At 46.8% G+C, this 71,460-nt stretch overlaps 1 protein-coding gene across 1 annotated transcript; it reads left to right on the top strand.

The window, feature by feature from the left end:
* The first annotated feature begins 31,161 nt into the window (after window positions 1–31,161).
* Window positions 31,162–62,627, top strand: Parp1 (poly(ADP-ribose) polymerase 1). The gene is made up of 23 exons (XM_038349937.1): window positions 31,162–31,369; window positions 35,200–35,365; window positions 38,970–39,085; window positions 41,087–41,301; window positions 42,431–42,530; window positions 44,816–44,932; window positions 45,446–45,622; window positions 47,735–47,882; window positions 49,019–49,159; window positions 49,760–49,999; window positions 50,152–50,220; window positions 50,447–50,579; window positions 51,326–51,521; window positions 54,623–54,751; window positions 56,124–56,207; window positions 56,866–56,988; window positions 57,430–57,558; window positions 59,224–59,322; window positions 59,685–59,837; window positions 60,474–60,601; window positions 61,202–61,263; window positions 61,720–61,834; window positions 62,095–62,627. Exons 1-23 carry the CDS (start codon window positions 31,250–31,252, stop codon window positions 62,174–62,176), a joined length of 3,042 nt encoding a protein of 1,013 aa, XP_038205865.1. The 5' UTR covers window positions 31,162–31,249; the 3' UTR covers window positions 62,177–62,627.
* Window positions 62,628–71,460: the final 8,833 nt, after the last annotated feature.

The raw sequence follows: 71,460 nt of genomic DNA, 5'->3' as shown, positions 1-71,460 counted from the left end.
ATCCCAGCAACAAAACCACGAAGGAGCTAGCTTATAAATTCATATCTTCCTGCTTAAAAAGTCAGAAGAAAGGGCAAAGAAAGATTAGAGCGGGGATGGGAAGTGGTTATGAGTGCCCTGTAAGACAGTGTACTCCAGCCGGGCGGTGGTGGCGCACGCCTTTAATCCCAGCACTCACACTTACACACATACATATATGCACATACATAAATGTATGTACACACATACATGTATGTGCACACAAAGCACACAAATAAACAAATGTAAAGAAAAAATCTTAAGTGTAATTATTATAAAGCCAGTCCTGAGAACACCCAGAATCTCCCTCCCCTCCATTAAATATTTTCCAATTAAAACTACTACAACTGGGGCTAGAGAGGTGGCTCAATAGAGGATCTAGGTTTGATTTCAGCACCCACATGGCAGCTCACAACCATCTGGAACTCCATTCCCCAGGAACCTGACACCCTCTTTGGGCTTCTACAGATACTAGGCAGGCACATGGTGCACAGACATACGTGTAGGTAAATAACCACGCACATAAAATAAAATAAATAAATACAAATGTTACAACCTTTTTTCAAAATGAAAAATAATAAGATACGAGTGCTCCCCTCAAAATATCTGTAAAGAACTTCAATAACTAAAACAGGAATAAAGCAGGGGAACAGATGGGGGTAAAAGAGCTGATACAAAGCCGGGCGGTGGTGGCGCACGCCTTTAATCCCAGCACTCGGGAGGCAGAGGCAGGATGGTCTCTGTGAGTTCGAGGCCAGCCTGGTCTACAAGAGCTAGTTCCAGGACAGGCTCTAAAAAAGCTGCAGAGAAACCCTGTCTCAAAAAACCAAAAAAAGAAAAAAGAAAAAAAAGAGCTGATACAACAATGTATAGAAACCAATTTTAGAAAGAAACTTGGATTTTTATCTCTCAGATGCATTAAATGAAAGACTTTGCCTAACATTCAGATGGATGCTTCCCCACATTCTGCTATTATATTTTTGCCTAGTGAAGAGAGGACATGCTTTCTTGTCTTTGAAGAGAGGTGGCCATGAACTACCTGATGTGAGCCCGCAGAGGGGACAGCAGGTGCCCAGGGTAGGACTCCTGCCCCAATTGTCTTCTCTCTGCTCCCTGTCTCCTCCCTGTAGATCATAGGTCACTGCACAGCACTCCAGCTAGAGAAAGTTTCGTGATGATTGACACTCAACAGGTAATGTCATTGGTTCACACAGGGGTCAGGCAGCACAGCCCATCAAAGCTGAGATGGCATGGTGACAGAAGCTGCTCATAGCTATGGCATGAGAAGCAAGAGGAAGCTGGTTATTCCTCAGGAAGTCAGGGAACAGAAAGCTTGGACCAGAAACAGGTCCAAGCTGTATCTCCCAAGGCCAGCTCCTCAGTGGTCCACCTCCTCCATCTCCTAAAGATGCTATACCCTCCCCAAAAAGCATCACACATAAGCTGGTGGAGGCCACTTCACCTCTACATCAGAAGAATAATACATAGACAGAACAAGTGGATTCAAGAGCCAAGTCTGATACAGCCTCCTGCCCGTGACCTCTTACCCTCAAGAGAAATGGGTTTAGCTGAGCAAGGGGGTGGGAGTCCTCAAGAGTGGGAAAGGGAGCAAGTGTCTTACTCTTCCTTCCCCAGGAAAAGGCCGTTGGCACAGGTAGACACTACAGATGAAGTTGTCCTGGAAATAGCCACAAGCTAGAGTAGATGAGTCCGCACTTTAGACAACAACCTGACAGCAGTTGAGTGCCAACAACCCTAACCCTACTAGATAGCCAGCTCTCAAGGGCCCACCTAGCCCTGGACCAAGTCCACCTGGCCTCATCCACATTCTGAGGCCACCAGAACTTAGTTTGTCTGGGTCAAAACCAAAAAGGGCAAACTTTTTGGTTTGGGTTTTTAAGGGCTTTTACTACCCATTCCCCTTTCTTTGTTTTTATTTTTAAAGGTTAGTGGTTTCTTGTTTTATTTAAGTGTATGTTCTTGTATACATTTTTCTCATAATTGAAACATTCCTCCCTGGAGGAAAGAGGGACACTCATACATTCCTGAAAGTCAAGGAAACTTACAATGTTCAAAAACATTCAAGACTGACAAGACCCATTGAGGTGGTTTTAAAGAAAATGTCATGGTGTCTCTTCACAGAAATAGAAACCCTAAAACGGAAGTTGGTACCAAGCGTGGGGTATTGCTGTGATAGGCCTGACTATGTTTTTATTTGGAGAAATATGAACATTGGAACTTTGGGTTAGGAAAACAGTGTAATGCTTTAAGCACTGCTTAATGGGCCTTACTCATAGGAGCATGGAAGAGAGTGGTGCTGAGTGTGATTTGTTGCACTGTGGAGGATTACCTCAAGAGTTTTCAGAGAAGAATTTTAGTATGTTGTCTAGAGATCATTCTTGTGAATGATTCTTTCTTCATTGGTGAAGAAAGTGGTTTCCTTTTCCCCTTGTCTAAAGAGTCTGCCTGAGGCCAAAGTAAAAAGTTTTGAATTAATTCCATTGGTAGAGGAAATCTCAAAACAGCCTAGTGTAGACTCTGTCATGTGACTGTTAGTGGTAACTCTAATGAAGATTTATAATGAAAAGGAGCAAGTTGAACAGGTTAAATTACCTAATATAAATCTTAAGGAGAAAAGGAGCACCAGAAAGTGGAATAGAGAGAAATCCTGTGTTCAAGGAGATAAACAGATTAAGAAATGGAATAAAAGGGTGGTGACCTCAGGGCAAGATTCTACCCAGCTAAATTTCCAACTTGTGAACAGGAATTAAAGAAAAGCTTAGAGGGTTGGAGAGATGGCTCAGAGGTTAAGAGCATTGCCTGCTCTTCCAAAGGTCCTGAGTTCAATTCCCAGCAACCACATGGTGGCTCACAACCATCTGTAATGGGGTCTGGTGCCCTCTTCTGGCCTACAGGCATGCACACAGACAGAATATTATATGCATAATAAAAAAAGAAAAGCTTAGAGCTTTACACACCTTTAATCCCCGTACTTGGAAGGCAGAGGTTGATGGATCTCTGAGTTTGAGGCCAGCCCGGTCTACAGAGCAAGTTCAAGGACAGCCAAGCTTAGACAGTAAAGGTAATAGTCAAAAACAGAAAGCTGATGAAGATATAATTGCATCACAACATGACTACAAGCCTTTGGAGGCCAAGGATTGGAATGTGGTGGGTTGACCAGCTTCCAAAAGGAGTGGCACTATTAGGAGGTGTGGCCTTGCTGGAGGAAGTGTGTCATTGTAGGGGCAGTCTTTGAGGTCTCCTAAGCCTAAGTACTGCCCAGTGACACAGCCCCTTTCCCATTGCCTTCTGATGAAGATGTAGCCAGCATCATGGTTGCCTGCATACCACCATGCTTCCCACTACGGTAATAGAAAGTGAGCTACCCCAATTAAATGTTGTCCTTTATAAGATTTGCTGTGGTCATGGTGTCTCTTCACAGCAATAGAAACCCTATAACTAAGACACTAACTTTCTGGTGATGCAGCCACCTGTGAATCACCCAGGTTCTTGTAAGAATGCTCACCCATGCTCCTGTAAGTAAAAGTAAGCCCAATAAACTCATTGGTTCTCCAAGCTGGGCCTTGGTGGGATGGTTACTGTGTTCTGACTTCGGTTCCCTATCTAGGATGAGTAGATTCATATCCATGTCTTTTTGCGTGTGTGCGTGCGTGCATGCGTGCATGTGTGTGTGTGTGTGTGTGTGTGTGTGTGTGTATTATAACACTCAACACCTTTCCTCCAAACCTGAGCAAATGAAATTGGAAGAAAAAGTCTAATCCTACCAACTGGTAATTGGGAGTGACTGCACAAGCACTGGACGGAGCCTTGCAATACACAGTGCGTCACAAAGGATGGCAGGGACAAAAGGAATTCTGGATCACGTTTTTGGACAAGATTCATCCTAATAAAAATATTAAGTTCCAAGGAAACACTATGTTGTTTTATCCTTTGGATGGGGCCAAACACAAAGGATGGTGTATTCAATCAGTGGAATTCCTCTGGGCAACAAAAAGGAACAGATGCATCCAGCACTGTGTGCAAAAGCAGTTAGCCACAAAGGAATGCAAACTGTATTGCATTTCCATGAAATGGAAAAAACTCATCTCTGCTGACAGAAATCAGAGCAGCGGTTTCCTCAGACAGGGTGGAGAGGGTGTTAGCTCATAGGAGCTAGGTATAAACTTCAGGATGTCTTGGTCTCTTTCATTTTGCTAATAACACATTGCCATGAGGTAGTGAAATTGTACATAAAGAAGGTCCATTTTGCCTCATGGTCCTGGTCCAAAGTCCAAGGACCATATCTGATGATGGATGGGCTTCTTGACGTCAGAGTCCCCAAAGTGGAACAAGGTATCACATGGCAAGACATAGAGAGAGTGAGCACACACGCTAGAGAAAGCAAGAGTGACTGCTTTCTGGTCTGCTTCTCATAAAGCCACCTGTATTCAATTGCAGGGATTCCAACCCAGGAATCTCACCCAGTCTCAATCCCTTCACAAAGGTTTTAGCTCCAAGCAGCATAAAGTTTCCACCTTCCCAGTCTGGCACAATGCAGTTGAAACATCAGGAGTATTAGAGGGGACAAACCACACACAAACTGTCTCAGTTAGGGTTTCTGTTGTTGCTACAAAACACCATGATCAAAAAGCAAGTCGGGGAGGAAAGGGTTTATTTGGCTTACACTTCCAGATCATAGTTTATCATTGGAGAGAGTCAGAACAGGAGCTCAAGCAGGGCTGGAACCTGGAGGCCGGAACTGATGCAGAGGCCATGGAGGGGTGCTGCTTAGTGGCTTACTCAGCCTGTTTTCTTATAGAACCCAGGACCACCAGCCCAGGGATGATATCACCCACAAGGGGCTGGGCCCTCTCTCATTGATTACTAATTGAGAAAATATCTTACAGCTGGATCTCATGAAGGCATTTCCTCATCTGAGGCTCCTTCCTCTCTGATGACTCTAGCTTATGTCAAGTTGACACACAAAACCAGCCAGCACACAAACTATAGCATGGGAGGTGGAGATGTTCCATGACTTGACTGGGGTCACATGGGAACCTACATTTATCAATTCTGAAGCCTACACAAGTTGGTGTGCACATTTTGTCATTCTGTAAAAATAATAGTTCAGGGTTGGGGAGATGGCTCAGTGGGTAAGGGCACTTGCTGAGTAAGCATGAGGACTTGAGTTTGAATCCCAAAAAGACTAGAATCCTAATTAGTTTTCTGTTCCTTTGATCAAAGGATTAGAGGAAGAAGACATTTATTTATTTGACTTACCCTTCCACATCATGATCCATCATTGAGGGAAGCCTAGGTAGGACCAGACTAGAACCTGGAAGCAGGAACCAAAGCAGATACCATGGAGGAGTGCTGCTTCTTGGCTTGCCCAGCTTCCTTTCTTTTTACAGCTCAGGACCACCTGCCCAGAGGTGCAAATGCCCACAATGGACTGGGCTCTCCTATATCAATTGGCAATTAAGAAAATTCCCCTTCAAGCCAGGCAGTGGTGGCGCACGCCTTTAATCCCAACACTTGAGAGGCAGAAGCAGGTGGATCTCTGTGAGTTTGAAGCCAGCCTGGTCTACAAGAGCTAGTTCCAGGACAGGCTCCAAAACTACAGAGAAACCCTGTCTCAAAAAATAAAAAACAAAACAAACAAACAAACAAATGCCCCTTCAGAGATGTCCATAGGCCAATCCGATGAGGCAATTCCTCAACTGAGAATCCCTCTTTCCAGATGTGTCAAAAGTTGATAACTAAAGCTAAATAGGACACCATGTTTTTAGAAAGCTGGGTGTGGCGGACTACAGAGATGGCTCTGTAGACCTCTTCCAGAGAGCTCAACCTTGGTCCCCAGTATCCATGGCAGGTAGGCCATAATAATGTAATTCTAGATCTAAGGGCTCCAGTGCAGTCTTTTGACCTCTGCAGGCACCCACACACATGACATATATCCATACAAACACACATAAATATACATAATAAAATAAGATAAATCTTTAAAAGTTCAAGCATAATCATCAATGTATATAATGCAGTGTTGAGGACAGAGACAGGCAGATTTGAGACTCTTACCGGCCAGCCAGGCTAGACAGAACAATGAGCCTCGGGTTCAGGGAAAGACCCTGTCTCAAGGGTAAGGCAGCAAGCAATAGGGCAAGACACCTCATGCCCTCCTTTTGTCTTGACATGATACGTACATCTGCACACACAATGTACATACAAACAGAAGCACACATACATGTTCCTTATGTAAGGAAAACTTTAAACTACACTGAAATACCCCTTATCTATCAGAATGACAGAATTCTAAACACTTGGCCATGTAGCCTCTTGGTAAAGCATGGGAAACAGCGCTCAGAGTTCGCTGGTTGGCATTACAAATAAGCACAACAGCTATAGAGGACAATTTCCCAAATCAATCAAATTTGAAACTATGAATTCCTCTGACTTAGTAATTACATTTCTGGAATCTATGCTGCAGGAATAGTGTTCACATGCAACCTAATTTATGCATAAGGTTTGCCATTGTGACACAGCACAATTCTGGAAACAGCCTAAAGGCTCAGCAGTACTGCTCATTGCATTCCTGTTACTATGGCAGAATACCCTGACAAAAGCAAACTCAGGGAGAAAGGTTTCCTTCTGGTGCATATAATCCATCACAGAAATATCAAGGACCGACTTAGTATATTTTTGGATTATGCTTTGTTAGAATGTCTGGCTTTTAAAAAAGAAGGTCCATCTGAGGTTCCCTTCAAGATGGCTCCCTCCGGGGTATATTTCCCTGAAGGGCTCCCAGTCTGGACTGACTGCAGGTGCCTCCGAGCCTGGAAGCAGCCCAAGGAGAAGGTGAAAGAACAGGCGTGTGGCTCCCCGGGGAGCTGCCTCCATTTTTCTCAGCAGATGTTTCCTTGGGTTTTATAAAAACCTGTCTGCAGCTGACAGGCTCGGGTTGACCAAGGAAACCTGTCACTCCCTGGGGCTTTGCCTTTGACGCATGCAAACGATGTTCCGTGGGGACTTTCTGGGGAACTCTCTTGGGCATATCACCACTGTTCTGCTTTCTAAATGGAGAATTGGATGTTTCCGGTTACCCCTTCCTCCTGTTACTGCAAACGGGCTCAGGGCTCAGGGCTCAGTTCCGTCTGAGGCTTGGTCAGTTCCCCATTGCAACGTCTGGGTCACACTTATCATTCCAAAAGGCAAGCCATCCCCAGTCCTCTTACTTTGTCTACTCATGACCCTGTGAAACCCTGCTTCCTGCCCCAAGTCCAAGATATAACCAAGCCCCCATCTCTGCGGTAACTCCTGCTTGCCTCCATTAGAAAGAAACACCAAAATCTTAAGACTCATTTTCAAGAGTAAAACTCTCCTTCCCAGCACCACAGCTCAGAGGAGGATATTGAAATACTCTACGAACCAGAAGGAATACCCGTGCCCACCAGACATAAGCCAATGGCTGCCAACCAAAGACTAATGTCCCTCTATGAGAAGAACCTAATTTGACTTCTCTTCTCGTTCAAAGCTGTCTCCAGCAGGGACTGTGCCTTCATTAATATGTGTAGTCTGGAGCCCGGAGCTGCCTGCCAAGCCTCCAGCTAATTGGAAATTGACAGCCTCTGCCTGAGGGGAGACAGGTTTCTGCCCATAGACTCTGGGCATCAGATCCCACACAGGTTGGCCTTGATTAGCCAAAGGGGAAGTCCGGCATTCTGTTGCTATGACAGATACCTAAGAATTGGCTTAAAAGGAAGAAAAGCTTTTGTGGCTCACGGTTTCAGGGTTTAGTCCAGGGTTACCAGAGTCTGGTTTCTGGGTGCTGAGTGAGGCAGAACATCCTGGCAGAAGGATTTGTAATAGAGCAGAGCAGCTAAGCTCATGGCAGAGAAGAAGCAGAAAGAGACCAAAAAAGGAAAAAGATATGTATTTCTATGGCGACCTCGGTGACCCATTTCCTTCAACTAGTTCCCGCCTCCTACTCTCTAACATCTCTGAATTATGCCTCCATATTATGACTCCGTCAAGGGATTGATTGATTAGGTCAGAATCTTCACTATTTAATGGCTTCCCCAAAACCTATCAGTCAGCAACCAAGCCCCTACCCTGTAGGAGGTGTTCAACACAACAGAGGGCAATCCCACTGCAGCCTGTGGGCCACTACGAGAAAGTCTAGACGGTTAAGGGCAACATCTTTATTTTTAACATTTTATTTAATGGGGGGGGGGGGGGTCATACACTCACATAGAGGTCAGAGGACAGCTTGTGGGAATCATTTCTCTCCTTCCACCATGTGGATCCCAGAGATGAAAGTCAAGTCATCAGTCTTCGTGGTAAGAACCTTTACTCACTGAGCCATCTTGTCAGCCCAACACTAAGTTCTTAACCAGAAGGCTGGAGTTGTGACTCAGTCAGTAGAGTAGCTGCTGAGCAAGCATAAGGACCTAAGTTCAAATCCCCAGTACCCATATGAAAGCTGGGCACAGTAGTACAAATCTAAACCTCTGTCTCCAAAAAATTATTTACATCATGACTCATGACAGTAGCAAAACCAGAGTTATGAAGAAGCAACAAAAATAAATTTATGGTTGGGGGTCACCACAACATGAGGAACTGTATTAAGTGGTCACTGCATTAGGAAAGTTGAGAACCATTGGCTAGCCAGTGGGAAAGACCAAGGGTATCTGCTGACCGACCCACAATCCACGGTCAAAATCCACCTACAGCACCACTCCCAAGGCCTTGCTCTCTTCCCCACTCCTAACCAGCTCTCTTCTGTAGAAAGCCTCCTTGCTAGACTACGTTTGGATCACCAACACCCAAATAATAACTTGGAGACTTATTAAGTATGAAAGCTTAGCCTTAGCTTACTTTTTTTTCTACTAGCTCTTACATATTAAATTAACCATATTTTTATTACTCTACATTCTACCACAGGGCTACCGTAATGTGTGTCTGACTCATTCTGCATCCCAATGGCGTCCCCTGCAGGCCTCAATTATCCTTATCCTCTCTCTGCCTGAAGTCCCGCCTATCTCTCTTATTGGCTGTTCAGCTTTTTATTATATCTATCACAACAAGCCTCTTCACAGTGTACAAATATCCCACAACATTTGCCTCTTTTGTCTAAATAAAAAAGGAGAGGTTTTAACTCTAACATAGTAACATATTCAATAAGAACAATTATCAGGTAAGAATTATATTCACAATGAACAGTCCATTTACATTTGAGAAATTCAGAAAAAAATATTCCATTATCTATCATATATTGGTAAGTCCAAAGTTTTGTACCTAATTCACTTTCTATCCTAACTTGTATTACCAACCCAAAACTATCCTTTTAGACTTCAAAATATTTTCTTAGATAAACAGTTTAAATTTTTATGTTTTCCAACCTATATACTTTGCATCTTTTGTAAGTTTCTTTTCTGAATCTGGTAACAAGGAAAACTATAACTATCTAGTCTTCAACCCCATCAAAGACCTGAGAAGGATATATTACCTGAGTAAACAGGAAGTACAGAGCAAGCAACTTCCAAAACTATAGAAATGGCAGACAGAGTTGACTGCCTGGACAGTCATCCAAGGTTACTCTGTAACATCCATCTTTGGCTTATAGGCCTAAAGTATCTGACAGACTTTTCTGTGAATCAGGAATTTTGAAGGACTCTCCTACCTTGTCTTGACAAAGTTCAGCAATTGCCTTTTTTTTTTTTTGTCCTGCTTGTCCAATTTAGACAGCATGCCTTCAGCAATCAAGGGAAAGGCAATTTCCTGTCCAGTAGATAACCTTACCACAATAAAAGCAAATTCTATATGAAGGATTTTTAATGTCCATCATCAGTTTTTGAAGTAAATTGGTGTTGCCAGGAGCAAATAAGTCTCACGATCATGAAAAATCTTATGTTATTAAAACATCTTAAATGCCATATTCTGTAGGTCTCTGAAGTGTTTGGAGACCATCTATCTATTTAAAATATGTCTCTGTATGACCTTGAAGATATAGCTAATATAAATTTGATTGTTATAGATAACCAACTATTAACCTATGCTTCTTAATTATCCTAAAAGGATTATAATAATAACTTTCAAAGACTAGAACTTTATATTTTTAAATGATCTGAATAGGCACAATACCTTAAATAAGAGTAGAAACATATCCAGCATGTTGTAACAAAAATAACCTAAAATTTGTATCAATATACAAAAATCCATACCAATGTAAATTTGAGACTAGTAGTTATTTTTTAGTCTAAAAGAGTAGTACTCTTTTATCCTATCATTCCCATAACCCCTGTTGTTAACAGAGGTTTCTGTCCCACCTGGTCCTACAGCTGTTCCATCACAAAGAAGCACACAGAGGTCTACATTAATCATAAACTGGTTGGCTGATTAGCTCAGGCTTCTTAGTAACTCTTACATCCACATTAACACATAATTCTTGTCTGTCTCATCCACGTGGCTTGGTGCCTTTTATCAGCAAGACATTCTCATCTTACTTCCTCTATGCCTGGGTTACAACTGTAGACTGAGTCTTTCCTCTTGCCAGAATTCGCCTATTCTTGTCTCCCTGCCTATACTTCCTGCCTGACTACTGGCCAATCAGCATTTTATTAAAACAATACAACTGATAAATCTTTGCAAAGTACAAGATCATTGTCCCACAGCACTTCCTCCCTCTTTTTTTTTTCAAAACAAGAATTCTGCATCTAATCTCCTTTGTTTAGCTTTCTTTCTGAGCATTATCCATAACAACTTGTAACCAACTTTTTAAACAAAGAAAAACATTCATAATTCATTTATTTGGGAATGTAGGTGTAGTTTTCCAGGCTACTTCCTGCTGATAATCTTATGGGGACCTAAAGAAAATTTTGAATTGTCGTCAAGTCCTGACTGGAATATTCTGTGAGGCTTGATCATCTCAGCCAGAAGTTTTGAGGCTGTTCTGGATGCAGAACTCAGACTTCTGGGCCATCTGCTCCTATTAGAGATTTCTCAGGAGGTCTTCCTTGATCAAACCTGATTTTTCTTAGCCCAGAACAAACCCACAGCTTTTCATTTCCTGTGGAAACAAAAGCAAAACCTCTTCTCCAAAGTAACATAACTTTTGACTTCAATTTTGAAGTCAAGGCATTTTCAAAATATATATGTTGAATTAATCCAACAGCATTTATACTCAAATTACTTTTAGCAGCTTTTGCTCCTTTCTCAGCCATCAAACAATTCAAAGACAACACAATAACATATAGTAACCAGACTCTCTGTATATTTTCCATCTTTACATGGTTTTATTTTAAACTTTCTTTTCTTTTTATTTTTAATTTTTGGTTTTTTGAGGCAGGGTTTCTCTGTATATCTTTGGCTGTCATGGAACTCACTCTGTAGACCAGCCTGTCCTTAAATTTACAGAGATCCGTCTGCTTCTGCCTCCCAAGTGCCAGGATTAAAGGTGTGTCCCACCACACCCAACTTCTCTCTCTCCCTCTCATTCTCCCTCTCATTCTCCCTCTCTCTCCCTCTCTCTCCTTCTCTCTCTCTCTCTCTCTCTCTCTCTCTCTCTCAAGACTTTATCCTTTTTCTTTTCTCTCCCAAGCCTACATATATTTTTAAACGCATTCTAAACCATTTAGAATTTTTTTTTCATCTGAATCTATCTTTATTGTATATCTCTCTTTTTCTGACCACATGAGTCTTTAATTTGCTAAGCTATATGGATAGGATTAAAGCCATATCTGGATCCAACTCATTCTTTAGCTTTCTGAGAGTCTAGCCTCATGGCAGAAGTACTGGCCAGAGCCATGTTTATTGCTACAACTCTATGGAGTTTCAAGGTCCCTACCACCACCAAGAAGCATGCTGTTGCCTATTCATAAACACCATTTAAGTGCTTTGTGGCAGAGCCTCTTTAAAAAGCTGCAAGATTTTTGCAGCTAAAGCTGAGTCAGAGAGCCTCTCTTAAATGAGACACACTAGCCTCTAGCAAACAGAGCTCACCTGAGAAAATGCTGCTACTAAGAAGCTGTGCTTAACTCTGTTCTTTTGTGCCTAGAATTACTTTCCAAATTCTCCCAAGTTTTAAGTGGATTTAGATATCCACATTGGTGCCATTTGTTGACAGAGGTTTCTGTCCCACCTGGTCCCACAGCTGTTTGATCCCAAAGAAACACACAGAGGTCTACATTAATCATAAACTGGTTGGCTGATTAGCTCAGGCTTCTTATTAACTCTTACATCCTACATTAACCCATAAATCTTGTCTGTGTCAGCCATGTGGCTTGGTACCTTTTATCAGCAAGGTATTCTCTTCTTACTTCCTCTGTGTCTGGGTTATGACTGCAGACTGAGTCTTTCCTCTTCCCAGAATTCTCCTGTTCTTGTTGTCCCGCCTCTTCATCCTGCCTGGTCACCCCACCTATACTTCCTGCCTGGCTACAGGCCAATCAGTGTTTTATTAAAGCAATATAACTGATAAATCTTTACAGGGTACAAGATCATTGTCCCACAGCACCCCTTTCTCTTTTCAGAAAGAAATCCTTAACTCCAACCTCCCTTGCTTAGTTTCCTCCCTTATCATGACCAGTAACAATTTGCAATCAACCCCCTTAAATGATGACAAGTATCTATAACCCACTGAATGACCAAAACTATCTCCCCCACCTCTTGGGAATGTGGATATCATGTTCTTAAACTTTCTCCCTGTTGTCTGGGAGGGGGAGCAACAGCATCTTTAGGGGACCCTGAGAAAATTGAGATAATGGTCAAGTCCTGGGAAAACTAGCTGTAACATCTGTTGTCCAGTCTCTGTGTAATGGGAGAGGGCAGGGCTTATCTGAAGTTCTAGATAGAGTAGTCACTGAGCCTGGACCATCTCAGCTAGCAGCTTTGAAGTTGTTCTGAATGCAGAATTTTGAGGAAACTGCAACAGAAGCATTCTGAGAGGCTGGATAACCTCGACTACTTTTCTTCATTGGTGTCTGGTTCTTTTGTTCTGAAAACACCCAAACTTTTAAAAGTAGCATGTATGTCCGCATTAACACAAGTATGGAATGTGTAATGTATACAAGTCGGCTAAAGACAATTTTCTGTTTTATGTCTGATAAGGTAAAAAGCATTTGTCAACTTTTTTGAGTTCATTTGGACTGTATAACCAAATCTTTATCCATGCCATATGAAAGGATGGCATGTAATAATAAATCATGAAGACTCTGTAGCCAACAAGATTTATTATATCTCATCCAGTCTTAGAGCCATTCCCACAGTAGAGCGATCAGCATATACATCACCTGTCCTGTAGTCTTCCTTGGTTTCTTTCTTTAAGTCTATAGCCAAGATTTTCAAGAAGTCTTCCCCGATCAAATCTGATCTTTATTAATTTTGAAGAGAACCATAACTTTTGTTTCCTGTAGAAACAAAGGCATAACCACTCCCCCAATGCAACACATTTCCTGACTTCCATTCTGAAGCTAAGACATCTCTAAAGTATATAGGCTGGTTTAATTCAGTAGTCCCTTTCATAATCCAATGTCTCTCAGCAGCTGCCATTTGATCATCATCATTCAAAAATTCAAAAACAACAAAGCACCATACAGGATCCAGATTCCTTGGGTATTTCCCATCTTTATGTGACTTTTTTTTCTTTTATATTACTTTACTCTCCCTTTAAAGACTTTACTGTATTATTTTTAAACTATTTTTTTCTATAACTGTCTATACCTACTTTCTACTGGATCTTTTTAAAGTTTTTTTTGGACCACTTTACTGAGGGCTGCAGCCTTCACTGACTACATGAGTTAAGCCTTAACCCACAGGGCTCTGCGCATGACACTGGCTGTCTCAAAGCTACAGGCAGCAGTCAGGAGCTGCAACTCTGTGACCACAGCTGTGGTCTGTCTGAAAGACTGCAGGACTAGGAAGCTGTGTTTGGTTCCGTGTTTGTGTATTTGGAACCTATTTTTAAAAACTTCCTATATGGAAATATGTGCCCCCATGTATAATGAGCTTTTCTCTGTCCTACCAGCCAGCTCCCAAATAATGACATGGAGACTTATTAACTGGGAAAGCTCGGCCTATAGCTTAGGTTTGTTCCTAACTAGCTCTTTTAACTTAAATTAATCCATATTTTTATTGATCTACATTCTACCATGGGGCTTTATCTCTCTTCCATCCTCATATGTCCTTTTTCCACTTCAGGTCTCTTGGCATCTCTCCCATACCTAGATTCCTCCTCTTCTTTCTCTCTGTAGAAATCTCCTTAGCTATTGCCCATTCAGTTTTTTATTATACCAACCACAGTATTACATCTTCACATAGTGTACAAATATTCCACAACACTCTCCCACCATGTGATCAAAGAAACTCCACAGACAGAGCTCCGAGTGGAATGGATCTATGGAAAGTGGCAGGCTTTCCCAGTGGTAGCTCCCAGATAAATTCCCAGGTACACTACAGGTGTGTCTCAGTAGGAGAAACATGATCCCACCATATTCCCAGCCCTCTCATACCTGTCTGGTCAGGGGGCTCTGATTCTGCCAGGCCAAGTGTGATAGCTTAGATGAGAATGGCCCTAAAGGCCCATATGTTTGAACACTTAGTCTCTAGTTTTGGTGGTTGTTTGGGAACAACTAAGAAATATGGCCTTGCTGCAGGAAGTATGTCACTGGGGGCTGGCTTTGAGGTTTCAAAGGACTTTAGCTCAGTGGTTCCCAACCTTCTTAATGCTGTGACCCCTTAATATAGTTCCTCATGTTGCAGTGGTCTCCAACCATAAAATTAATTTTGTTACTACTTCATAACTGTAATTTTGCTACTGTTGTGAATTGTAAACATCTGTGTTTTATGATGGTCTTAGGTGACCCCTGTGAAAGAGTCGTTTGACTCCCCCTCCCCGCAATGGGTCACAACCCACAGGTTAAGAATCACTGCTGTAGCCATACCCAGTGTTCCCTCTCTCAGAGTTTGCTCTGCCTCTCGCTTGTGGAGCAGGGTGTGAGCTTTCAGCTGTTCCTGCCACTCAGCCTTTGCTCTACTGTCATGGACTATAACCCTCCAAAACCATAGGCTCAATTAAATGCTTTCTTTTATAAGTTGCTTTGGTCATGAAGCTTTATGAAATAGGAAAGTAACTAAAATGTCTAAATAACCAGGCTAGCTAAGGATAAAACAATTATATTTTATTTATTATAAGGGAAAAACTCACGAAACAGGAATGGAAGATCCAGGCTCTGATCAACTGCGGGGGAAGGGGGGCTACACAGAGAGCACACACAGGTAGTACACAGAGAGTGCACATGGGTAGTGCACAGAAAGAGCACATGGGTAGTGCACAGAGAGTGCACATGGGTAGTGCACAGGTTTTTATCTCCTGGTCCCAGAAAGCCATGCTCTTAAAGATTATTGGTTAACAAGGCTTTCCCCATCACTAAAACATAAGTATATGTATTGAACCCCAGAAGGTGCACTTGACTCCCCAGATAAGATGCTGGATCTTTCTACTCAGGTCCCAGTCCTCTGCCCAAAGCCAAGGGTGCTGATGGGGGTGCCGCTCAGCATTGTATAAAAGTGGTAAGGAGCCCTTGCCTACAGAAGTCCTAAATATCTGGTCCCAAGAGTGTAAGGCAAGAGCCTAGTTCCTCGGGGAAGGAACACTGGACACAGCCCCAAAGGGCTACACTGTGGATCTCAGCCTGTGAGTTGTGACTCATTTGGGGATTTGAATGATCTTTTCACAGGGTTTACATATCACATATTCTGAAAATCAGATGTTTATATCACAATTCATAACAGTATCAAAATTATACCTACTAAGTGATTGGGGAATCACCATAACATAAGGAACTGTATTAAAGGGCTGCAGCATTGGGAAGGCTGAGAACCACTGGGCTACAGTCAAGAAGGTAACATTCCTAACAGTCAAACCCAGGGCCAGTTTGCTTGGGAGAATCCCATCTCAACTTTATGAGGCTGGAATTACAGGCAGCTGTCCCACCCAACCAACATTTGCATGGGTTCTAGGAGTCTGAACTCCAGGCTTCAGCTGCTGAGCCATCACTCCAGTCCCCCCGACAGCCCACTTTGATCTGGATAACATCATACATGACTGGCTGGCACAAGCTCCGAACAGTGGGCATACTGGACCCTCCCTAACAGGAGTCTTCTGCCCTACCCTTCCTCAAAGGTGGTCTTCCGGGAGGGGGACTGTTACCTGTCTCATTGCCGCCACCAAATACCTGACAACCGCTAAGTAAGAAAAAGGAATGTCTGCAGAGCATGGCAGCAAATGCCTTTAATCCCAGAACTTGAGAGGTAGAAGCAGGTGTATCTCTGAGTTTGAAGTTAGTCTATAATGAGTTCCAGGTTAGCCAGGGTCATACAGTGAGACCCAACTGGGAGAAGAGAGAGAGAGAGAGAGAGAGAGAGAGAGAGAGAGACAGAGAGACAGAGAGAGACAGAGACAGACAGAGAGACAGAGAGAGAGGGAGGGAGAGTTTACTTTGGCTCAATGTCAAGGGATGAAGCCTGTCCTAGCAATGAGAAGGTTTGGAGCAGGTGCAGAAGCAGCTGTCACACTGTGTCCACCGTCAGGAAGTAGAGAAGGCTAAATGCTGTTAACTTGGCCTGCTTTCTTCATTCAGTCTGGCGGCTAACTTAATTAACCTAATCTAGGAACTCCCTCATAAGCATGGCCAGAGATTTGTCTCCAGGGTGATTCTAGATCCTGTCAGGTTGACAGTCAACATTAATCATTATTGGGACCCTTTTGGCCGGTGTCTGCTAGCATGCTTCCTTCATCTCTCACCCCCACCCCTCCATATCAGCAGCTTTTTACATAAACATCATCTCGGGATCCAGCCTCTTTCTCCTCTCTCAGCTCCCTCCCTGGCCCCTCTCTGGGGGCTGAGAGTCTCTACCTCTGTTCTCTGTCTTGGATGAATGATTGTTTTTCATTTATTTCCCGGGAGCTCTCTCTATGACTCTGCTCTCTGTAATTCGCACGGCAATAGTCTGCTGGGACATATGTAAAATCAGGACTGAGCGAGCTCAGAGATGCGTGGAACACCAAAGAGCAAAGGGATAGCAAGGAACTCAGGGACGCTGCGGGAGAGAAAAGGGGCAGGGCTGCTGCTGCTTGGAGCAGATCAAAGCCAGCCAACTGCTGGCTGCGGGGGCAGGAAGCCCTGTTCCAGACCGGGCTGCAGCTCTCATCAGAGAAGCTGGAGAAATGGGGCTGCCCCTAACCCCTGCATTCGGGCCAATTACATAAAGCCTGGTATTTCTAAACAGCTCCCCTGGCGAGTCTAGAGGTCACTCAGGACCACAAACAGACTCAGCTGCAGAGCTATGGTGGGGAGAAAGGACAGCTTGTCCTAGGGAAAGGACTGTGAGGTGACCACAGGTCTCCCTTCAAGGCCGTGCAAATATCCAGAGCCAGAGAATGAGGGGACTGTCGTGTAAGCCCTGGCTGAGGGCGCTCAGTTCTAAAGGAGTAGAGATATCATGCAAACCTCAGATTCGAAGGACTGCTGCTTCTGACCCCAGAGAGTACCTAGAGAGTGGGACACCTCCACAGGATGGTGCCTTCACCACCTGCTTTCCTGGTGTCACCGCCATGATCCTGAGCCTTCCCTGATCACAAAGACCCTGTATGAGTGACAACTCCTACTCATTCCACAGCAAAAGCAGAGAGCCTAGTGTGTTCTCTCAGAATAGGAGATGAAGCCCTCCAGGGTGCCACCCCTCACTGCTCACAGAGGGTGAACCTGCAGTCTTCTTTATATAGTGTGTTAAGCAACAGAGGGCAGTAGCTCAAAGCCAAGTGACTGCGCTGTTAATCATCCCAGGGTCTACCTAATGAAGCTCAGAGGCTGTCCTGAAGCAGGTGGCCTCTGAACTGAGGCTCCCCGGAGCTCTCAGACTCTTTCAGCCTCCCTTCATCTCGTCAGTGTCCCTGAGCATACCTGGGCTTCTCTCTACAGGGGACTGGAGATCACTGCAAATGGCAGTGAGGTTCTCGTGCTGAAAGGCTATCTCATCGCTCGCGACAAGCCAGGGCCTAGGACAAAGACCTATAAGCATAGATTCACCCATAAGTAGTTGTCAAACGGAATAAAAGACAATGACATTTTGTGCTTTTGTTGGGGGAAGAAACAGAAGATGCCAAAGCCATGCCCAGAGCCCTACACCTCCCACTGTGGCCTGGGCTCTACGTCTGCATGCACTCCTAGGCACTGATAGACAGAACTCAGGGAACTGAGAGGTCACAGACAAGTCCAGGATTCTGTGTGAGGTGAGACAAAATTGAGGCATCAACCTTGCGAGGAGCGCTTGGAACCGGAACGCCTAGCACACCCTGGAAGACAACTAGTGGACAGGATTCCGCACATGAGGGACCAGCACCATAGAGGGACATCCCTGGAGATAGGATGGATGAAGCGGGTGAATAATCAATGCTGGAGATATTCTGCAGAGGAGAGGATGAGAAACACACTTCAAACCTGAAGCCGTATGTCATGATTTCACTACGTCAGGAACATAGATGCACACATGGGTGTCTTCCCACGATGTCATGATAAACTCACACGTTGTGGCAGTGTTGTTGGCAGCAGTTTGTCAAGTAGCCCTTATTTCCTTGCTATCTAGTCTAGTCAGGTTCTTTAGTTCCAATCGTAGCCGCTAGCATTAGCTCTCAGATCACATATTACACATCATACAATCAATAGACAGACAGACAGACAGACAGATAGATGTTTAGGTTAAAGAATGGTTACAGTGAGTTAAAGGAGTCTCAAAGAGGCCAGACGGAGAGGCAGAAATGGGAAGCTGACAGGGATGTGAAAGGACTTTCCATAGGTCAGGTATCTGCTAACTACATGGGGGTTCTGCTAGAGATGCTTCTGTAGCGTCAAGGCTTAAGCTTAGCTGGAAGCTGTAGAGGTGAAGGGCTGGACCAGATCCAGACAAACAAAGAAATGAATGGGCAGATGGATGGATGGGATGAAAAGTTGGAAGGAAGGAAGGATGGATGGATGGATGGATGGATGGATGGATGGATGGATGGATGGATGGATGGATGGATGGCAGGCAATTCAAGCAGGCCTCATCAATAGTGAGGACTGAGCCCAGCTGAAGCAACTAGACAGTTGGGAGTTCTCTACCTGCTGGTTCCTTGACACATGCAATGGTCAGTCAGATGACAGGTCAATAGAGACTATCACCACCAAAGAGGTAGATGTCTTTGTCTTCATGGGATCCAGGTGAGGGAGCTGTCCCCTTGCCTCAGTCTGCTGTCTCCAGTAAGTTCTCAGGCCTGGTCTTCCTGATATGGCTTTAATAAGGCCACATGGTCTATAACCCCAATTTATGTTGATGTAGAAGATGGTAACCTTCCTTCTTTTATAAGTGAGTTACCCTCTGAGCCACATAGATGATGCAGGACAGATGGAGCCATCCGTGTGTCCACTCAGATACAATCATCCTCTGGATGGAGTCTATACTGCTTGTATAATGGAGGCTCTTGGAGTAAGGCCAGGCCTGTAAAAGTCACTGTTTTACACAGTTTGGGGTGACTTAGAGGCAGGTACTTCCTGATCTCAACTCTGCACCTCAAATCTTCAGGCTTGCCTGGAGGAGTTTTCAAAGAACCCTGGCTGAAATCCATCTGTCCCAGGAATATTGACCAAGACAAAACCACAAATTAAGTATGTGGGAGTCATTAGAGAAACTGACAGAAGCAAACCCAAGCATTTAAGAAGTCTCGCAGAAGCACTCAGTACAGGAGAGTCTATGTTTGTCACCTTTCTCGGTTTAGTGACAAAATATATCTGGCAAAAGCAGCTTTAGGTAGGAAGAGTTTGCTCTGACCCACGATTCGAGAGGACACAGTTCATGACGACATGGCGGTGGGAGTGTGGGGTGGCTGGTCACACAGCACCTACAGTCAGAGTAGAGGAAGATGGACGGCCGCGCAGCTCACCTTCTCTGTTTTATTCGGTCTGGGAACCCAGTTCATGGGACGGTGCGGGCCACATTCAGAGTAGGTCTTTCCTCTGCAACTAAACCTCTGTGGAAAAGCCCTCGGGGATACACCCAGGCTGTGTTTCCCAGGTGACTCCAAACCGAGACAAATTTATAGACATTAACCATTGAACTATGTTATTCATTATCATTGTAAATATATTGCTTATCTTTTCTGTGTGGTCCTGAAAAGCATCTACATGAATAACCACCTCCCTGAACTCATGTAGCTTACACCCTGTAAAGGAAAAGGAAGACAAACAGAATGATTGAAACAACCAAATTCAAAGAGTGCTCTGACCAGCCTGCCCCTCAGGACCTGTCCCTCTGACTCCTAAATCCACTGTCCGGTCCTGGGCCAAGCCCAGATCCATCACCCCTCCCTAGGATGCCTCCACCTGTCCCGGAATTTCTCTGCCTGCCGTCCAAGAGTTCTCCTTTCTTCTCCAGTCTGGAAGGCACTTCCCTGCCAACTACCAGAAAAAAAACTTAGCGTTCAAACCAGGTGGGTCACGCCACCCTGGATTCCTCCACCATTTTCACAGTTGGGCTCTCCTGTGCCTTCCTGGTGGCGTGAGGCAGGACTGTGGGTATACATTGGACACCATCTAGTGGACAGCAGGGCAATTTATTTCCAAGCTAAGGACGGAATGCCGAAGACTCTAAGTCAGTCTTCCTAATTTCAAAGCTTTACAAACAAGCCATATTTTAGGAGCATTTTGACTTGACTTCTTTACAAGATCAGTGTGTCAAAGGTCACATACATTTTGCTTCAGAAGCCACATATGGGGAAGGGCAGATAATATGCTAGTGAGAGCTGCTTTATCTCCAACAGCCTTTCATCCGTGCCCAGATGTTGGTTCCAGGTTGCTAGTCAGCTTTTGAGTACTGTGATAAATACTTGAGATAATTAACTTATAGAGAACAGAAGGGGTTGTTTTGATAGTCTGGGGGGTTTTAATTCACTGTCAGTTGGCCCTGCTACTTCCGGGCCCATGGTGAGACGATAACTTCATGGTAGAGATCACATGGCAGAGCAGAACCATCCAGATCACCACCAGGAAGTGGAAAAGGGAGGAAGAGGAAGGGCCTGGGGTCCTGCTATACCTCCAAGGGTATGTCCATGTGGCCCAGGACCTCCTGCTAGGCCCTGCTTCTTGAAGGTCTCACCACCTCTGTTGCACAACAGTTTCCTTGGAGATTGAACTACTCCATCCTGCAGGGAAGCTTGTTAAGCAGCAAGGTAAGCAGCTCATACTAGCTTCAGGAAGTCCCTGAAATGGACTAGATCCACTAGGGCCCTCCCTGCCGGGATAAACAGTGAAAGCCGAGCGTTCCTCTCAGATTAACTCGGCAAAGAAGACTTTAAGACTCTCCCTGGAAGCCGGGCGGTGGTGGCACACGCCTTTAATCCCAGCACTCAGGAGGCAGAGGCAGGTGGATCTCTGAGTTCGAGGCCAGCCTGGTCTATAAGAGCTAGTTCCAGGACAGGCTCTAGAAACTACAGGGAAACCCTGTCTCGAAAAACCAAAAAAAAAAAAGACTCTCCCTGAAAAAAACAGAAATCACAGAGCTGCCTGGAAGACGGTTACTCGGAAAGGGCCTGCTCCAACATGTTGGTCAAGCTTCCTGCGGTGTGGTCCAGGTTTCCTAGCTTTTGTGGGCTGTCAATGCTGGGGTGGGCTTTGATGATGCAGATGTCTGTGAGTCATTTCTGCTCCCGTAAGTAACCATCCATATTTCTATAAATAACCGTCCCTATTTCTGTAAATAATCCAAATAAAAACATATTGATGCACCCAGCTGGACTTTGGTGGTATCGGTACTTTGGTTTGTTGTGGGGCCCCTATCTGGGGTAAGTAAACCATGTGTTGCATCTTCCCAGAAAATGGTTTGTCATACAACTTCCCAGTAGCACCAAGTTGGAACCCATCCCTTCAACAGCCCAGGGTTATTCTGAGTCTAAGCTATAATACCTGACTCTCTGTCCCTTCAGAGTCTCGGCTGACTTCCGTCACTTTCCTAAAGGGACAACACCACGGGGCCCGTAGATTGTAAATTCACGTCTACCAAGCATTGCCATTTCCCATAGCAAATGAAGAAACTCATGTCATGACTTTCATATCAGTGTCCCAACCCGTTCCCAACTGGCTCTCTCTGACTGTGTGGCCGAAGATGAATTATAAGACTAAACCAAGGACCAGAGCCTGGAACACAGTGAGCTCATCAAAGTGAGGTCACCTGGTACATTCTTTCCCAGCACCAGCCAGCTGGTCTGCCTGCGGAATGGCCCTTGTCACCACCACAATCAAATCCAGAGCCTGTAAAGAAGACTGGCAAGCTCTGGACAGTGAGCATTCGTTCAACAAAAAATTGACCAACCTCCTTCAATGGGAAAGATGAATGCAACCATCTTTCTGAGTCTCACACCGACCTGGTAAGAAACCATTACTCCCATCAACAGATGACTCTTGGGAAAACAACTGCCTTGCTCAGAGCACAAACCTTCCAAAGGGCAAATTCAAGCCTTTCTGGGACTTCGCAACCTAGGTGATTGAAATCAGGTTGGTTTTATTTTCAGATTTACTTATTTTATGAGTATTTTGCCTGAATGCATGTGTGTGTGTGTGTGTGTGTGTGTGTGAGAGAGAGAGAGAGAGAGAGAGAGAGAGAGAGAGAGAGAGAGAGACAGAGAGACAGAGAGACAGAGAGACAGAGAGACTGGCGCCCATGGAGGCCAGAAGAGGTCACTGGATTCCCTGAACTTGGAGTTCCAGACCTGGATCTTCTGCAAGAGCAACAAGCACTCTTAATTGCTGAGCCATCTCCAGCCCCCAAACTGGTGATTTAATGATGGAGTTTTGCATGACCCTGGAAAAGGGACATAGACGACTATCTGTAAGAGACCAAGCCATTTTTTCTTTCTTCTCCTTTGCTTTCTTTTCTTTAATGCATTTATTGCTGCTATATTGTTGAGGGCACAGCGTGTATTGCGAGTGCAGGCACACATGTGTGGGGGGTGAGAGAACAGCTTTCAGGCATCAGTTCTTTCCTTGCGCCTTGGTGAGCCAGGACCTCTCTTGCTTTTGTGTGTTCTCCAGGCTATCTGCCTTACTGAGCTTCCCAATGATTGTCTCCCCTCCCATCTCACTCACAGCAGGAATGTTAGGATTACAGATGTGGCCACATCTGGCCTTTTATTGGGGGCTCCAGGGACCTGAACTCAGGTGGTCAGGTTTGTACAGCAAGCACTTTGCCTGCTGGCTAGTCTCAGGGGTCCCTCCCGAGAAAACTATATTCTAGACTTGCTAAGGAGCCAGCCCTGTATTCCCCAGAGGCAAGGGTGTTGTCCTTGGTGTTCAACAGGACCTGTGGGACCCATTCACTAACAGGCATATTGTGCTCACAGGGCTCAGCCCGTCAGTGAGCCACAGTTTGGGGATGGAAGGAGGATTGTCAACAATTCTCCCTTTAATGATGCTTAGGAAGAATCAGGAGCCAAGGGATACCACCCTTGGCTGGTCCTTGTTTGCCCTGCAGGCAGACTCCTTCAGCCAGGACAGTACTTCACAGATAGGCACAGTGAGATGGGTCACTGTCATAAACTCCTGTCAGACCTTCTCATTCCCTGTAGTCAGCCTAGGGCTCTTCCAGGGCTGCTTTCTACTGCCAAGACCAAACTCCCATCAGAAGTACTCAGGAGAGCATCACCTGGGCTCCATGCTGTTGGTGGTATTTGAAAATTTTTGTTGTGAAATATAGGAACATTATGTATAACATTTCGAAAGAATCAAAATAAAAATAGTCATATGTTCATCTGCTAGCTGGAAAAAAAATGACTTTAAAGCTCCTTGAGTTTTCTGTCTCCATTTCATTTCAGCTATCCCCCTAAAAGAACCCTACTTGAAATTTCAACAATTTTACACAGATTATGTACCTTACTGTTTAACTCTGAGTCCCCAGTAATGCATAGGTAACATCACACTAAAGAAAGAAAGAAAAGCAGTCTTTCCCTTGGAATTGTCTAACCAAGAGTGCGTCCAGATTTCGAATTCTCCTTCATGTTCCCTGTGTCTTCTGTTCTCTGTCTGTTGTCTTTGTGTGTCCCTCTGTGTCTGTCTGTTTCTGTGACTGTGTGTGTGCCTCTATGTGGGTCTGCTGTGTGTCTGTGTGTGTGTCTCTCTAACAAAGGGCTTCACTCTGTATTTATTGAACACATAAAAGCATCACATGATGAAGAAATGGAATACTTTACAAACAGAATTTTATAATGGACTAAGTCACTGGCTCCAACAGGCTCAAACTGACCCAGACAATAAACAGTCCTCTGGACATCATTGCTTATCAACCAATATCCATAAATGGTGACTTTCAGCCTCTGCGTTTGCTGCTTTCGGCAGATGATACACATATATTATATGGGTCAGGGCATGGAAGAGTATATAACTTATGATTACAGCTTAGCTTAGGTTGTAAAAGCTGATTACTTGGGGGAAACCCAAGGCAAGTAAGATTGGTTATTACATTGTTGGCTTAAAGACAACTTAAACAAACAGGCTGAGTACACAGTAGGATAAATGGAATTAACTAACAATGACACCACACAGTGGCCCCCACTCTTCAGTATGCCTTTGGGGATCTGAATTGTTTTCTATCAAAAAGGTACACACATATATACATATATATATAAGTATACACATATATACATATATACACACACACACACGCACACATTTGTTCATCATTTGTTCAAGTCTTAAGAGATTTCCGAGTGTATTATTTAACTCTGACTGTGAGGTCCAGCCAAAGTCCCAGTCTCTTAAAATATAAGATATTTTCAGAACATTACATCACTGCACCTGTCGTACTTCTTTAAGGAATGCGGTATATGTAAGCAACTTAAATGGTATATGACTTTGAGCTTTGTACAAATGGACCTACCCAACTAGATGAGTTTAGTAGCTCTGATTCAGCTTTTTCACTTTTCACTGTTTTTGAGAGCCATGTATATTGATACGTCAGCTGTAATTCATTCTTTACACTGCCATGTAGGAATTCTATTAGGTGACTACACTGTAATGTATGTATTTATTTTTTGTGGCTATTTATATTAGTTCCACTGGGTGCTATTATGAAAAATCTTCTACAGACATCTTTGTAATCTTCTAGTCTTCCCCTTGCTTGGTCACAAGTTTTCCTAGAGCACACCTACAAATGTAATCATCCATCAAAGGGGATGATCAAGTTTAGATTTATTAGGCGAGGACTGGCCATGCTGTGCCACTCTGGACTTGGCCCTATATGGGGCCACTGTCATTGCTCATGGATGTTGCAAACCTTTACAGAATTCTTTCTAGGTAAACATTATGCTGAGTACTAGTGCTGGAGGGTGAGTAAGACAAGGCCTTTGTCCTCAAAGATTTCATAGGTTAGATGGTCCAGTGGGTTAAATGTTCGGACTTCCTTCAAATTTATTTGTTTAATTCTTTATTATTGTGCATGTATGTGTGCACATGTGCTTGTGTGCATGTGGATACACAGATAACAAAAGGTACTGGATCCTCTGGAACTGGAGTTACAGACTTGTTATGAGCCACCTAGTTGTGTCACTAGGGACTGAACTTGGGACATCTGGAAGAGCAGCAGGAGCTCTTGACCGCTGAGCCATCTCTTCAGCTCCACTTTATGAGGCCTCTGAGAGGTGATTGGTGCCCTAATAAAAGAGGCCCCAGGGACTGAAGGGGGATGGCTCAGTTGATAAGAGTGTTTGGTATGCAAGCATGAGGACCTGAGTTCAAATCCGCATGTCAAAAACAGGGCTCAGTCATATGAGCCTGTAGCCCCTGCACTGTGGAGAGCAGAGAAAAGGGGATGGAGATTCCTGGCTGCCTACCTAGCTCCAGGCTCAATAAGAAATTGTATCTCAGGGCTGGAGAAATGGCTCAGCGGTTAAGAGCACTGCCTGCTCTTCCAAAGGTTCTGAGTTCAATTCCCGGCAACCACGTAGTGGCTCACAACCATCTGTAATGAGGTCTGGTGCCCTCTTCTGGCCTGCAGGCACACACAGACAGAATATTGTATACATAATAAATAAATAAATATTTTTAAAAAAGACTGCTCTTTAAAAAAAAGAAATTGTATCTCAAAGGAACAAGGTGTTAAGTTATATAGTAGGACACTTGATGTCCTCCTCTGGCCTTCACATACATACCATGTATATGCACACACACACACACACACACACACACACACACACACGAGGCCCCAGAGATTTCCTCATCCCTTCTGCCATGAGAAGTTACCATTAAAAAAAAATCCTTTGTGAGGAAGCAGATGCCTCCTTTCCTGGTGCCCTGGTCTTGGCTCCCAACTTGTAGGCTGTTGTCTATAAGCCAGCCAGTCTGTGGGATTTTGTTATAGCAGCCTGAACAGACTTAGACAAATGAAAAAGCCAGATACATGAGGAGATTATTACAAAACAGGATCTAACACACAGTGGAAGAAAATCCACGCAGTTCAGACTGGGCTGTGGCAGGTGTCAAACTCCTGCTTGGGTTCCTAACTATAGCTGGCCAGTCAGATTTGTGCAAGGGTCCTCATAGGTCAAAACCCCCAAATATTATCCCCTCCTGACCCTGGAGAGGGGTTTGGTGCTCTGGGCACCATCTATGGAATAGTCAAGATGACGGAGCCCGTCTTGAGTCAACCCAGCTTCCCATGTATGAGAAATTCCAAGGCTTGCTGACCGCTACATATATCGTCTTACACCCCGGTCTACCTCCTCACCTAAGGGCTGTAGAATGTACCTTTCAGAACACTGACCGCAGCTCATGAACGAATCATGTCCTCACAAAGTCACTGTGGATAGCACAGGCCCTCTGCGCTCATCCCAGGCTGCACTAGCTGTGTGCCCCCACCCCCAGCCTCCCACTATACCTCCACAATCCCTCTCTGTTTTAAAACCTTGGAGATTTCACTGCGTGTAATTGTCTTCCAAGGAACAAGATCTGACTCAATTATTTCTCAATATGTCAAATAAATCATGTTGCAATAACGTTCAACTGTAATTCAAAAAAATCAAATCTTCAAATGGGAAATTACATGTGTTTACGTAGTTCTAGTTGAAATTTTCTGCCCTTGGAAATTATATAGAGAGGAGAATGACAGAATTTTGAAGCTATTTTTTTTAAAGGAAGTGTTATTGAAAAATAAATCACAGCAATTGAAAAGCGCCTGTGTGTTGAATACAGTTAAGAAATCTACACCCTGATTAAACTTATGTAACCATTAACAGAGGAACTTGGCTTCATAAACACACAGGTTCCCAGCTTGGGGCACTATCTGCCTTTTTTCTCCCACCCTCCTGGATGTGTGGCTGTCAAGAAAACAAGAGGATCTGATTTTTATCAGACCCATGCCAGCACTGAGCAAATGAGGGCAAAGATTCTCACACCAGCCAGGAGGATGTGCTCCTCCCTAGCTCTGCTGTCACCAGAGGGACTGGAGGGACAAAGAAAGGACTCGCTGTGACCAGGCAGGTGCCCTCCAATCAGCCTTCAGATGGGCTGTGGGCACCAGTTATTTCTTCCTAGGGTGGCTATGCCCACACAACCAAGCTCCACTCTTGATGGGAAATCAGCAGCAAGGACAACGCGTAGGCTTGGAAGGGAACATAATTTTCAGAGGCAATTGTGAGTTTCATGATGCTGGCCTCGTGTTTTAAAATAACTGGGCTTATTTGCTCTGTGAGAAATGTGCTCACTGGTCCATGTGGATGGAGCCCTTAGAACAGGACTGGGCTCTGCCTGCCTGGGATAACGGAATTAACCAGCTAACGATGGCACCACATAGCGGTCCCCACTTTTCAACATACCATCTTTGTACATATTTATATATGCATCATTTGTTCATTCAGTAAATTTTCATTGATTATCTACCATATGCCAGGTTCTAGGCTAATAGCTAAGAATACAAGACAATTCATATATTAAAATATACCTGTATGACTAACCAATGAGATGGCTCAGCAAGTTAAGGCACTTATAGTCAAGCCTGATGATCTGAGTTCAATCCCAGGACCCACATGATAGAAGGAGTGAACCAACTCCCACAAATTGTCTTATAATTCCTATATACACACCATGACATGTGTATACACACACACCTACAAATAATAAGAACAAACAAATAATTGAATAATTCAAAAAAGACAATAAGGCTGTTGGACCAGGGATATAGCTTGGCAGTAAAATTTGTCTAGCACACATGAAGCTCTGGACTCCATCCCCAGCAAGAAAAACAACAAGCGCTTCTTGTCTGACATCAGGAAGAAAAAGAGAAGAGAAAGCAATGTGTGGTGGAGGCCGCCAGGGAAACAGCACGCGCGGCCTCGCGTGCCACGGGGCTGTGCCAATCCACCAGCCCAGGTGCCTGTGATTATTTTCTTCCTTCATCACAGAGCTTTCTGTCTCTAGTCTCATCCTTTTAAGAAAGCAGACAACACAAACCACGGCAAAGAGCATTCAGAAGTTAAGAGCAAACAAGGAATACAAAGACCATAAACATTATTTTTAAAACCCACAAAACTGGAAGCTGGAGATAGGGCTCAGAGGTTAAGGGCTTTTGCAGTCTTGCCCTGGGAACCCAGACTCGGTTCCCAGGACCCATCCAGAGGCTCACACTATCTGTAACTCCAGTTTCAGGGGACCTAATGCCCTCTGTGGGCATGCGCATGATGTACATACATACATACATGCAAGCAAAACATAAAATAAATATTAAAACTGTTAAATTTAACATAAATAGCATGGGGAATTTTTTTTTTAATGGCAAGCAGTACCAGGGTTGGAGAGATGGCTGAGTGGTTAAGCACACTGACTGCTTTTCCAAAGGTCCTGAGTTCAATTCCCAGCACCCATATGGTGGCTCACAACCATCTGTAATGAGATTTGGTGCCCTCTCTCACCTGCAGGCAGATATGCAGGCAAAACACTGTATACATAATAAATAAATAAATCTTTTTTTAAAAAAAGTACTACAGGAAATCCACACAGGAAGTTGATAAAAATGGTGACGTAGCCAAGATTTTCAGTGTTGCTGGATGTAGTGGTTTGCCTGTTGTCCCAGCTACTCCCATGGTGAGACAAGAGAAACATTCTACTGGCCTGGGCGGCACAGTGAAATGCCATTGAGAGAGAGAGAGAGAGAGAGAGAGAGAGAGAGAGAGAGAGAGAGAGGATATATTTCAATCTTAGGCAGTGGAGACGACATAGCAGGAAAGAGCAGAGCAGCACCGCTCGTACAGAGGACGGAAACTCGGGTCCCAGGACCCACGCTAGGCAGCTCACAATCACCTATAACCGCAATTCCAGAGGTTCTGACAGCCTCCTGTGGCCTCTGAGAGCAGCAGCTGCACATATGTGGTATACAGTCACACAATCACACACACACACACACACATTCATATAAATAAATAAATCTACAAAAACCTTGGAATTTTTCTTAATAATATTAATAGCTAAGCAGAGTGACATACAACTATAATCCCAGTACTTGGAAGGTAGAGGCAGGAGGATCAGGAATTCAAGGCCAGTCCTGACTGCACAGCAAGGTTGACGTAAGGCTCTATCCCCTAAATACATGTGTGTATATGTGTAATTTATATACAATTTAGAAAAAAACTTAAAGTAATTGTCTTGGTTTCCTTCCTCATTGCTAAAATATGATGACGTCACAAAAGTGCATCATGGAGAAAGGGTTTATTTTACTCGTTAGTCCATCATGGTGGGGAAGTCACGGCAGCAATGGCCTGAAGCAGCTGTCACATCGAATCCTGCATTTCTGCAGACAGAGCTGAAGATTAATAAACCACTGCCATCACCCATAACAAATGAACAAATTAAATATTTGTGCTATTCACTGAGTATTTCTTTGTGATGGGAAAGTTGCAGCTGTTTTGTAGACATTCGGAATACTTCCAGTAAATGCAACTGTTTGCAAGATTTTTAAAAACGTATTACAAGGGATGACTCAGTGGTTAAAAGCACTGGCTATTCTTTCCGAAGACCTGGGTTCAATTCCCAGTACCTGCATGACAGCTCACAACCATCACTAACTCCAGTTCCAGGGGATACGAAAATTTCTGGCCTCCGAAAGCACTGCACATGCATGATACATAAATATTCATACAGGCAAAACATCCCCAATGCGTGCAATTCACACACTGTAATTTGGTCTGTGAGACTTTCTGTTATTTAAATCTGGGGTGGCTTAGCCTGCCCAGTTTAGAACCACTGCAGAGCAGCAAAGAGGCATTTCTTGGGGTGGATAAACATAGAACTGGGTACAAGGGAAAAGGGAAGGAGTACCTGGACTAGAGTAGGTAGGGAACAGCTTTCTGATATCTCTCTCCACACACTAGGGCAGAGGTAAGGGGATCTTTGTGAACTTGAAGTTCATCTTCCTGGCAAGTCCCAGATCAGCCAGGGTTATATAATGAGACCCTGTGCCACACACATACCATTTTTAAAAAGACCAATTGTGTGAAAAGTCGTCGTGCTGCATTAAATAACAAGCCCTAACAGCAGCAAGTTTAACAATTACCATAGCTTCAATTGGTGACAATCTTAAATATCTTGAGGCCTCCCCAAGTGTATGGTTTGAAAACATCTGTTGCAATTACTGCCAACAGTCACAGGTACTGCGGATTCTCCTGGAATTTGTAGTTATGCATTTCAGTTTGCTAAGAATGAAAAGTTAGGCTTTGGTTGGTTTTCTGTGTCAGCAGTATGGAGGCTGCAGACCATAAAGCCCTACTTAGGGTCAGCAGGGCTTGCTCTCAGACAAACCTAGAAAAAACAGGAGTGGGGAGAGGTGGAAGAAGTTGGGAGAGCAAGGAAGCCTTCTTGGGACAAACCGACAAAAGGGGTGGCGCCTATCGGTTTCCCTGGGCCCCCGCCCCAGGGGCTGCGAGACCAGCGCGCACAGGCGCAGTCGCACTGGCACGCAACGCAACCCCCTCCACCACCACCACCACCCCACCCCGGCCCGGCGCGTGTCGAAGTCCCGCCCCCGCGCGCGGGCTTGGGGGCGGTCCCGCCGCCAGGCATCAGCAATCTATCCCGAGCGGAGGCGGCGCTGCACGCTTGCGGGGAACCGACACGTTAGCGGAGCACACAGGCGGCGGCGTTTAGCTGCCCGCTGCGGCACGAGCGGAAGGATGGCGGAGACCTCGGAGAGGCTTTACCGGGTGGAGTACGCTAAAAGCGGGCGCGCCTCTTGCAAGAAATGCAGCGAGAGTATCCCCAAGGACTCGCTCCGCATGGCCATCATGGTGCAGGTGCGGCGGGGCCGGGCCGGGGGCGCAGGGCGGCGCGGCCGCGGCGGCTGTTTGGGTTCGGGGCCGCCGCGCTCCCCCTGCGGCTCACGGTAACGGGGAGAGAAGGGCGGGAAAGGCCCGCGGCGCTGCTGCCGCCGTCCTTGAGGCCCACCGGGCCGACCCTTTCCGGGGGATTGCGTTAACCCTGCAAGAAAAGCCCGGGAAGAGCGAGCCTCTGGCTTTGTAAAAACGACAGGCCTCTCCGCTGGGTCTGGGTGGTCGCAGAGTTGCTGTTTATTTCACTGCCTTCTCTGGGGGTGGGGGTAGAGGATGTGCGCGCGGTCTTTGAAGCTGCTCTGATTTGGGCCTACCTTGTCCTGGAAGATTTTTGTCCTACGTGAATAAAGAGGACGAGCATTTGGAGTTTTGGGATTTTTTTTTTCCCCTTAACCCTATTTTTGGTTATCCTTTCGACATCCGTTCGCTCGGTATTTCTATTTTAATTATGCAAAGCAGTACAGTTTCTTTAGAGTACGTTCGCTTTGGGCCTGATTTCTAGTTGGAAATAACATTTTCTCCAAACTTCCCGGGGTCACCGACTTCTCGGCGCTTTCTGGTGTGTTCACGGACGCTTCCCATGATGGTTCAAGAGTTGGGACGCGCTGTGAGGGGGTGGGTTAGAGTCTTCTGGTTTTCTGATGTCTGCCTTTGCAAGTGCGGTTCTCACCTGCTCTGTTCCTTCCTCCCCATTCCTACCTCCCCCCCCCCCATACTCAAGTTACCCAAGCTCACTGCTAATGGTCAAGGTAATTGATTTCCCTTGCTGTCCAGCTGTTGTAATGTGTTTCAAGATAAAGACCTGAGAACCCTCATCGGGGTTCGGTACTTACTGGGGAGTGGGGGTAAGACGTTCACCAGTGGGTACCGAGGACCCACTTGGCTTCTGATATTTCACATTATGGCAAGAACTAAAATTGACATCTTAGCGCCCTGGGAAGGGCTAGACCGCCTAGCTCAGCAAGCCTGGCAGGCAGTTCTCATTCATTTCGCATACATTTATTAAGTACCAGCTAGGTCCCAAGCTCTGCGACAGTGTCTCTATAATTGCCTTTGGTGACAAAAATCACAAGTACTGGGAGGCACATCTTTGTTGCTTGCCATCAGGATTGGACAGGGAACCCACTCTGGGCGCTTTCCTTGTGGTGAAGGGAGTGTGGGGAGGATTGATAAGCCTTGCAGCTGATGGCACTGGGCCCTAGAAGAGGAGGTGCCCAAGATGTCCCAGTCAAGTGTAGGAACTTGATTAAGAGACTTTATTCACAAAAGTAGGGCAGGAAAATGGAGATAGCTCAGAGGGAAGGGCCTAAAATTGGAAGAACAGTTCAGAGCTCTGTTTCCAGCTGAGGTCTTTATCCTCGGAGGTAGTAAATAGAACTTGGGGCTCTCCAGGTTAAGAGCAAACTGGCATCCACATCCTTCCCAGCAGAGGTGTTGGAGGCTTACATTTTCATATCACTTTGTGATTGGAGATTTGCTCATCCTAATTACAGCAGCTATGGGGGGTGGGTATTAGTAAAATTTGAAGTAATGGTACTTCCCCAGAAAGTTGCTTGGTTTTGAGGCAGGGTTTCAAGGCTGATCTTCAAAATTCCCTGGCCTCTCTCTCTCTCTGCAGTGCTGGGAATTACCGGCCTGCCCAGCGACACCACACCCAGTCTTTCCAATGTTTGTTTGTTTTGATTTGATTTGATTTGGGACTTGGGCTCCCGGTGTCTACTCTCTTTCTGGCCTTGAACTCACAAGAGATCTGCCTGCCTCAGCCCTCTTGCTGAGATTAAAGGTGTGCGCCACCATGCCCAGCCTTTCAGATAATCAGTTTCCGACGTTACATATTTTATTAAGCATTTTTGGGTTTACTGTGTTAACCAGAGAATAGTCCTTAGCTGAGAGCATGACCCTGTTTCCCATGATCCAGGAAAAGAAATAAGACAGGGAGTCTGAGACTGCCATTGATAATTAATTCAGCATTCAAGGCCCTCCTCCGGATTTTATTGATTGTGAAAGAAACTGTTATTCAAAGTAAGGGATTCTCTTCCTCAGTTGTAGTTGGGACTGATTTTTTTTCTTTTTCTTTTTTTTTTCCCCAAAGACAGGGTTTCTCTGTAGCTTTGGTGTTTGTCCTGGAACTCGTTCTGTAGACCAGGCTGGCCTCAAACTCACAGAGATCTGCCAGTCTCTGCCTGAGTGTGTACCCTCATCCTCCCCACCCCCACCCTGGCTTAGTTCTGAATTTAAAGTTGGTCCAGTGAGCTGGCCTGCAAGAAACCTTTCTTCTGGTGCCTGAATTTAAATGCCTTTTTACATTTGTATGGGAGGATTGGAGGAAGAATGTAACCCTACTAGGATTTGAGCATTCTGTGCCCTTAGCAAGGCCATCTCCCCTCTACAGGCAAAGTTCTTGGCCTACCTTTACTTTCAGGCTGTTGCTCTGTTCTTGACAGGCCCAAGTCCTACTTCATAGCTCCTAGGTAGAAGCCCATGGCTTGGGACCTTGAGCCAGTTGTTCTCAATCCTTGCGGTATCAGGAGTTTTTGTTTGTTTTTGGTGAAGGCCCACTTGTGTTAGAGCGCTGTGGAGCAGCAGAGATACAAGGAAGGAGGAAGCCATAAGGGCCCAGGGATCTGAACCTGTTGCCTGCTGCTATTCATTTGGGTCCGCTCAGAAATGCCATTTGTTGTCTGGTTTAGAGGCTGTCTTTTCTGCTGTTCCCCCATCTCATCCGCAGCCCTCGGCCTTACATTTTAATGCATCTGAAAAGGATGCATGGAGTGGGAGTGATTATTGGAGTACCTGACTTGCCATGCTTCTTCAAAATATCACTGTCTCCATAACCCCAACGTGGTGCTTATGTTCAGTGCTGCTTTGATATTTTTATTTCATTGGCCTTCACTTCTCTGTTCCTTGAAGGCAGTCATTGTGGGCCATCTTATCAGAAAACAGTTTGTTAGGTTGTTAGCTCTTCTGCCATCAGGATGGTGGAAGAACCTTGGTGTCAAATCCTTGCCCCATCCTGTCTGTGAGGCAGGGTTGCTGCTTCACAGAGGCATGATTTGTGAAGGAAGAGCACAGGAAACTGGGTTAACGCCTGTGCCTCCCTCGTCTCTAAAACAGGCAGGACTGGGCCCAGAGCATCACAGGGAAAGAAAACACCTGAAGTGGCACGATGCCTTTACCTGAGCTCACGGGGGAATTGGGTACCTCCCTGCAGCCAGGGGTCAGCCAAGCTCCAGGCCTAGAGGTCTTCCTTCCCCTCGGGCTCTTCTTCGCCCCCTCCCCTCACAGAAGCTGTTCCTTGTAGTCACATGTGCAAACCTTGCTGCGCCTGACACATTTTCTCTGCCTGGCTCATCAGGGTCCTGTTCCTCATTTTTAACTGCAGGGGCACGTAAGAGCCATTTCTGGGCGCCTTGATCTCAAGTGCTGCTGTTGAGCTTTGTAATGGGTACAGAGGTCGCCTGGACCCTGAGATGTGCTGTGTTTCTCGCTAGGCGGTGCAGCAAGTTAAAAGGCAGCACATACCCTAAAAGAAACCTGGGGCCAGGTTTCTTATCCTGAGACAGTGGATTGTGGGAGTGGGGCAGCTATAATTTTTAGCTTTTAGGAAAATAGTTTAGGTGAAACGCAGGAAGCTGTGTTTCATCTATTTGCCAGTCATTGTGTGGCATGAGAGAATCCCAGACAGGCTGCAGGAAAGAGAAGAGGGCTCCCGTTGCTGCCTGGGCTGGGGATGGGGTGGGCTTGGGGACTACACAGAGATTAACATCTCTCTCACCCCTGCTTTATGATCCTAGTCTCCCATGTTCGATGGAAAGGTCCCGCACTGGTACCACTTCCCCTGCTTCTGGAAGGTAGGCCACTCCATCCGGCAGCCTGACGTCGAGGTGGATGGGTTCTCTGAGCTGCGATGGGACGACCAGCAGAAGGTCAAGAAGACAGCAGAGGCTGGGGGCGTGGCAGGTGTGTAGGGGGGGGCAGAATACAGCCCTGTCTCTGTCTTGCACAGGTAGGGTGAGAGCATCTCCTCATCCGGCCACATGGCCTATTGCACGAGGTCTGATGTTTTGTATGTCCAGATGCTGGAAATGTAGCCTTTAAATCTGCATGGTTCCCATTTTTAATAAGTTTTGATTTTTTTTTTATTAGTAGTGGTGTCTGTTGCGCGCGAATGCTACAGTATGCATGTGGAGGACAGCTTTACTAAGTCGGTTCTCTCCTTATTTGCATGGGCTCCAGGAATTGAACTCGGGCCGCCAGGCTTGCACAGCATATACCTTTGCAGCCGAGCCATCTCACCAGCCAGACTTTGATTTTTAGAGCAGTTTTAGGAAACCCAAGAGATACAAGAGTGTGGTGCTCCCATAGGCCCCTCTCTCCACAGCAGCGCATTTACAGCAGTTGATGAAACTTGAGTGACACATCATGATCTTGCTGTTGTGCATTCTGTGGGTGAATGGATGGATAATTTCTCACTGTGAGGCGGGGTCACTGCCTTCCAGGTCCTATGCACAGAGGTTACCACAATAAAAGACTTCTGTGTCTTTTCTTCCTTCTTCTCATACTTGGGAAACCTGTTAATTCTTTTCTTTAAAAAAAAAAAAAAAAGATGAAAGAAAGGAAAAAGAAAAAAACAGACTTCAGGCAGAGTCAGGTGGATCTCCGTGAGTTCAAGGACACACAGTGGTGTACGTGGAGATCCTGTCTCAAAGCAAAATATAAACAAACCTCGAGGGTGGTATTGGCACACACCTGCACGCCTTTATTCCCAGCTGCAGCAGAGGCAGGTGGTTCTCTTGAGAGTTGACTAGCCTGGTCAGGCCTACACAGAGAAGCCCTGTCTTGAAAGAAAAACAAAAATCCAACCCCACAGTCAGCCACAGCCTTGGCTTCCTGAGTGCAGGATTACAGGTGTGCACTCCCGCCTTGGCTTGTGTTCTGATTTCTAGCCTCCTGGGTCATTTTTGCCTGGGTTTAGTTGCAGGGAGAAAAGGAAATAAATGTGTGTACTTTCTTCTGTGCTTTTTCATTTGGCATAATGTGTCCTTGGTCTTTTCTGTGGCTGAGCTGTGTTCCTTTGCTTGTCTAGGTCTCTGTTGGTGACTGTGGGTTGGTGATTATTTATTCCGCAGACTTTGTAGTGTTGATAAAGTTCGAGTGTCCCTTCATCAAAAACTTGAAACTGTGAACAGCAGTGCACCACAGGTGGAAGGTTCCGCACTGACTTCGTGACAGCTGGAGTCAGCCGTAGACAGGCTGTGTGTGTGATGTGTCTGAAACAGATGGGTTTCATGTGCGGACCTGCAGTCCCTCCTGACTCCAGGATGTTTTGTGTATCTGCAGTTATTCCAGAAGTCAAAACAAAAACTCTGAACTCCAGAACAGATGCCAAGCATTTTGGATGGGGATACTCAGCCTGTAGCTTGTCGTGATTTCTTCTTTTTTTTTCCCTTTTCTTTTTAAATGTGTATGAGTGTTTTGTCTGCGTGCTTGTGCTGGTTCCCAGGGAGGTCAGAAAAGAACTTTGGGTCCCCTAGAGCTAGCGTTATGGACAGTTGTGAACCACCATGGCTGGGTCCTAGGAATTGAACCTGGATCCTCCACAAGAACAACAAATCCCCTGAGCCATCTCCCCCGCCCACGTGTCAGGATTTCAGTGTGCTTTATCCCTGCACAATGAGTACTTCATCCTAGGTGCAGGTTACTGGCCAAACACAAGTATTGCAACTATACTGTCTCCCAGTCTGTGGCTCACCTTTCACTTTAACTATAAATTTTATTAATTTATTTATTTGGGGGTGGGGGGTCGTTGCATACATACATGGCTATTCTTTCTTAAGGCCAGTTGTGTCCCAAGGATGGAACTCAGGTATAGTCAGACTTTCCTTTGGGCCACCAGATCACAAATAATGACACAGATATTTCTTATGAAACTTTGGCCTATAGCTTAGGCTTGTTCGTAACTAGCTCGTAAAACTTATATTAACCCATTTATATTAATCTATGTCTATCGCGTGGCATTACCTCTCTTCCATCTTGCACCTCCCGTTTCCTCTCCTTGTCTCTTGGCATCTCCCACCTATCTGGATTCCTCCTCTTCCTCTCTTTCCCCGGAAGTCCTGCCTGTCCTCTCCTGCCTAGCTATTGGCCATTCAGCCGTTTACTACATCAGTCCCAGCAGTACCCCTTCACTCAGTACAAATATCCCACAACACTTGGGCTGAAGTTAGCGTGTGTTAGCCATAGGACGACAGCGAGGCTCTCCTGTTGTTAGAGCGGCCTTTGTCGAGTGACTTCTGCTGCTGTGGTAGGACAATGTGACCAGAGCAACTCAGAGAGGAAAGATTTGATTCGGACTAAGAGTCCATCAAGACAGGGATGGGCTCTATGAAATATTTTATGTATTTAAATTAAATTATACTGTCTGAAGTATTTTATGTATTTAAATAGCTATGCTTTAATTGTTTTTTCTGGTTTTTATTTCTAATGTGGAAATGGCTTTCATATTTGCATATTGGCCTGATATTCTATAAATTTGCAAAGTATACTTACTAGTAGCTTTTCTGTAGATTCCTGAAGCTATCCTGTGAGTATTACTGTGTTCTGACTTACTCATATGTGGGCCAGAAGATAATTGGTGGGAGTCAACTTTGTCCTTCCATCATGAGTCACGGCTATACAATTAAAGTTGTCAGACGTTTTGCCCTCAAGCGATCTCTCAACCATATTTACTTTTTAGATGGGGTCTTACTATTTAGCTCTGGTTATCCTGGAACTCCCTATATAGACCAGGCAGTCCCCTGCCTCCTGGGTGCTAGGATTAAAGGCATATGCCACCACATCCAGCATGAGTCTAGGGGCTATAGAGATCACTCAGCCCTTAAGGGCACTGGAAGCTCTTCTAGAAGACCTGGGTTTAATTTCCAGCACTTACATGGCAGCACACAGTGTCCATAGCTCTACTTGCAGAGGATCCAGCACCCTCTTCTGTACCCCACAGGCACCATGTATACAACTGGTACACAGACATGCAAGCAAAATCCTCATACACATAAAGTAAATAAACTTTTTTTTTAAATTTATTTATTTATTATGTATACAATAGTCTGTCTGCATGTATGTCTGCAGGCCAGAAGAGGGCACCAGATCTCATTACAGATGGTTGGGAGCCACCATGTGGTTGCCGGGAATTGAACTCGGGTCCTTTGGAAGAGCAGGCAATGCTCTTAACCACTGAGCCTCTCTCTAGCCCCTGTAAATAAACGTTTTAAATCTAGCTTTTTGTCTCCCCCTTATATAGGCTTGTGATTGATCTGTATTTAAATATTCCTTTTAATTCAACACTTTGAATCATGAAAGCACAATAGCAATGAGAAGTCTGAGTTGGAAATTAAACAGAAAGTAACCATAGTTGTTGCCAGTAGAGGTGACCTAAACTGATTGTGCTCACCCAAATCGCAATGTCTTTGTGGGAGGATCCTGGGAGGAGGAAGACAGAAGATGGGGACATTGGGGGCTGCAGTGTGAGGCTGCAGAGTTGAGCAGTGGTATGTGTTTGGTTCTTCAGGCAAAGGCCAAGATGGAAGTGGCGGCAAGGCGGAGAAGACACTGGGTGACTTCACAGCGGAATACGCCAAGTCCAACAGGAGTACATGCAAGGGCTGTATGGAGAAGATAGAAAAGGTAGCACTGGGGAGCCAATGTCTGCACTTCTGGGGTTCTCACCTTTGGTGGGGGGCATTGGCTATCTCAGGAGAAAAGAGCAAACAGCCTTTCCATTCTGGCTCCGCACCCACGGTCAGAAATACAGTGGAGAGCCTTGTAGAGAGGGGAGTGACAGTTCTGGGCAGACCGAGTCCTGTACTTTTGTGCAGCTGCCTCCATAGGCAGGGGCCCTGAAAGAAAGATCTTGGAAAGCACCGGCATAGCCCAAAGTCAAACAGGTTGGGGGAGTTCTTGTGTAGTTGGTTTGAGGTTAGGAGGGCTGTATGGGCCTTCAGCACTCCTGCTTTGTCAGAGTTAACTTCACAGACCAGCCTACCCTGCCACTAGTTCTTGCCCCTGAAGGCTGGCAGCCAGTCGGGTGGGGTGGCTGGCTGGCTAGATATGCTACTGAGAACAGGGTAGAAGGTGTGCCTGTGCTCGCCAGCATTTTCTTCTCTGTTGCCATGATTCACTTAGCACTGGTAAAGGGTTTCGCTCCCTTGGAGTATTGTGAGGTGCGTGAGTCAACTTTCTGTATGGTAACAATTTCAGAGATTGTCTACCTGAAGAGGGAGCTTTGTGTTGGCTCTCGGTTTCAGGTGTTTCAGTCATGGTTCCTTGGCCCTGTTTGGGTGGCATCACACGTGGCAGGAGCCTGGCACAGGAGGCCTATTCATCTTGTGGAGTGCAAAACAAAAAGACCAACATCTTAATATCAAGGGAAACCCAAAGCTCTAACCTTCTAGTAGGCTTTCCACCACCTCCCAAGAGCTTCACAGTCTGATGGTATAAAGGCCTTTGGGAATAGTTCAAGAGCCAAATGTAGTAGGCACAAGACAGAGGAAAATGTAATCACTAACTGTCCTTGCCTTCCACCATTAAAAATTGGAGGTAAAAAGTATGGTGCCCTTGCTTCCAGGGGAGCACAGCCTGCTCTGTGCTCGAGTATCGCTCGACCCTGGATGGAGATTTCTGCATTATCAGGAACCTTTTTCACTGGGTTCTTGTCCACTGCCTCACAGGTGGGAAACTTCTAGAAATGTCACTTGTAGGAATTGTACACCTGGCAGGCTGGCAGGACCCAGCTCTTGCTTGTCACTGCAGCTTAGCCGGACCCTTAGGTATAGCAACCACAGTCCACGGGAGGGAGGAGGGTAGGTGAAAAGTCCCTGTTGGGATAAGTTGCCACGCTGAATCCTTTATAGAATGGTGCAGTGCCATTGCTGACCAGCACACCATGTCAGCATCTTAACCCTTCCTGGGTGAAGCATTAGTACTTTGTTACTTGTCTAAGCAGGTGGGTGGGTAGATAGTCATCCATAGCGCAAGGTGTTTTACTAATGCAGTAGGTAGCGTGTCAGTCTCATAGAATGTTAGTGCAGGGACCTAAGGGTACCCACAATCCTTGGTGGCATAAGAGCCAAAATTTTCTGAGTTGCTACCTGTGCTTTGATTGGAACTCAGGTGTAGTGAGGAGCTGTGGGCAGATCCCGCTGCCCCACTCCTGGCCGCCTGCCTCCTGCATGGTTAGCTTTATACCTGAAATAATTACACGGAAACTGTATTCTTTTAAACACTGCCTGGCCCATTAATTCCAGCCTCTTACTCACGTCTTGACTAACCCATATCTAATAATCTGTGTAGCACCACAAAGTGGTGCCTTACCAGGAAGTTTCTAGCGTACATCCATCTTGGGCTGGAGCTTCATTGCGTCTGGCATCTCTCTCTGAGGAGAGGCACGGCGGTCTGCCTAACTTAGGAGAGGTGTGGCATCTTACTGATCCTTCTACCTCACTTCCTCTTCCTGTTCTGTCTACTCCACCCACCTAAGGGGCGGTCTATCAAATGGGTCAGGCAGTTTCTTTATTAGCCAATGAAATCAACTCAAACAGAAGACTCTCCCATATCACTCAGGGCTTTAGGCTACCTGTTCCCCCTGTCCGGCCTTGTCATTCCTTTTGTGCCACATTATCCCTACAGGGCCAGGTGCGCCTGTCTAAGAAAATGCTGGACCCGGAGAAGCCTCAGCTGGGTATGATCGACCGCTGGTACCATCCAACTTGCTTTGTCAAGAACCGGGAGGAGCTGGGCTTCCGGCCTGAGTATAGTGCCAGCCAGCTCAAGGGCTTTAGCCTCCTCTCTGCGGAGGACAAAGAAGCCCTAAAGAAGCAGCTCCCAGGAGTCAAGAGTGAGGGGTAGGTTGGCTGTGATTAAAATGTGGAGTCCTGAGGAGACCTGTGGACTCCATTCCTCTGCTGACGGTTGGAAAGCCAGGAGCTGTGGTATTGGGACAGCAGAGAGACTAGGGCATCTGCCATTTTTTTATACAGCCTTCAGGTGCTCTTAGACCAGTCAAGCAGTTCCCTTACGTGTTAATGGCCATCGTTTACCACCCTGAGAAGGTCCACATGTGTGTTTGTCTGGATCTTGGGGAGAATTGTGGCTGTTCATTAAGTGATGGACAGTGGTGGATAGGTGGGCCCACACATGGAGTTAGCGTCTAGGGTGACTTGTAACGAGCATGCTGCGGCATAGAGCAGTGTACTGTGTTCATGAGCAGTATCTGTACCACTGTCACCAAGAAGCTTGCACGATTCCAGATCCTAACACAAGCTCTTGGAGCAGCACCAGTGCCTCTGGAATGTGAAGCTAGCAAGTCAGGCGAGTGGTGAGGATGTTTTGGACTCTTAGAGCACAGGGGATTGGGATTCTCTGGCTACCATTGTGCCTGGAGAACTGGAGTGTGTTGAGCATGGTTGGTGTGCCAGACCCTCCTCTCAGTCCTGTGCGTGAGCGGGCTGTTTCATCTTGTTAGCACCATAGTCCTGCGGGGTGCATGCTGCTCCTCCCCTAGCCCAGGGCTTTGCAGAGTACAGGGTAGACTCAGGCTGCAGGGCTTTCTGTGTATCTTTGGCTATCCTGGAACGCCTTCTGTGGACCAGGCTGGCCCCAAACTCACAGGGCTTTGCCTGTCTCTGCTTCCCAAGTGCTGGAATTACAAGTGCTTACCACCACCACCCAGTTAGGCTCAGTTCTAGTAGCTGTGTTTGGCTTTTCCACAGTCCCCCGTCACTTTGTGTGTAAGAGACATGAGGTTTAGCATCAGATGTGACCTGAGCCCTTGGTGTGTCCTGGTTGTTCTGGACACTAAGGTGAGCTCCAGGCCCCTCATTGGCCAAAGATGTTCTGAAAGCCATAGCTGCTCCCTAAGAGCAGAGTGAGAAGGCAGATGGAAGAGGCAGCTGGTGGCATGTGAACCCGGCCACACTGGGTGTCCTGTTGGACTGGAGGCTCTGGTTCTTAAATAAGTCCTGTATCTTTCAGAAAGAGAAAAGGTGACGAGGTGGATGGAGCAGATGAGGTGGCCAAAAAGAAATCTAAAAAAGGAAAGGACAAGGACAGTAAGCTGGAAAAGGCCCTCAAGGTGAGTCCTGGGCAGGAGGACATCCGGCTGTCTCTACTTAGCAAGACCAATGTAAATTCTCACATATGTGACCATTCTTGGGCCATGAGGCTTTTCTCCCAGCTTGCTTTCTCCCCCTCACAGAAGTCATTTTTATTTGGGTGATGGGACACATTAGACTCAGATACCAGGCCTGCAGCATGGACCACGCACTGTAGAATGTGCCGCGTCTCCCAGACTCTCTGGGCGACACGAAGTGATGCTTCAGTTCCAACCCAGGTATCACTGTCTTAGCTGCAGACTTGCTCCTGATTGTTAAGGACTGAGACTAAGTCCCCAGATGCCAGAGGTTCTTAGCGTAGATACCTTGGAGGCCTAAGGAGAAAGTTTGCCCAGTTTTTTAAATGAAGGTCTTTTTTTAACAAAGGACTGGAAAGCATGCAATAAAAAAGGAATCTTCCCATCCTAGCACTCAAGAGGGAAAGACAGGTGAATCTCTGAGTTTGGGGACAGCCTGGTATACAGAGCCAGTTCCAGGACAACTAAGGCTACACAGACAAACCCTGTCTTGAAAAAAAAACAAAATTGGTTGGAGCAAAGGCTCTGGTTAAGAACACTGGCTGCTCTTCCAGAGATTCTGAGTTCAGTTCCCAGTAATCACATGGTGGCTCACAGCCACCTAGAATGGGATCTGGTGTCCTCTTCTGGCATGCAGAACAGCACATAAATAAATAAATAAAAACAAGGCAACAACAAAGGAATTTCCCCCACTAAATCAATGGTCATCGACCTGCTGTGTTGGGGCAGAAAAACAGTTATTACTCTGAGAACGTTTGGGCAGAGAACGGTGGGTCTCTTCTTGGGAACATGAGTTTTCAGGGGCCATCTGTTTGAGTTTCTGATTTTGACTGGTGGAGCCCTCTGCTTGAGTGTGATGTGCAGTGGGTGTTTTGGCTGCCTGTGTGTCTGCTCCCTATGGAGACCAGAAGAGGGTACTGGGTTGTTTGGAACTAGAACTAGAGAAGGTTGTGAGTCGCCATGTGGATGCTGGAAATTGAACCCAGGTCCTCTAGTCGAGTCATCTCTAGCCATTCCCACATTTGATTTTTATTCATCTTTGCATTCCTATAAATGGAAGCTTTCTGTCCTGACCACCTCGTCCCAAATAAACACACAGAGGCTTACATTAATTGCAAATGCTCAACCGATAGCTCAGGCTTGTTAACTTAAACTCATTTCTATCTATGCCTTGCCACATTGCTCATGACTTGTTACCTCATTTTCTACATGTCTTGCTTGTTTGGCAGCTGACTGACATCTCTCCGACTCCTTCCTTCCTCCCATCATTTTCTCTGTGTCAGGCTGTCTCGCCCAATCTCTTATTGGCCAATCCGTTTTTTATTAACAATGGGTATAATTCACGGCACATTCTCTTCAGTGGGTGTGCTGATACTTTCTCCCCGGTGTGGCCAGTGATGAAGAGCAAGCCAGAAGTTTGAATTACCCTCTCAGCTCTTTCTCCCCCAGTCTGTTTCCGTAGGTCTCTACCCTCAGCTGTAAAAGAGAAATAGGTCTGCAATTTCTGTGAGCCTGTGTTCATAGACTGCTGCTTCTGGTGTCCCAGTGTGTTTCTGCTACAGGAAGAGTAAAAAGGGTATTACTGAGGGCCCAGCACTGGAGCTGGGAAGCAGGAAGTGAGTGTAGGTAACGGCCTCAATTAGTGGGGTCGATGTCTTGCCTTGGCATTAATGGCAGCCTGTATGGTACAGTAAGACCAGCATTCTCCTCTCCAGCTTAGGGGGTACAGCCTGATGTGTACAGCCCACGCTTTTATTACCCCCAAAGAAGACCCATACCCTCTGCCTCAGTAGCAACAACCACACCACCAGGTGCCTTGTGGCCAGCCTCAAGACCAAGTCAAACGTTCACCTGACTTGTCCTAGTCCTCTGAGTTACATCTCCAGAAACTACATTATGGGGTCTGGATGTGATAACACACCTTAATTCCAACACTTGGGAGGCAGAGACAGGTGGCTTTCTGTGAGTTCAAGGCCAGCCTAATATACATAGCAAGTTCCTGGACAGCCAGGGCTACATAATAGAGAGACCCTTTGTCAAAAAAAGCTTAAAATATGAAAAGAGAGAACCAAATCCCACATGCTATTCTCTGACCTACATATATGCACTATGGAACATGTCAGTGTCTGCACGTTAATAAATGCAATTTTTTAGTATGGTAAGAAAACGAGGGAGTTTTTGTTTTTGTTTTTTTAACTTTGATCTCCATTGCGGGGTCTCATCCTCAGGCCCAGAACGATCTGATCTGGAATATCAAAGATGAACTGAAGAAAGCGTGTTCCATCAGTGACCTGAAGGAGTTACTTATCTTCAACCAGCAGCAAGTACCATCTGGAGAGTCTGCGGTGAGCTGCCTTTGTGTTGGGGGGAACACAAAGAAGGCACTTAAAGAAATCACGGCTCACCATCTCCTTCAGTTGGGAGGCTTTCCCAGCTATACCATACATTGCCTCATGTTTGTTCTGATTTAGAACTTGGTGAAGTCCCAAGGTGAGCAGGTACTTTTACTTGGTACATGGTACATTGTGTGTTCATATACATATAGCACTGACCCAAGGATCTCTGCTGTCAGCTGCCATGTGTCCCATGGCTGCTAAACTCACCCTGCACCTGCTTGGGCCACTCCTTGTGTAGTAGAATGTATGCTATAGGCCTCCCTTGGCTTTCTAATTTCTTGAGGTGGGGTTGCCGCAAAACCCCCAAGTGTAAAGCCTGGCCTGTATCGTAAGCTGGCAGCTGAGCTGTGGTAGAGCCCAGAGACAACCTCTTTCTAGGGAATAAGGTCTGTTTGAGAGCTCTTCCGTCTCCATTAGTAGCTGTCGTTTCCTGAGCCTCTGGTCTCTGACATGTTTCTTCAGATCTTGGACCGTGTTGCTGATGGCATGGCGTTCGGGGCCCTCCTGCCCTGCAAGGAGTGCTCAGGCCAGCTGGTCTTTAAGAGTGATGCTTACTATTGTACTGGGGATGTCACTGCCTGGACCAAGTGCATGGTCAAGACACAGACTCCTAGCCGAAAGGAATGGGTAACTCCAAAGGTAAGTGTTGGGGCATCTAGAATCTGCTGGCAGGAAAGCGTGACTGGACTTGAGCACATTCCAGGTCTTAAGACGACAGTCCATGTTCCTCACCCTTCCTCATAACCGATGCTCGCTATTCCTTGTTTACAGTAGCTGTGATCACCCCCTCCCCTTCCCAGGCTGGCTCTGCCTTCCTTGGCCTGCATAGCCACTCTATAGCCCACCTGACTTGATCATTTCCTCACCCTTAGAATCTCAATTTGCCAGCCAGGTGGTGGTGGCACATGCCTTTAATCCCAGCACTCAGGAGGGAGAGGCGGGCAGATCTCTGAGTTCGAGACCAGCCTGGTCTACAAGAGCTAGTTCCAGGACAGGCTCCAAAGCTACAGAGAAACCCTGGAGGCGGGGGTAGACAACTCACCTTGCCCAGCTTTCTGATACGCAGATTCTACAATCCCTTATATAGCATTTTTTGTGCCTTTTCCTGCCTTTGGTTGGGACAGTTGTAAGATGACAATGAGCAGAATCCGCCATTAGATGGCAGAGTGTGTACTTAACCTCCTTTGGGGGAGGGTGCAAAATGAGTTCAGTCTGGTGATGCTTGCTGTCCAAGCATTGTGGAGTTCATGACTGTTGTTCCCGCGGGTGCTTATCTCAGACTAAAAGTCAGCTCCCTAATGTCCTCCAGAACCCTTGTGGCCCTTCCCGACTGAGTCTACTTGTCAGGGTTCCCACTGGCTACTTGTGTTTTACGAGGTACCTGTGTCCAGGCAACTCTGCTGTTTTGACTCTTGGCAGACTTGTCCAGGTACCGCCTGCACGTATTCCTGCATATCTCCCCTCCTGGCATATGTGTGCTGTACTCAGTCCAGACAGAACTGCTTCCTGAGGGCAAAGGCCCCCTGTCTAACCTTATGTGTCATGTGGCATTGATGAGTGTGAACCTGAAGGTATCTGGCACCTCACTTGCCATTCACTGAACATGGGCACAACTAGGAAGTTCCTTTCTCAAAAGGGAGACTTGGGAGCAGAGACTGTGCTCTTTACCAGAGCCACTTGTATGTGACATCAAGTGACCACCTCCCTCCCTAGTGCAAGGCCTACTACTGTAAGTGTTTGGGATACAGAAAGAACTGTGCCAGTAGAGCAATTTCTGGTGACCGCAAGAGGGCTTGCTATGTGTATTCCTCCCTAGCAAGCAAAGGAACTTAACCTGGGTCTCCTTCGGAAAAGTTGTAAATCTCTCACTGGGTGTTTGAGGTGTTTTTGTTTTATCCCTTAAAACCAGGGAGCCTGAGGCCCCGCCACCCAAAGTCTAGTTTACATTAGGGACCAGTTATGTTAGCTTCCTTCACTTGGGAATGTGCACTCAGGGTTTCCCTGTAACTGGGTAGTTCATTGGATTTTGATACTGGATAACAGTTCATTGTCTCTATACAGCCCTGGCTGTCCCTACCTAGAACTCACTGTGTTTAGACCAGGCTGGCCTCGAACTCACAGAGATCTGCCTGCCTCTGCCTCCTGAGTGCTGGGATTAAAGGCGTGCGCCACCACACCACTGTTCCCTCTGGGCTAGGTGAGTCTTAAGGAGCCTTCAGCCGTGAGCGAGGTGAGGTACCTGTGGACCCTAGAGGTCAAGGGCAAGGAGGTTCCAGCATGCATCCTGGGTCTGGTGATGCTTCTCTCACTAAGTTGTCCCCTGAATTTTTATTTTGTATTAAGATACGACTTTTATTGAGGAGGGAGGCTCGTGTACCATGATGCGCATGTAGAGGGCAGAGGACAGTTTGTGGGAGTTCTTTCACCATGTGGGTTCTAGGGGTCAAACTCAGATTCCTGGCTCGGCAGTCTGCACCGAGCCGCCTCATCGGCCCTTGTTTTGTTTTTCTAAAGGGTACGATTTTTCTCTCAGGCCCCTGCAATAACTGATCTGTCATAGATAAAAGAAGTGAGTCCTATAAACGGAAACAGTAACAAGCTTTCTTCCTGGAACTTCAACATTCTCCTGTTTATTGTAGAGATTTTAAAAAGGATTATTTAATTTGCACAGGACATGTCCCACTTAGTCTATTGCAGGTTTATTTCAAGAGACATCCGATGCCTTTAAAACTGAAACTTAATGTTGTTTAGGAATTCCGAGAAATATCCTACCTCAAGAAATTAAAGGTCAAAAAACAGGACCGGATATTCCCTCCAGAGACCAGTGCCCCAGCGCCACTGGCACCTCCACCCTCCGTTACCTCAGCACCCAAAGCTGTGAACTCCTCTGCCCCAGCAGGTATGACTCCGGGAAGGATTATGGGTTAGGTTTGACCTAGGAGCCATGCCATGCAAGGACATAGAGGAATGACGAGGGTATCCTGTGGTCTGTTTGCCATGTGGTCAGCGTTCCTTGGGGATGGTCAGAATATACCACACAGTATGCTACAAAGCACATCCTCACTCTCCAGGCCCATTGTCCTCCCTGCCATCAGGACCCTGGGGAGATCCCAGTCGTGAATTGGCATGCCCTAGGCCGTCAGAAGCAGATAGAGCTATGTGTTTTGTTGGCAAGGAGATAATGTTGTACACCCCTTCAGGCGTGTGGGCACTCTTGAACCATAAAGGTGGAAGCCGAGGCTCTGCTTCTGGACAGCAGCTCAGCTGCACCTGTTCCACCCCTGGTGCTGAGCGGTGGTTGCCCCAAGTCCTCTCTGCTGCTTAGCCTGGGGTCTACATGAGCACACGGTGGTCATGCTCTCCGGTCCCCCCTTGACAGGTCCTTCCTCTGCTGTTTCCTCGATTGCCATTCACACCCAAATCCGTGATTTTGTTCTCTACAGAGATGTTAGCAAGATTCACATGGTGTCACCGATGTCTACCCTCCAGAGAGGACAGGCTAGCCCTCCCCCGTAGAGATACGAGCTGTGGCCTGGCTGTAACCAGTGATGCGTGCTTGCCTTCCTTTCCCAGAAGGCCCCATCCATGCCAGCCTTACAGTCAGTGCAGGGTACTTGGTGCAGCTTGCTCTGCCTTCCCTGGAACAGCTCAGCTCAGTATGATCACACTGATGGAGGCCTTTGTCACCAAGAAGTTACTCAGGAGTTAGGTCTCGCCACATACCCTCTTGAGCATTCTGTTCCCATCTCCAGATGCTGCCTCCCGTCTGCCCCCTGAGCAGTCCCGGGTTGCCAGTCCATGGTTTGTTCCTACCCAGTTTTCTCTGTTGCTACACTCGGGTCCTCGAGTGGAAGTTTGCTGTTCTGCCCTTTGCTCTCCCACTGGCTGTGGGCTTCAGTCTTCCCAAGATTTCTCAAGGCTGGCTACGCCCTGGCTTCTGGGGTTTTCTTCCGAGGAGCCTGCAGTTTGTCTTGCTTCACTTTGTCTTTTCCTGGGAGCAGAGTTGAGCCTGACGCATCTACTTTACTGTCCCAGATAAGCCGCTGGCTAACATGAAGATCCTGACTCTCGGTAAACTCTCTCAGAACAAAGACGAAGCAAAAGCCATGATTGAGAAACTCGGGGGCAAGTTGACGGGATCGGCCAACAAGGCCTCCCTGTGTATCAGCACTAAAAGTGAGTTTAACGGGCTCATGTCTCTTGCAAGTGTAAGAAGGGTGTGTGGGTGTGTGGGTGTGGGTGTGTGTGTGGCACAGCTGAGGTTCAGCCTGTCATTGCTTGAAGGTAAACTAGTATTGTATTGTGCAGTCATTGCGTGTGCTCACAGTGGCTCAGCATTCCCAGCCACGGGCCATAGTAAGAGTGTCACTGTTCAGTGTTCACGGGGTGTCCCCAGTTCACTGTCAGAACAAAAGGTGTGAAAATGGAGAGGAATTGGCTCCTTTGTAGTTAAGGTGGAGGTTACTGCTTCACAGTCTGGTGATAAGGCCAATGTTTCTAGGCTGGACTGGTGAATGTTGTAGGTCTGGGCCCAAGAGTCCATTTCTGTTGAGTACCTCTGACACCACGCTGGGGGTTTGGAGAAGATGGCTCCCTTGGTATTCCATACCCGAGGGACAGCCAGTGCCATTGGAACATGACTGTCGGATGGAGAGGATGGAAGAAGTGTTGATCATGAGGACGTTAGCATTCTGGGGCTGCAGTAAGTGCAAGTCAGGCTTACTGTTTTGCTTATGGTTTGTCTGGCTTTTTTCCCTCCTTTCTGGTTTTAAACAGAGGAGGTGGAAAAGATGAGTAAGAAGATGGAGGAAGTGAAAGCAGCCAACGTTCGAGTTGTGTGTGAGGACTTCCTCCAGGATGTGTCTGCCTCCACTAAGACCTTCCAGGAGCTGCTCTCAGCCCATAGCTTGTCCTCATGGGGGGCTGAGGTGAAGGTAGAACCTGTTGAAGTGCCGGTCCCCAAGGGCAAGTCAGCTGCACCCTCCAAGAAGAGCAAGGGCTCTGTCAAGGAGGAAGGTGAGACCCTGCTCTGTGTGCTGCTCTGGCGAGCTGTGTCCTCCGTGCTGGGTGGAGTGGGCACAAACAGCACCCATGCTGCGCGCCTCTGGAAGCTGCTCTGCCTTGGTCGTCTTAGTTTGGCTCTTTATGTTCCTCTGCCCCTTCCTGAGGTGTCGACAAGTCTGAGAAGAGGATGAAGTTAACTCTGAAGGGAGGAGCAGCTGTTGACCCTGACTCTGGTGAGTGATGAGGAGCCACCCATGCCCCTCAGTGGTTCAGAAAGTAGCCAGGGGGGAGCACGCAGCCTTTGATTGCCAGCCAGTCCTGGAATCATGGGTGCCTGTAGGAGAACCTCTACACGTGGTGTAACACACAATTGACTGGGGACTCCTAGGCCCACAGAGTCCTCTCCTGCACCCTAGCCCTTCAAGGGAAAAAACTACAGGAGCTTTGCCTCTGGGGCAGGTCTGGAACACTCTGCACACGTCCTGGAGAAAGGCGGGAAGGTGTTCAGTGCCACACTTGGCCTGGTGGACATTGTGAAAGGGACCAACTCCTATTACAAGCTGCAACTTCTGGAGGATGACAAGGAGAGCAGGTGAGCTGGGAACAGATTCCCTCGAGGCTTAGAATGTGCTGCCCACCTTGAAAAGTCAGGCTGCCGCAGGGCCTGGAGCAAAACTCCCCATAAAAAATAGCAGCACTGACAATCAGTTGTATTGCTGTGCTTGGCTCAACCATCACAGGCTGTGGTTTCACATCTACCACTGGGTTATTCTCTTGGACATTAAAAACAAGATTCATGATTTATTGTTGTGCATGTATTAAAATTAAAGTTTATTTTGTTTTTTGAATCAGGGTTTCTCTTTGTAGCCCTGGCTATCTTGGGACTTGCTTTTTAAACCAAACTGGCCTCAAATTCTTGAGATCCACCTGCCTCTGCCTCCCAAGTGCTGGGATTAAAGGTGTGCACCACCACCACCAAGCTTTAAATTTATTCTTTAGTGCCATTCCATACTTGGTGGTTACTAGAATGAAGGTGATTGTTTGGAGTATATAGGCTCTCTCGGTTGTAGTGTGCTAACCTAGTGTGTTCAAGGCCCTGGTTCCACCTGTAGCACCAGTCAACAAATGGGAGGGAGGGAGGGAGAGAGAGCAAGAGCACACACTTGTAAAAGCGTCCCTTGGGTGGGCAGTGGTGGTGCACAAAGCAGGTGGTTCTCTGGATTCAAGGACAGCCAGGGCTACACAGAGAGGAGAGGAGGGAAGACTGTCCCTTGCTGAGGAGACCCTGAAACAGAACAAAAGCTCATCCTCTGTCGCCTCCTTCGTATCCTCTCACAGGTACTGGATCTTCCGATCCTGGGGCCGAGTGGGCACAGTTATCGGCAGTAACAAACTTGAACAGATGCCATCTAAAGAGGATGCTGTTGAACACTTCATGAAATTATATGAAGAGAAGACTGGAAATGCCTGGCACTCTAAAACCTTCACAAAGTATCCCAAAAAGTTCTACCCTCTGGAGATCGACTACGGGCAGGTAATCAGGATAACTCCGCGGTGAGGCTCAGATGGTATTGGTGAACAGTGACACTGTAGGTAGGAGTTGATGGTAGCAGTGTGACAGTTCTTCTCCCCAAAACGGAAGAGAACTTCCTGGCTCGTTACATGAGCCAGTGTTATCCAAGAACATTAGGAAAAAGCTGTTGAATACAATCTCTGTAATGCAAAATCCTCAACTAGCAAATCAAGCAGTGTGTGAGACTGTATACACCAAGTTCAAGTGCAATAGAAACCCCGAATTGGAGGTTGGTTGACATTTTAATACTGCCTATGAATGAGGGCAGAAGTCACACGATCATCTCCATAGCTAAAAGAAAAAAAATTATTTTTAGACCTATGCCATAAAGCATCAAATGAAACTTAGATAGGAACAGGGTGGGAGGGAGCTCAAGCTGGATTTGAGCTCACATCCTCCCAGTTAGCCTTCTGGGTGCTGGGATTACAGGTATGTGCAGTTACAAGTGTTGCTGCACCCACAACAGTGATTCTGAGACATGAAGTAAGAAAATTGTGCATTTGCTCTGGGCCTCCTCACTGTAATGCTTACCTTCTGGAAGGTTGTACATGTTGGTTTTGTAAAATCGCTGAGATTTATAAATGGGTGCAAATTTTAATTCCATGCCTTTGGGATCCAGCATGCCTCAGAGGAGAAATTCTTTCTCTTGTAGAGTGTTGTGAGCTCTGCATTAAAAATAGAATTTAGAGGTGGCTGGAGAGATGGCTTAGTGGTTAAGAGCACTGGCTGCTCTTCCAGAGGACCCAGCTTCAATTCCCAGCATCCACATGGCAGTTCACAACTGTCTGTAACTCCAATTCTAGGTGACCTGACACCCTCACACAGATATACATAAAGGCAACACACCAATGCACATAAAATAAAAATAAGTTATTATAGAATTCAGAGGGCAGTGTGGTGCCACCTTTAATTCCAGAAAACAGAGGTAGGTATATCTCTATTAGCTTGAGGTCACTCTGGTCTTCATGCTAACATGTTCCAGGGCAGCCATGCTTACATAGTGAGACTGTGGTTTTGGCTTTTGTTTTTTGGGTTTTTTTTTGGGGGGGGGGGGGGTTCAAGATTTATTTATTGTGTACACAGTGTTCAGCCTCCTTGTATGCCTACAGGCCAGAAAAGGGCACAAGATCTCATTACAGATGGTTGTGAGCCACCACGTGGTTGCTGGGAATTAAAACTCAGGACCTCCAGAAGATCAGCCAGTGCTCTTAACCTCAGAGCCATCTCTCCAGCCCTTGTTTTTGTTTTTTAAGTAGAATTTAGCTCTTACATAATGCGTAGGCTGAAACCTTGAGACCTTGGACTTGGAGGTGAACTGGCTTGGTCTGACCACCCCGGATCAGCCATGGTAAAGTCGTGGTGGCGTGTGTCTGCATCTGGCTAGTTTCGCCCTTGGTGTCATTTTCCTGCCACAATATTTGAACCCTGCCGTACATGCTGTGTGGTGCGTGCCCGTCTATACCCTGTGACCCAGGACACCACACACCTCCATAGACAGCGCTTTGCATAGATAGAAGCTCAGTGTAAAAGTGGAAACCATGACACTAACCTTAGTAATTTAACTCAGCCTTGTGCAAAATGGCCTCACTATAATGTGGTTGGTAGCAGCAGAACTGTTGAGCATTTCCGGTTTGTACTGTGGCACCTGGGGTGGTGCTTGCATAGCACTTGGCTTGATTTAGAGTGGCGTATTTCAAAACCTCAGTGCTCGGTCCCTTAGCCAGCAGCTGCCATAGGAAACTAACGCCTGCCCAAAGATACTGTTTCCTTTTGGAATGTTGGGTTTTGTTTGGGGTAGTTATGTATTTGTTTTTTAGGTTGGTTTGATTAGATTTTCGTTGAATTGAGGTCATGAGGCTTTGGGGGTTTTTTGTTTGTTTGTTTAATTTTAGTTTTTGACAGGGTCCTGCTGACCTGAAATTCACTATGTAGAGCAGGCTAGCCTTAAACTCAAGAGATCGTGCCTGCCTCTAGTGCTAGGATTAAAGATGTATACCACCTCACACAGTTAAAGCATCATTTCTTCAGACTGCTTAGAACTCCATCTTGGGGTGAACCAGAAATCACAGATGCTCAAAACAAAGCGGCCCCTCCCCCTGGTCAGACATTTAGATTCTTTCCAGGGACCTGCTGTGGTGATACAGGTAGACATATGGGTGCTTGTGTGCCTCTTAGAGGTGGAGTCCCTGTGTCATAAATCATGTGCCCGTAAACAGTTTGCCCACCAGTGAGGTCATCCGCACAGGACAGAAAAGTGCCTGCTCCATGTGCACAGTAGGTCCACTGGGAGATGACAGCAGCACCAAGAGCACTGCTGGCACAGGTGACTGCAGTTCACTCCAGGGAAAACCCAGGTCCACAGCCCACTTCATTTTCCCACTGCAAATACCAGCCCATACGCCACATGACAGGGCAGTGCAGCGCCCGCCTCGTCGGGCTTAGGTGTGAAAACTAGAGGAGGCAGTCACAACAAGTTGATTTAACTGCTTAGCCCAGTTCTCCAGGAGGCAGGAGTGAAGTCTCACGTGCTACTCGGTCATTAGCAGTAGCGACTCGGAGAAGGTCAAAGAGGGATGGCAGTTGCTGAGGTGCTACATCTCTGTCAGGCTGGCTGACAGAACGAGATGGCTCATGGGGATAGGTACTGAAGGGAAGGGGATAGAGACAAGTCCTGCGCTGGTCCTGGGTGAGCGGGCACTAACAGGTCCCTGCCCGCTGGTCTAAACTTCATTTTCATCGCCATCCCTTCTAAGGTGGCCATGGACGGGCATGGGCAGCTTCTTCTGCAGGCCCCAACGTACCCAGAGAGGGCCAGGCGTTGTCAGAACAGCTGACCTACGAGTCTGAAGGGGAGGGTGTGGCTTGGGAATGCATGGAAATTATTTTGTCTGTGCAGAAACCCTCCTGGCCACTATGGTCTGGAGTGTTTTGGTGAACATTTGGCTTTTTTTTTTTTTTTTTTTTTTTTTGCTGGCTGTAGCCTATCCTGCATCTTAGTTACCTGTAGCTAAGCCCTGATGACACTGCCCTTTGTCCTCTTTGGGTTCTCTGCTGACCTGAAGGATGAAGAGGCGGTAAAGAAGCTAACGATAAAGCCTGGCACTAAGTCAAAGCTCCCAAAGCCAGTGCAGGAGCTTGTCGGGATGATCTTCGACGTGGAGAGCATGAAGAAGGCCCTGGTGGAGTACGAGGTGGGTGCTGAGCCTGGCGAGTTCTCTCGTGTTATTTGTTCTCTCATCCCTGTTTGCCAGGCATCACTCTGTGCTGTGGAGCATCCAGTGTACAATATAGGGCTATCCCTGGGCCCTGGGCCCTCTGTCTTCCCTGTTGTTTCTGTGTTAGGGTGCATAGGTCTGGTTCTTTGGGACCCAAATATACCAGCCAGCTGATGCCAGTGGAAGACTTTGGTTCATTTGTCGAAAAAGAAAACTGGGCTGGAGAGAGATGGCTCAGTAGATGAGAGCACTCTCGCTGCTCTTCCAGAGGACCTGAGTTCAATTTCTAGCACCCACATGGCAACTACCAAGTGTCTGCAACACCAGTTCCAAGGGAGTCTTTTTGGTCTCCACAGGCACTAGGTACCCAAGTGGTATGCAGGCATGTTGACAAAACAGTCATAGCTAGAAAATCATTTTTAAAAATTTTAAACTACAAAGAAAATGGGACCACCACTGTCTTGACCCGGGCTCCAGTCAATCAGTCAAACTCCCGTCAGCTCTTTCTTAAACATTGGAGTTAGGTATAGCCATGGTCGAGTGCTTGCCTCACATTCATGCGGCACAGAAAGAGAAAGGGAAGCGTGGAGGCAAGACAGTGGCGGGTGAAACAGCGCTGCTCCCGACTGGGCCTGCATGGCAGGCGTTTTCACCCTGCTCGTGTCTCCCCAGCCATGAGCCCAGAAGTTGCAGGCTGCTCTGCAAATCCAGCGGCTCTGGTGGGTGTGCCCATGCCAGAGTCTCAGGCCAAAGGGTGTAGATTCCTGCAGCACACAGGTGTCACACCTCAGGCACTGAGTGAACAGCACAGGCCAGTTCACTCACAGGAGGGGTAGGTGTCCCTTGAAACAGTCATTCTGGCTTATGAGTGGGGAACTGCCAGTTTCTCATCACTAGAACGTAATGACCTCATCTCTGCCTTCTCAGCTCTCCAGACCCAGATTAACAGGAGAGCCTAACGTGGTATGCTCATTTGTAGTGTTGTTGGGAGCAAGTGTGTAGCCTTAGGGGTGGCTGATTTGAGAGGAAGTATTGAACCAGGTGTGTGTTCTTAAAAAATAATTCACCACTTGGACAATTGAGGCTCTTATTCTAGAACTCTAGTGTCCTGGGCTATGCAGCCTGCAGTGGGAGGCTTAATCCCCCACGTTGGCCCTGTGGGATTGATAGGAATTCTCTTGCCTCTTCCTTCAGAAGTGCTGAGCTGTACGCATTGGGCTCCTGGTATACGGAGTACAGGGTCAGGGGAAAAGACTGATTTCTGTGCAGGTGGGCCACTGATCTGTGAGGGAACTGTCCTGTCAGTACTGCACAGAGTGCCCAGCCTTTATGTCCCTTGTCTCCTCAGATTGACCTTCAGAAGATGCCATTGGGGAAGCTGAGCAGAAGGCAGATCCAGGCCGCCTACTCCATCCTTAGTGAGGTCCAGCAGGTAAGCAAGCACTTCAGGGTTTCCAGCCAGGCCAGCATCTCTCCTGGTGAGAGATAGTAGCCACATCTACTGTAGGGTAACAGTGACAGTATTGAACCAGGTTTATGTGGATTTGGATACTTTTTTTCAGCTTAGTAATTATTGTCACTGTCCAGAGATTGTTAACAAAATATACAAATAGTAACGCTTTTAATTAGTGGGTATGTAATAAGCTCCTTAGAGATTTGGTGGAGACCTTGTCCCTACCTGCACCAACATTGTTTGGGCTTCCCAGCTCAAGCTCTTTTTGGCTCGTGCTCTCCAGCATTATGAACAGTTTCCTTATCTTTGAGATAAGGTCTCTGTGTAACCCTCGCTGGCCTGGAACTCAGATCCACCAGCCTTTGAGTGCTGAGATTAAAGGTGTGTGCCACCATACCATGCCCAGTTGAATAGTTTTCAAACATAAAAGCCAAAGGAATTTTACACCAGTAGCCATGAGCCCACCACATAGAGTTTGCAGAAGCACTTTGTGCAGATAAACTATGTGTTACAGGACCACGGTCCTGCCCCGCTCAGTTGCACCACGCTGATGAGAAGGGACTCTAATGACCATTTCCCTGCTTGTGCATACAGCAGCTGTGTCAGTCCTGTGTCCTTCTGCCCCCTTCCCTTCCAGGCAGTGTCCCAGGGCAGCAGTGACTCCCAGATCCTGGATCTCTCTAATCGCTTCTACACCCTGATCCCCCATGACTTCGGAATGAAGAAGCCTCCACTCCTGAACAATGCAGACAGTGTGCAGGTAGTAGGCCCCTGCACTGGGGCCAGGGCTGGTCTTACTCCTTGGGCCTGCCCTCCTTACTGTGTCCTCAGAACAGCATCTACTGTTTCTTTCCTTTCTTTGACCAATTAAGTCTAGGAAATTGTCACTAGCCAAGACCGTTTTCTCTGTCCCCATGTAAAGGCCCCCATGAGTCCCTGGCGGAGGTCATTTTGTGGCTTCTATTTCCCTGCCCGTCATTCATGTGTAAGATTTCTGACATTTGCCACTCACTTCCCCAAGCATCAGAGCCTCACTAGCATGTCAGAGATTGCCTGTGACTGTCAGCTGCTGAGTGGGAGGTGATGGTAGACTTTGACCAACAAAGAGGTGTCCACACACACACTGTAGGGTGTCATTTACATACTGACTTCTGTCTCCTTCCCTATGGACTTAGCTCCCAGGTCTTAATTTTGTTCCCAGGCCAAGGTGGAGATGTTGGACAACCTCCTGGACATCGAGGTGGCCTATAGTCTTCTCAGGGGTGGGTCTGATGACAGCAGTAAAGACCCCATTGATGTCAACTACGAAAAGCTCAAAACTGACATTAAGGTGAGAGGCCTGCCCCTTCCCAAGTATTCAGTAGTTCATTCAAGAGCAGTGGTTCCCAACCTATATGTGCATCAGGGCCATCTTCACAGCTCCCTAAAACGTGCAGCCAGGCCTTGAGCCTGCCTTCTCACATATCCCTATGGTGATGGTGGTCCTTGGAGCCCCCTGCAGGAGTCTTCTGAGCTAGTGTCTCGGGCTGGATTGTGAGGCTACTGCCAAAAGTTCCTTTTCTTCTATTTCGGTTACAAGCAGTCAACTGAACTTGGGTGTGTTGAAGGCTCAGGCATATGGGAATTGCCCTGCATGGGCTGTGTGTCTCTGCCCCCAGCCTGGCATGCCTCTGATTCTTTTTACGTGTGACAGGATTACAGTATGCAAGAGTGTTTCCAAATTCTTGGCCTCTTAATCAAAGGATAGAAAGGCTCATGGTTTGCAAAAACAGTGTAGGTTGGGTAATCCACTATTCTGATTGACAGGCTTGATTATGTTTGCCATTCACCCCATGCATGTCCTTTTCATAGTGCATCTGATTTTAATCTTGGGATGCCCAATTTCACATAAGCATAAAATGATAGAGGATTTGTCCTAGTCAGAGTTACTTAACTATTGCTGTGATGAAACACCGTGACCGAAGCAACTTGGGAAAGAAAAGGGTTTACTTGGCTTACCCTTCCAGGTCAGAGTTCATCATCGGGAAGTCAGGGCAGGAACCTGGAGGCAGGTGCTGATACAGAGGCCATGGAAGGGTGCTGCTTACTGGCTTGCTCCTCATGGCCTACTCAGCCTGCTTTCTTACATAACCCAGACTACCAACCCAGGGATGGCCCCACCCAGAATAGAATTGGCCCTCCCACATCAGTCACCAGTTAAGGAACTGCCTTCAAGCTTGCTTACAGCTCAGTCTAATGAAGACATCTTTTAAGTGAGGCTCCTTCCAGTGACTAGATGTGTCAAGTTGGCATAAAACTAGCTAGCCCAAGATTTTCTGCAGAAGCAGACCATGTAGAGTCCCTATGCTTGCCTGCCTCACAAACCGGATATAATGTCAGATGTACATTCTTAACAGGAAAGCTATATATTGGTGAAGAAGCTCCTATTTTCATCTATTTGCTTGTTATTAAGAGGCAGCAAAGAAAACCAGGATTTCTAAGTTTTTCCAAACTTAGAATAAGACAACATAAAGAATATCCATGCCTTCTGCATAAGCTCTGTGTATTTAGTGTGGATTGCATTGACATCGCATTGGGCATGTGCTGAGCCAGTGCAGGGAAGAAAGATGGTCCTCAGAACTCCTGTAGTAGGGCTGGGGTGTAGAGCGCATGCTGGGCTGTGCAAGGCCCTCTGGTTCCATCCTTAGGACTGGGGTAGAGACAAGGAAAATGTATGACGTCACTTTGTTCCATCAGTGAACTGGGCTTCTGGTTCTACCTCACTAATGGTGAATCTCGTGTTTCTAGCTTGACTCATACTTAGTACCTCAAAAGAACTCTTGGGCTCCTCCTAGCAGTCCAAGTGGATTGGGACATGGGACCTGGCCTAGGTCTGCAAGTGTCATTTGTTGGGCAGTGTGAACAGCTCTTGGCATCCTCTAGGCTTGTATATCATTGTTCTCCACACGGCTCTCCGGGGGTCTCCCTGCCCTGATCCCAGATGCCTCTTTTCCAGGTGGTTGACAAAGATTCCGAGGAAGCTGAGGTCATCAGGAAGTATGTGAAGAACACTCATGCGACCACACACAATGCCTATGACCTGGAAGTGATAGATGTAAGAATCTTTCTACCCCTTTCCATCCTGCCAGGTCTCTCCTGTCCCCTACTTTCTTGGGCCTGGCTCAGAAAGAGTGGGCTGTGTTGCTTTGCTTTTTTTTTTTGAAACAGGCTGTAGCCTGGCTTTTCTGAAACTTGGTTTTAAACCATACTGGCCTTGAATTTACAGAGATCCACCCGCCTCTGCCTGCTGGGTGCTGGGATTAAAGGTGTGCACCACCATACCCAGCCTTACTTATTTTTAAGTAAGCAGAAGTGACTTGTTTGTTGAACTGGAGAATTGGTGGTATTGTAGAGTTGGCTGTGCCCATCTCTTACCCTGAGTCACAGTGTTTCTGCCTCCATTTTGCTAACACACAGATCTTTAAGATAGAGCGTGAGGGAGAGAGCCAGCGCTACAAGCCCTTCAAGCAGCTTCACAATCGGAGGTTGCTGTGGCACGGGTCCAGGACCACCAACTTTGCTGGCATCTTGTCGCAGGGTCTGCGGATAGCCCCGCCTGAAGCACCTGTGGTAGGTTGCTAACCTCACGTATGGGGAAATGTGGAAGTATGTGTTCCCGCAGTAATCTCCTGAAAGCCCTGAGTGCTTCGGAGAGAGCCTCTAAGCCTGTGCCAGCCCTGTCGGTAGTGACAGCTGAGTGTGTTTGAGACAGCTTCTGGAACAGAAGTGTCTAGACAGGATGCTCTGAAGACTGATTGGACTTGTTGACATGCAAAGAACAGTCTTTGGAACCAGGCATGCAGCTCCCGAATTTCCACCAATAAACAGAACAAGGATTAGATGTCACCTGCCGGGTTATAGAAGGGACCAACTGGACAGGAGTTCTGATGTGGCCATCCCAGCCTCTCATTTACTGTTCCAAAGCCTCCCACTTAACAGAGGGACTAGGGCTAGCCAGTGCTTGGTGGATGTATACATGTGTCTGACCTATTCTAAGTAGTGATTAAATCTTCACATTACCCGTATGAGACTTCTGTTAGGAGAAAGTGGCATCCTAAGCTGTGAAGTGCCTTCCCACAGCCCCTCTGTGAGCACTGACCTTTGAGCAGTGCCCCTCATGGGTGATGGCTCATGTGGGTACTCAGTGGACTGCCTTGATGACTTACTCTTTGAAGGTTTTCAGCTGTCCCTCTTTCAATTCTCCAGACAGGCTACATGTTTGGAAAAGGGATCTATTTTGCTGACATGGTATCCAAAAGCGCGAACTACTGCCACACATCTCAGGGAGACCCGATCGGTTTACTGCTGTTGGGAGAAGTTGCCCTTGGAAACATGTGAGTATCCAGGTAGATACACAGTGAACCAGGAGAGTCTCCTTGGCCAGGCGACAACCCATGGAAATCCTCCACCAGTTTAGTGGACTCTGAAGTCCGGATTCTAGGCTTGTTTGTAAGTACAGTTGTAGTGGGTGGTTCAGGGGACCAAGGGAGGGAGATTGAGAGATGGTATGAAAACCCGGGAAAAGGAAGGCAGGAGGCCAGGAACTGGCAGCAGGAGTCTGTTTTCAGTGCAGGGAAGCAGGGAGGTCATACTTCAAAGGTCCAATTCCTCCAACTTCATTCAGGCAATCTCCTTCCTGATGACGGTGAAGTAGGCCATAGGGTAGATTAGACAGGAGCCTTCAAGCAGCTGGCCACAGCTTCAGACAGGCCCTTCCTCTGGAGATAACCCCATAGCAGTGGCAGTTGTTGCAGGCTCTATATTTGAGAATACTCTTGGTTCTGAAGAGTCCAAGAGCTGGGGACGGAGATTCCTGTGTAAGGGAGAACAGAGTTCCGTGGACATTGAGTTTACCTGACAATAAAGACGCTGACAAATAGTGACTGGGAGCCCAGTGCCCAGGGGCTGGTCTGAGACTGTCCTCTTTTGAATAGGTACGAACTCAAACATGCATCACATATCAGCAAGTTACCCAAGGGCAAGCACAGTGTCAAAGGTACTGTCTCCAGCCTGGCATGGCAGATGGGGAGGCGGGGGACTTTCCTCCAAAGGCTGGACTCTTGGAGCTGGCTGCAAGGGGTTCATAAAACAAAGCTGTCTCATCCCTTGTAACTGCAGCTAGTGTCATAATGCCGTAGGAGTTCTGTGGGACATTGGGAACCAAACCAGGGAGGGTGACCAGTTGTTTCGGCCCAGGAGGACCCTCTGGTGTGCCTGGAGTGAGTGGGCAGCACATGATGATAAAGGCCATGTGTGTTCATTCCCCAGTTACCACTCCATCTGGGCCTCCATGGCTTTACTGGCTTATATTGGTGCCTTGGAACCTTTGTAGCTTCCACGTTTGCATCTGAACACAGGTCCTGCATAAAGCACACATCATGTGCCTAGGACATTTTCACAGTTCCTTACACAGCCCCTATCACGCCTAGCACTTGATCCTTTTTCCTTACAGGTTTGGGCAAAACCACCCCTGACCCTTCGGCCAGCATCACCCTGGAGGGTGTAGAGGTTCCACTGGGGACAGGGGTCCCATCAGGTGTTAATGACACCTGCCTACTGTATAATGAGTATCCTTTCATGGCCTGTGCCGTGTATTCTGGAACTGTCCCAGCAGGTGTGTATGCCCCAGTGCCAGGGCAGCCTATATGGGGATAGTAACAACTTTTTCCCTTTGGGGGGGTCTCAACTTTTCCCTTAGATGGTCTCCTGTGTGCATTTAAGATTTGACTCCCATTGTACGGGTAAGCCTTCCCCCACTTTCAGGGGATTTCATGTGAGGAAAGCCACGGGACTCCATGGTTGGCTCCTTGACCACTGCCTTCCCCAGGTACATTGTCTACGACATTGCTCAGGTGAATCTGAAATACCTGCTGAAACTGAAGTTTAACTTTAAGACGTCCCTGTGGTAAAGTGTGAGGGGTGTGCTGTGCCCAGCACCCAACCCCCCAGGTGCCTCCACACCACAGACACCGAGAAACCTCAGCCATGCCGCTGCCTAAGGGTGGCACCCTCACCAATTCTCCTTAGGGTTTTATAGAGACAGGTTAAAGGGCTCTGGGTTCAAGTCCCTTGTCCATGTTGCACTCAGTGGGAGGGTTGTTTGGGGTTTTATCCTACCAGGTGCATCCCTGTTAGACACAGCTGACAGTAGAGGAAAAGTTGGGGAGAGGTTTGTTTTGTTTGCCTAGACTAGTCCTGAGGAAAACCCAAGCCACACCACAGTCACAATGTCTGCCTTACTGGTTTCCACATGAAGGAAAGTGCTTCCTCCCTTTTTCAAAGGTTTGTCTTTGGGGCTGATTTTGGCAAAATGTTAAGCATTTATTTTAAGGTAAAAATAAAAACTAATTTCATACTATATAGATTTTCTTTTATCTTGGACTTATTGTTCCCCTTCTTAGCCTTCTGGACTTTTGTTTTGCTTTGGTTTTCAGTGATAGGGAGGTAACCAAAAAAGAAGGGGCTTCCTGAAGCACTTAACTGGGGAAACTGAATCTCTGGGATTCTTGATTGGTCCAGGAGCAATTTTGTCTTCCAGATTCAACCATCTGTAATCAATATAGCCACCCAAAGAGCTAATACTTCTCAATTAAAATGCAAAAGGCTGTCTACTCCTGTGTTGTGTGGCTCATCTCCTCTGACTGATAATGGTTAGAAGCTACGCTCAGTGGTTAAGCACACTTGCTCTTGCAGAGGATCCAGGTTTGGTTCTTACAACCATTTAGAATAAAAGAAAACAAGTTTAAAAATCACATCTGAGGGGGCTGGAGAGATGGCTCAGCGGTTAAGAGCATTGACTATTATTCTTAAGAGGTCCTGAGTTTAATTCCCGGCAACCACATGGTGGCTCATAACCACCTATAATGAGATCTGGTGCCCTCTTCTGGGGTGCAGGTACACATGCAGGCAGAGCACTGTATACATAATAAGTGAATCTGTTTTTAAAATAAAAATCAAATGTGAGCTGAACTGTGAAAGGAGAAGGCAAGCGCACCAGCCCTGGCTTTAGCCAGTTACAGAGGTAAGGCTGGGGCAACCACTTGGGGGCATTGACTGCAGTTTGTTGTTTTTGGTTAGTTGGTTTTGTTTTTCGAGACAAGGTTTCTCTGTAGCAGCCCCTAGCTGTCCTGGAACTCACTCTGTAGACCAGGCTGGTCTCGAACTCACGTGGCTTTGCCTTCTGAGTGTCTGGATTAAAGGCGAGCGCTAGCACTGTCTGACTTGACTGCAGTTTCAAGTCAAAGAGCAAAGTATCCAAGGAGACTTTCTAGTGGCTGGAGACTATTAATTGAACAGAGTCTTAACTCTGAGGGATACCACTATTCTGGTGGCAGAAGATGGGGGTCTACAGAAGGCTGTCAGTGCCACAGGTCATCTAAGCTAGATTCCCCAACGTAATGTGATGCTTCTAAGTGAGCCAAATCTGGTATCCATCTGAGTCATCTTGAGAATATAAACACTGGTCCCTGTGAAGTTCTCAGCTTCACATCTGTAACAAATACTAAACAGTTTAGACTGTTAGCACTGAGGTCTGGAGAACGGTGTTACCAGTATCTGAATGCAAACAGCAAGCTCCAGGTAAGAAAGAAACTAGAAAATAGGACCTGGATCTAGCTCTGTGCATTTCCAGTCTCCGTGAAACACCCACCCTACCCCCCCATGACCCTGGCTTTCTTTCCAGTCTTTGCTCATTGTCCAATGTCTTCCGCCTTGACCACAAAGCAGCAGGCCTCTGACTCTTTCCCTAAGAGGCCCAGCCCCACTTCAGGCAGGTTCTCTGGGGCTTAGAATAGCCCAGCTGCTGTTTCAGCAGATGGCCAGGCTAATTTTAGCTGTGTGCTGCTACTCACCCAGGGGCTGGGCTGGGCTGGGCTGGCTAGATTTGAATAAGCCAGCCTGCAACTGTGGCTTACAGCCAGTAATAAAGCTTTGAGTTATGATCCGTCTGCCTAGCATTTGGTAAGAATAACATCATTTTAAAGGACTTTGTTTCTTCCGAACCAAGGGTTCAAGCTGTGAAGCCAACAGATGGTCAGATTAGCAGGGTGCTAATGGATGGTGAGAAGGGTGACCACCCAGTGCTGCCATCCTGGTAGCATCAACATCCCAGGGACACCTTGTAGTGATATTTCATTTATATTTTAATAAGTAAAGCTTGCCTGAAGAACAGCCATTCAGCCATACAGACCAGGCAGTGGTGGCACACACCTTTAATCTCAGTAGCCACACTAGTTTGCCATAGAAACTGGGCCATAGTGGTACACATATTTAGTCCCAGCTCTTGAGGAATAAGAAGGGAGGAGACAGGTCTCCAGCTCAGTCTCATCCTGAGGATTTGTGAAGAATCACTCTATCAGTCTGAGGGGGTATTGTGGTGGGGAGGGGTTGTGGTTTTTCGAGACAGGGTTTCTTCATACCTTTGGAGTCTGTCCTGGAACTAGCTCTTGTAGACCAGACTGGCCTCGAACTCCCAGAGATCAACCTGCCTCTGCCTCCCAAATGCTGGGATTAAAGGCGTGCGCCACCACCGCCCGGCTCAGTCTGAGGATTTCTTAGAGGTAAGAGCTCTCTAGTGACTTGGCTGCTTTGCTTTTCTGATCTTCAAGTTAAACCATATTATCTGTCTCTGGGTTCTTATTTTTGCTACAACACCTAGTGCTCATTGCTCTCCTGATTAAAATGAAAAAGGAGCCAGCCCTCTTGGCTTCCTGAACTGGGCAGCTCCTAGACAAGCCATATCTTGAAGCATCAGAAAGACGGCATTCCCATAAGACATTGGAGCTCTCATAGTGGTACTTTGTGGCCTCCTAACATGGAGTTGCCAGATGCAGAAGTTTAGACTCGTTAGCAGGTTAGAACTGAGGAATTATTGAGAATTTGTATTTTCCAAAGTGCTTTTTGAGTTATTGTGGGTTTTTTTTGCTGTTGTTTGTTGGTTTTGGTTTTCGAGACAGGGTGAGTTCTGTGTAACTGCCCTGGCTGACCTGTAACTCACAAAGATCCACCTGCCTCTGCTTCCTGGGTGCTGGGATTAAAGACATGCCACGATGTTTAGTTCATTATCATGGTGGGAAATGAGGCAGGGTGCTGGAGAAGGATCCAAGAGTTCTTACATCTTGACCGAAGACAACAGGAAGTAGTATGAGTGACGCTGAGCAAAGGAGACCTCAACCCACCCTCACAGTGACAAACTTCCTCCAGCAAAGCCACACCTCCTACGGGGGCCTTTTTCTTTCAAACCACCACAGTCCTCTTCCTTATTTTTCTCTCGACTGTGGCAAAAACACCCTGATGCCAGCAGTGTGAGGGAAGATGGAGGGGCTGGGTCAAACTTGGTTCCTCCACAAGAGCAATGAGCACCCTTAGTCCTGAGCCATCACGGCAACCCCAGGAAGGGCTTGGTTTGAAGGTCCAGATTGTCAAGGCAGCAAGAGCCTAAAGCAGCTGATCGCATCTGTAGTCAGGTAGAGATCAATGAATGTCTGCTCAGCTCGGTTTTTATACAGTTCAGGATTCTAGCCCAGGGAATGGTGCCATCCACGGTAGTCCCCCCACTTCAGTTAACTTGGGATAATCCCCAACAGGCATAACCAGAGGTCTGCCTCTAGATTATTCTAGATCAGTGGTTCTCAACCTGTGGTTTACGACCCCTTTGGGGGTTGAATGACTATTTCATCAGGGTCACCTAAGACCGCTGGAAAACACGGATATTTACATTATGATTCATAACAAAATTAGATGAAGTAGCAATGAAAATAATTTTCTAGCGCAGTCACCACAACACTTACTGTGTAAAGGGTCACCGCCTTAGGGAGGTTGAAGACCACTAGCTTAGATCTCAAGTTGACAGTTGAGATTAACCATCACACCCCCTGATCAGTAGGCTTATCCTGGGGAGGGTGTAAACAAACAGCTATTTGTCCCAGATAAGAGTACCATCACTAGACTAAAGAAACCGCTCCACCCACCCACGCCTAGTTTAGTGGTCCAGTGAGTTCCAGTCGAGCACAGTGGTGTAAGGGGTTACTAAGAAAAGGCAGCTGTATCACCGAAGAACCTGACCACCCCACCCCGTCACCTAAGAGTGGAGCAGTGAAGGGAGGCTTACTTAGCAACCATCTGCAGCTGTGAGCATCATGGGCACCGAGGGTCGGGATGAGAGCTAAGGATCCCGCACAAAGAGCTCGCATTCCTCAGCTTCTGCATTCTCCCCAGGGCGTGGCACAGACTTTCCACCTCTGGGTTTTTGCTGAGACAGCCACTTCCCCTAATCAGGCTGAAAATGTTAGGCATTCTCTGTAGATGGAGCGCAGCATGTGTTCCAACCTTAGTCAAGAAGATGAGGGGTGTGGCAAGTCCATGAAAGCGGCGTCCCAGGAGCCCCACTCAGCTTGCGGACTGGTGACCCTTAGCAATAGGTTGTCACAACCCTGCAGGTGGAGGGGACTCTTGTGAATCTGGCCACTGTCAGGAATTTCCTAGGTGTAATGAGTTTCCTTCGTTTCTTTAGTTTTATGTGCCTCCCTCCAGGAGGGAATATTTCGGTTCGGAGGAAATAGCTACATAAGATATAGCTACACACTATAGGAAGACAACAGTTCACACAGCCCAGAAAAAAAAAAAAAAAAAGGATAGCCCATCTTGATTTGACCTGATGGTGGCATTTCTTTTTGGTTTTTTGAGACAGGGTTTCTCTGCAGCTTTTTTAGAGCCTGTCCTGGACCTAGGTCTTGTAGACCAGGCTGGCCTCGAACTCACAGAGATCCGCCTGCCTCTGCCTCCCGAGTGCTGGGATTAAAGGCGTGCGCCACCACCGCCCGGCTGGCATTTCTTTACATTGGTAACGAAGAGAAGCTCAGGACCAGACAGCTTAGGCTTCCTAAATCGAGTCTGTGAACCTTAGAAGGTGCCTATATGGCCTTCAGAGAACCAACCTGTTAACTGAGCTACTTTCTGGCTGCTCTCAGCCAAGGTAACACCTGCATTTTTAACAGGACACATAGCATCCCCCTGTCAATCAATTACAGGACTTGTTTATGATGCTTCCCTGTGTTTTCCATCATGGTTGCAAGACTCCTAGCATCACCATCCCAAGGTAGGTAGCATCTCCCTTGTGCTATTCACTAATCCACACACCCCTCATCTTCTTGACTAAGGTTGGAACACATGCTGCGCTCCATCTACAGAGAATGCCTAACATTTTCAGCCTGATTAGGGGAAGTGGCTGTCTCAGCAAAAACCCAGAGGTGGAAAGTCTGTGCCACGCCCTAGGGAGCATGCAGAAGCTGAGGAATGCAAGCTCTTCATGCGGGATCCTTAGCTTTCATCCCGACCCTCGGTGCCCATGATGCCCACAGCTGCAGATGGTTGCTAAGTAAGCCTCCCTTCACTGCTCCACTCTTAGGTGACTTTGTGAAGAAAGATGTGAACCAGCACAGAAATAGAAGCTGTTGCCCAGAATAGTCTAAAAGGCAACTCTTAGTGCTAATCTCACAGGCTCGGTCAAGCCTCGGTGACTGCAGAGGTCATGGTGGGCACGCAGGACAGCCAAGCTTCTGCCTTCCTCTTCCTCTTGTGTTTCCACTGTGAATTTGTGTCTTTGCCCAAAGGTCAGTTCTAACTTTGCTTCCCTGGGGATGAAGTATCTGTCTGAGCAGTTACAGAACTTTATCGATACTGGAAGTGATCCCATTGCTTCTTGAGGCGGGCAGCCACAGTGGCACTCAGGACCAGAGGACCCGCCCACAACTGGCAGTGATTATCTATGACGTGATCTCCCCAAAGGCAACAGCCTTGGAGCTTCAACTCTAAGCCCTGCTATGTCCTTGGGCGACTCCCACTGTCCCAGTGCCAGGTTCATCTCCAGGCAGTTCTGGTTCGTGGTACTATGGAAATACATAAAATATCTCAACCAAAGAGACAGAGACCTGACATGTCCTGTCTGCACTGTATTGAACATTTGTAGGAGGGAGGCCACTGGTTAGTTCCTGGCCGCTTAGCCCCAAAATAATCAGACAGAAACTATATTATTTAAAATACTGCTTGGTCCATTAGCTCTAGCTTCTTATTGGCTAACTCTTACATATCAATTTAACCCATTTCTATTAATCTGTGTATTGCCACATGGCTGTGGCTTACCGGGTAAAGTTCCGGCATCCATCTCTGGCGGCTACATGGCTTCTCTCTGACTCTGCCTCCTTTCTCCCAGCATCAGCTTAGTTTTCTCCACCTAGCTTTGTTCCCCTATAGCTCTGCTATAGGCCCAAAGCAGGTTCTTTATTAATTAACCAATCGTATTCATAGCATACAGAGGGGACTCTCACATCAAACAATCACATATCTAGTGATCAAAACCATTTGTCTCACACCAGTCTTTAGAATTAGTAGATAAACCTTTGTCCTGCCACTAGAAGGAAACTACAGGCCTTAATTCATCCCCTTAGTTCCCCGTGGTAACCCTTCTAAGATGCAACTCAAGCCCAGTATCACCTCCTCAGTGATTTAATTATTCATTCCAGAGAGCATATCTGTTTAATGGCTGTTGGGGTGAGGGTAAGCAGGATTTGGTTGGATGGTTGGTTGGTTGGTTGGTTGGTTGGTTGGTTGGTTGGTTGGTTGGTTTGAGAAAGGGTCTAATACAGTATTTTCAACCTTCTTAATGCTGCTAGGTTTAATACAGTTCATGTTGTAGTGCCCCAACCATAAAATTATTGCCACTTCATAACTGTAATTTTGCTATTGTTATGAATTGTAATGCAAATATCTGATCTACAACCCCAGTGGGGGTCATGGACTACAGGTTGAGAATGGCCGATCTAATGTATCCCAGGATGACCTCAAACTCATTATTCAACTACCCGAGGCTCCCCATCCTCCTGCCTCTACCTCCCAAATGCTGGGTTTACAAATGCTGGGATTACAGGCCCGTTTATGCTGTGCTGGGAATCAAACCCTGGGCCTTGTGCATGTTAGGCAACCGCTCTACCAACAGGTACGTCTTCAGCACTCTTAACTTTAGTTTGGCATTGCCGTTTCTCTGTTCACAGGCTAGATTCGAGTTGGTGGGACTACCGCTGGCTCACTGGGAACCCCACCCTTTCCCACTGTTGGAAGAGATAGTTTCCTCTCTTCCCATCGGTTTTATTCAACTTTCCATCACTGACAAGTTCCTGTGGCATAAAACGAAAATATTTGCCTCACAGTTTTAGGAGTTCTGGCCCAATGGTTAGGAGCACTGGCCGCTCTCCAGAAGACCTGGGTTTGATTCCCAGCACTGACTTGGCATTTCACAACCGTCTTGGGGTCTCTATTGCTTCGACGAGACACCATGACCAAAGAACAAGTTGGGGAGGAAAGGGTTTATTAAGCTTACATTTCAGCATTGCTGTTCCTCACTGAAGGAAGTCAGGACAGGAACTCAAACAAGGCAGGATCCCGGGAGCAGGAGCTGAGACAGAGGCCATGAAGGACAGCTGCTTACTGGGTTGCTTCCTTTGGCTTACTTACTCAACCCACCTTCTTACAGAAGCCAGGAGCAGCCCAGGGATGGCACCACCCACCATGGCCTGGGCCCGCCTCCATTGATTGCTAATTGAGAAAATGCCTTACAGCATCCAAGGAGGCCTTTCCTCAGGTGAGGCTCCTTCCCCTGATGACTAAAAACCACCAGCACAACAACCGTCTGTAACTCCAGTTCCAAGGGATCTAATTCCCTTCTGGCTTCAGGGCACCAGAAATGCATGTGGTCCACAGACATACATGCAGGCAAAATGCTCATATCCATAAATGCTAAATATTTTTAGAAGATTAGGGAAAACAGAAGAATGAAATGTCCAGACAGCAGAGGCTGAGCAACCACAGAGGACTCCATGTGGGAACAACTTGGATAGGCTAGGGGGCGCCACAGGGGAATGGCAAGCACAAACAGGAAGAGTAAAAGGTCCGAGCCTCTCGGTGACACCAGCTGGAAGGTTACTGGAGAGTGTTAGGCTCTAGGCCTAAGGATGCCCTGGGAGGCCAGCTGAATGAAGGGAGTTCTTCCTGGAATGAGTATAGAGGGAGCAGGTGTCAGAAGCCGTGGAGCCCAGAGAACAGAACACAGTCAATCCCTGAGTGAGAACAAGTTTGAGCTGCAGGCAGAGCTTGGAGCCTGTGCTGGGCCCTGGCTGGACCCCTCTATGCCCCTCTGTCTTGCTCACAGCTCACGGTGGTCTACAGGAGTGCTATGGTATTGAAGGCTTAGTCTCTAGCCTGTTGTGCACTTGAGATGACATAGCCCTTGAGGGTGAGGTAAAGCCTTGTGCTGGTTTGAATGAGAATGGTCCCCATAGGCTCATCGATCGAAATACTTGGTTACCAGGGAGTGGCACCATTTGAAAGGAATAGGGAGTGGCTTTGTTGGAAGTAAGTATGTCACTAGGGGTGGACTTTGAGGTATCAAAAAGTCCATTCCAAACTAGGCAGTGGTGATGCACACCTTTAAACCCAGCACTCAGGAGGCAGAGGTAGGTGGATCTCTGCGAGTTCCAAGGTCAGCCTGGTCTACAGCGTGAGTTCCAGGACAGCCAAGGCTACACAAAGAAACCCTGTCTCAAAAAACCTAAATAAATAACAAACCAAGCCAGAGTCTCTCTCTTCCTGCTGCCTCTGGATCTGGCTGTAGAACTATCAGCTGCCACATGCCACCATTCTCGCGGCCATGATGACAATGGACTAACCCTCTAAAACTGTAAGCCAGCCCTAATTAAATGCTTTCCTTTATAAGAGTTGGTGCAGTCATGGTGCCTCTTCATGGAACCAGACCAAGACAAGCCTCGATGAGAGAACAGATTGCTGGCGAAATGTCCTAAAAAGGATATTGGACCTTTTGCTGCTACTTCCCCCAAACCCCAGCTTTCTCTCCATCTTTGCCACCATGAGGTGAGTGATTCCATGGCCACACTCCCCACCATGATACCGTGCTTTATCACAGTCCCAAGAACAATGAGGCCAGCTGACTGAAACCAACAGCCAAAATAAACCTTTCATTTTTTTTTTTAGCATTTATTCTATTTTTATGTCTGTGTCTGTGTGGGGCATATGTGCATGTGGGTACCTGCAGAATCTAGAAGAGGGCATCAGAGTCACTGGAACTGAAGTTAAAGGCAGTTTTGAGCTATCTGATATGGGTTCTGGGACTTGAACCCAGGTCCTC

This window comes from Arvicola amphibius, chromosome 12 (assembly GCF_903992535.2).
Source record: "Arvicola amphibius chromosome 12, mArvAmp1.2, whole genome shotgun sequence".
Classification (NCBI taxonomy): Eukaryota; Metazoa; Chordata; class Mammalia; order Rodentia; family Cricetidae; genus Arvicola; species Arvicola amphibius.
The sequence above is the reverse complement of the archived record's forward strand: the minus strand, read 5'-3'. Positions and strand labels throughout refer to the sequence as shown.

Excerpts from the sequence above, each read along its gene's own strand:
- Parp1 (XM_038349937.1), top strand. The coding sequence starts at position 31,250 with ATGGCGGAGACCTCGGAGAGGCTTTACCGGGTGGAGTACGCTAAAAGC. Across the intron at positions 50,221-50,446 it reads AGCTGTTGACCCTGACTCTG|GTCTGGAACACTCTGCACAC; the intron begins GTGAGTGATGAG and ends CCTCTGGGGCAG. Across the intron at positions 56,208-56,865 it reads TCCTTAGTGAGGTCCAGCAG|GCAGTGTCCCAGGGCAGCAG; the intron begins GTAAGCAAGCAC and ends CTTCCCTTCCAG.